The 72089-nt window shown below is 34.8% G+C and overlaps 1 pseudogene across 1 annotated transcript; it reads left to right on the forward strand.

Moving 5' to 3' along the window:
• Positions 1-18600: 18600 nt before the first annotated feature.
• On the forward strand, positions 18601-22319 carry LOC149539436 (pentatricopeptide repeat-containing protein At2g13600 pseudogene; annotated as a pseudogene). Its single transcript, XR_016356233.1, has one exon. The product of XR_016356233.1 is annotated as a pentatricopeptide repeat-containing protein At2g13600 pseudogene (transcript).
• Positions 22320-72089: the final 49770 nt, after the last annotated feature.

Here is a 72089-nt window from a genome sequence, read left to right on the forward strand (position 1 = left end):
GGAAGTCACCCTTCCTCAGCTGTTTGTTAGGGGAAAACACGTTGGAGGAAAGAAGAGAATACTCGAATTAAACGAAGCCGGAAAGCTCAAGAAGTTGTTGCATTGTTACAGAAATAATAATTCAAGGGAAGTGTGTAAGGGCTGTGGAAATCAAAGTCATATTGTCTGTTTTATTTGCAGCGGAAGTAAGAGATTTTACAGGGAGGATAAAGATGAAATTGCCGAGTGTAATATATGTAATGAAAATGGTCTGTTGCCTTGCCATGTTTGTTCCATGGGACTTGCTAAGCTTAAGAGTCGGCGGAATAGCTTTGCTAGGGTTTGGCGATGGAGCATTTAAATAATTTTTAGCATTTTTATTATTAGGTTATTTTGGGAGGGCTTAAACATCACACAAAGTTTTGTTCTAATTTCTAATATTGAAAGTGTTAAATAGTTAAAATTGACTTCTTTTTTCAAGCTTAGTGCCTGATAGGCTGACTCACTATTTGTTGTTGAAAAAAGTAAGTAGATTAATGTTTTAGTTGCACCCATTTAAATTGGTTTTTTATTGAAAATCCCACAACAAGCTATTATACTATAGTCTACACCAAATTTTCTGTAAAAATGAAATTTTAACTTTTTATATCTCAATTTAGATGGGTGTTATGTGGCATTTTCCAAACAGTTTAGGTGGCTAGTGTATGCATAGGACCATTTTACTTCCAATTAAGGATATTCTTTATTGTTGAGATGCCACACATATTTTTCATGGCAAGTATCTATTTAGTGTAAAACATGATCCCAAATCTAAAAATCTTAAATAAGAAGTAAATAATTGTAACTGGATACCTTGTTACTTAGGAAGTGGTGTGATTTTTCTCCCATGTTTCTATTATTAAGAAGATACATTATGGTTGTGAAAATTGTATATCAGTTTGCATTTAGTTTTGTATAATGAATTATTTCTTCTTCCAACTTTAAATTTCTTTGTTTTAGTTTCTTGTTTCGAATGCTTCTTTTTCAGATTAGCATATTGCCTTTGATTTTTTTCCTTGTTCAATTTGCTTTATTTTAGATTAGAATATAATAAAATGAAGTGTTTCTTGTGGCAATGACTCTAGTTTAGATTCAAAGGCATTTTGGTTTGATATATCAATTATTCGATTTAGGAGATTATGATTATTATCTTGTTAAAGGAGGTTCAATTAAGGGCATTGTGTTTTTTATGAGAAAGTAGTCAAAGTGAAGGGGGGCTGACACTAGTTATAGCAGGCTAAAGAATAGTAGGCACTAAAACCACAGTGATTCAACCAATTCTCTTTCTAAACATCAAAAAATAGTCTTTCTTTACCAAAACATTATTATCCATACAATGAAAATATAAGATAATCCTAATCACAGTGTCCATGTAGTCTATCCATAAAACATAGTAACCATTAGTTTGACAAGTCCTACTATACTTTCTATAGTAAGTACCATTACATATATTAGTCCTTCTAGGGAAAAAGTCTGTAAAAACAAAACATAAAGGAATAGATAAAACAACTAAAACACTGGGGCTACATTCCCTCTTTCTCTACTTTGTTAGGCTTTGCATCCTTTTCATCTTCTCCTTTGACTAGCTTATCCAACAAGGTCCCAAACCAATCATCCACAAGGAACTTGTAAAGTGAGTGTGTGGTCTCTCTCTCTCATTTCCTTTCTCTACGTAATCTTTATTCACCTTTAAGAGATAAAGAGTGGTGGTTGTTGAATGCATCACCTTGGTTGTGTATTTAGCAATGGAGTTTAATTTCTAGTACAGGGTTTCCTGGTTCTTTGCCAAATTATTAAAGGATGATTCAAGTTTATTAAACTTGTCGGTGGTATTATCCCTATCACTACCCTAGGGAGTTCCATCTATCTTAGCTCCCACTCTATCAATGGCCTTCACTTGTGAAGTTATATCACCTCTTGTAGCCACATTTTAACTGATCGAATTTCCATTATAAAGGGTATTGGCAACATGTGAAGAGTTGGGGTTATCCTTGCTTTCTAAGCCATAGTTGGTTCATAAAGTTTTCACTTTATGTTTCTTGGCAGGCTTGGTCTCCTTTTTAGTGGAATCTAAACTTACAAGACTGTCTTTCTTGGGTAGGGTTTGAAATTTCTCCTTTTTTAACCTTTTACTAGATCTCCTAGCATTTGTCTTGCTTCCACCCATATCTATATCAAAGTCAATAACACTAATGTCCTTCAAGCCTCTAAGGGAACCCTTAGCATTTTTGTTTTTCCAAGTGGTTGACCCAGGGCTTGGGTTCAAGCAAACTTGAGTAGTAATGGCTTGGGGGTGGGTAGTATGGGATGGTTGGAGGGCTTGATAAATTTGTAAAGTTTAAACATGAAGGCTTGGTGAATGATATAGAAATATTTTCCCTCCTCCCTCTTTTTTCTAACATTAAAAACACAGTCTTCCATAGAATGCAATATAAAATATGAGAAGGAAATTAGCTTATAGTTCCTAAAGTAATTTAGAATAAGAAAGTGGTAGTCTAGTACAACACTTGGAATCGATCCTCATGCATAATATACCACATTATTGCATAGTAGACCATGTCCTAAGGCTCAAGAAGGTCCTCCCTAGGGAAGCCACCTCACAAATGCACTAGCTCTTCATTAGAATGAAATAATTTTCATAGGCTCACCTCATCGGTGACTCTTAGTTATTTACTCTAGCTCTTGCTCTCCAAAGATAGCCCACTCACCTTTGCATTAACCTCTTTCATGATTTCAAAGGAAATCCCATTAACAATAATCCTTATGTTATCCCAAGAATCAATGAGCTACATGGAAATGTGTTTGTCATTGTTGAAAACAATTATTCAATTTTATATTGCCATTGATGTTACACAAATGTTACACTCTAACCAAGCACTAGTAGTAGTAACTGAGCTTACAAGACTCCAATATCAGTCGAGCAGAAGTTCATAAGAAGCCAAGTTCAATGATCAAGTGCAAATCGGGATAGGTTATTAATTGAAGGATTCAAGTGTTAACTGAGTCAGGTTGGTTATCAAAGGGGTTCAATGTAAACTGGGTCAAGTCGATTACCAAGAAACTCAATAGTAATTGAGTGACCCAATTTTTAGTTTTAGTTGACCTACAATAGAATAGTTTTGTTTATTATTTTGTTTATGTAAGCTAACTTAGTGGATGTTAATTGCTTATTTGTAAGGTATTCAAGCCGACTTGACATTGGGTTTCATATATATGAAAGATCAAGTTGTGGATCAAAATATGGAAGTCGTAGAAGAAGATAAGATGTGAATAAAGAAGGATATCTAACTAATAGTAGAACATCCAAAAAGAGTTGCAAAGAATATTTTGATTAGGGATGATCTAGAGGATAAACTAGATCAACAATCTAAATCTACAAATCATTTGCTTCATTAATTACGTCAATCATAGTTACTCTCTACAATTGTAGCAGTGAAGAAATCTCTTAACAAAGTTTACTTAACAGTCATTTTGTAAATCATCTAGCAAGGTGGCATTTCTAGATTGAAGTGTCTTAAGACCTCTAACCAGGCCACTCCTAATAGGGTGATTCAAATCCTTTAACAAGGTCACACTTAACAATGTGTTTTGAAACCTTTAGCAGGGTTGGCAAAACTGAACAAGGCTCACTTCAAAAGAGTGAAAAGTTGTAACTAGTTGCATAAGTGGTTTTCCCAAATTGGGTTTCCACATTAAACCTTGGTGTCTCATGTGTTCATTTTATTTTCTTATTGCTTTATCTTTCTATAACTAAGTTATTTAAGATTAATACACATTAATATCTCAAGATTTCTTTGTTAACTGAGTTATAGTGAATATCTAGTTTTAACCAAGTTGTGCAAAGGATTTGAGTTATTAAGTTTATTTTGACATCTAAGGGATTTTAGAATTATTTTAGTGGTAACTTATTTACCCCTCCCCTCTCAGTTACTTGTCTTATATTTCCAACATTATTGTCCTTAATTTCATCTTCAATTTGAGGTGGCTTAATATTATTAGAGATGGCACCCATGTCTGTATGACCAAGCTCAATGACCAGACCCTCCTCACCCACCAACATGCCCTTATTGTAGACAAGCTTTCAAATAAAAGAAAACTTAAAATTGATGTCATTGTAAATACCTCTTTTGTGGGTACACTTACCACTTTATGATTCAAGAAAAGCATGTTTCGTGATTTTCATCTTGTCTTCACACGAATGGAAAGAACCTCTCCCATCATGTAGAAGAGACTCTTAGTATGTCACCTTTCAACATTAAAAAGCATGGGAAACTTAGCTAGAGAGGTCATACTTTGTAGCCACTTTGTTCCAATAGAATCTCTCCAAATCATCCTTTTTGTAATCTCATATTGCCAAATAAAAAATGGCCCATAATGAAGCTTAGCGTGCATGCCTTCATTATGATTAATTATGTTGTGGCTATTCTGCCATAACTTAATCCACCCAGATGAAGCAATGGTTTGGTTTCACATGTCATATCTCTTCATGATGAAACAAGGTGTAATTGGTTTCCTTACCCACATTGGTTTGGGTAGATAGTGGAAGTTGTTTGACATTATCCCAGCTTTATATCATGTTGATATTGTGCCCAACTTATGCCAATTCATTAGCCACACTATTGCCCTCATAATAAACATGACCCACTTGTACCTCTTGGAATCCACACAACAGAGTTTGAATATCATGGATAATTGAATTAAGTTTCCAATTAATCCTTCCATCACATTTCACAACCTTCACAATTAAGAGCAAATCCCCTTCAATTTCTATCCTCTCAACCCCCCTTGTGATCTTAACTTTTAGCTCCCAGAGCAGGGTCATAGCCTCATCTTCATTGCAAGATCTCATCCCATAGCTTCCAACAAATGGCACAACAAGTCTACTCTTCATCACGGATTACACCACCACCAACAATTTTTTGATCTTTCACTAATCCGTTGAAATTTATAGTTTAAACTAAGAGGGGGGGAAGGTTAACACCTAGTGTTACCTCTTGCCATGATTTTGGACTTATCAAACTTTTCCACATTCTCTTATAACCCCCATTGATTGGACCATTTCCTATCGCAGTCTTTAGGGGCAAAGGAAGGGAGTTTCCAATGCCAAATCACATTGCATTCCTCCAACAATGTCATGATTAAGAGAACCACCATCGAGGGGGGGATATCTTATCCCTAAAAATATGATTATTGTGTTCCTTCCAAATCTACCAACACACGTAAGGGGGATTGGTGATCTAATGTTATTAATGATTTCAACAATTGAACATAAATGTTGATGGTTATCTGTATTACAATGAATTGGTAATAATATTTTCCATGGAGTTGGAAAACATGTAATTGTCTTTGTTGAAAAATGATTAACTAACTTTTGAGGAGATGGATTTCAAATAGTAAGAGGATTTGAAAAGTATTTTCAATTCTAAGATAAGAACTGCAATGATAATTTATTTACTAAATTCATTGAAATGTAATTTTGTCATTTGAAAATACTAATACAGTTGAATTTCAGAAGAGTTGTATCTAAATGGAATGGACTCTAGAAAGATTATATAGTTTGTAAAAGAACTTGTATCTAAATGTGATGACTATGGAAAGATTTTATTATTGTTGGATTAATTTATGTGAATATTTATCATTTGGAATAGACTTGTAATGTCCCCTTCTATTTAGGGTGAGATTGGGTTTTAAATACCTGCAAAATAAATGTCAAATTTCAAACATTAATAAGTCTAAAATTACACTATGCCACCCTCATAACTTAATCCCAACTTAAGGACATCTCTAGATCAGGTTTCCTAAACCTTAGTTATTTGACTGTCTTCTCTAGAGTACACCCTTTAAGATTCACATATGCATATGTTGACATCATCAGAATATTCTAGCACATCAACCTCTGGCATGTCAATTAGATGGAGATTATACCAATCTCACATACCAGCATTATAGAGATGATGACAATCTTAGGCATATTGGTCAAATGGAGATTATTAGTCTCACATATCAATATTATAGATACTCCTTAATTCACAAGCATGTTGGTCAAATGAAGATCACTAATCTTGCATACCAACATTATAGAGATTCCTTATTCTCAAACATGTCAATCAGATGGAGATCATTATTCTCACGTACTGACATTACAAAGATTCATTATTTTTAGGCATGTTGGTCAGATGGAGATTATTTATCTCACAAACCAACATTGTAGAATTCATAGTTGTGTTAGACATATAAAGTCATCAACCTCTTGTACATTTTTATCCTTTAGAAAGAATTCCTCCATAAGAAATTATATTAATCTCTTTATAATAGCAAATGATCATCATATCAACTAGAAATAATCATCTATATTTAATATTTTAGAATACTTTCTAGTACTCTACAATTATGTTTACACCTATATCCATAAATGAATAAATAAATAAAATGTAAACACACATAGATATCTTTATTTATTTATTTATTTATAGATATTACCACATATCTTATATTATTATATTACTCACGAGTAAGGTTGAATGGAAAATAATCATCACTTATACCTTAGTCAGTTTGGACCCCTTTTATTGGTAATATATCCTATGACCCTTTAATGGGTACAAAGGGTTTCCTTTAAATGTTAATGGTCTTTCACCATTGATAGTCAAAGTGTGTTCTTCAGTGTTATCTTCCATAATATTCAATCCATGCACTCCACATTGGATCCGCTTTCCACATTGGATGCCAAATATTTATTACTAACTTTTCCACTGGGTTCGATAATGTTCTTAAGTATCACATCTTCAATAGTTGGTTCCTCATCCATGTACAATACTATCTTCTTATGGTGTTGGCTAATCTCCAGACAAAATGCACCAAAGACAAAAACAAAACAAAAAAAGGTCAAACGTGATTCTTTTTCAGATTATGAAAACATAGTGAAATTTTCTCAAAAAAAAACTATTGTTTTCAATCATAAAATATACAGATCATGAAGATCAAATACTAAAAAAGTCAAAAAAGTCATTGTGTTTTTGTTTTTTTGAAATCTAGTCAATGGTGTAATTTGTAGGGAGGAGCGTCCTCTTCTTATCTGGTGGTTTGCTTACTATTTAATGATTTCCTTCATGTTCACCTGTCATTTATTGGGTTTTGTTCCTCAAATCTCATGCAATGCCATTTCCATCGTATTCCTTCCTGCCCCCTCCCTTACTATTGATTTCCCTTATATATGTGTGTGGGAAAGGGTTTTGTCACATCTTGACCATTGTCATGTTTCACCTTTATAAGTGTTTTTCATCTCTTATATATTTATTTATTAAATAATTGTCACTCATTATTTGATTATTTAATATCATTGGCAGTCGTTATCTTATAAGTAGTTATTAATTAATTAGTTGATTTTAATTTGATTTGTAAGTAATTGCTAAATAATATAGGTCAGTTCAAGACATTAGTTTATTGATTAACTAATTTATCAATATGATTTTGACATAATCTTACATTTCTATCTTATTTGGGGCTCATTGCAGTCCTTCCATCTTAATTGTACTTATCCTCAAGCAAATAATAACCTTTATATGTTATAAATAAAATAATGAGAAATCTCACTATCACATGTCATTTGATTATTCATTTTCTAGGTTAGTGACCTTTATCTTTTCACTAGGATTATCACCATCATAAATCTCTTCCATTTTTTTTATTTGTCCTTGTTTACATTGATGGCCTTGTCTCCATGTTTCTTTGCATCTAAAGCATAGGTATCTCTTAACTAACTCCCCCCTATGTGGACATTGATGTTCTTTTCTCCAAGGTTCTTGGCATACATAGCACAATCTTTCTTGGCAGCCCTTTCTTGATCCTTCATTTTAATAAGATGTTTTGGATGTGTAATTCTTTGGTTTTTCTCTAGGTGCATTAGACTCAACCTTCTTTACCTTTTAGATAGCTTCTTCCAAGTTTTGAGGTCCAAAGGGTTTTATCTAGGCTTTAATGGATTCTTTAAGTCCTTCTATAAAAATGTATGTGAGTTGCCCTTGGGACAAATTTGGAACCATTATGGCTAGGTCTTGAAATTGATTGGCAAATTCTTCTACTAAGCCTACTTGTTTGAGATGAGTAAGTTGTTAGTAATACCATTCAAGATATTTTAGATCAAAATTTCTCATCAACTTTTGAGTGAATTTTCTATAGGAGGTTAAAAAAATTGAGCCCCAAGGAATTTTGGTTGTAGTGCCACCATTTGTGTGTTTATCCTCTTAAATGAAGTATGGAAAACTTGATGGCACCCTTTTCTGCCAAAGGATTATAGGGTAGATATGTATCTAACGTTTTGAACCATGATTGAGCAATTTTTTCTCTTGACCCATCAAAACATGGTAATTTCACCTTATTTACCTTCTCCTAAAGGTCGTCATCTACATGATGTTTCTTTTTATGTTCCATGACTTTAGATTCATAGTATTCTTTAAAGGGAATAAGTTGTCGAAGATTGGGATCCAAGCTGGCATACATTCGTACAATTTATTGTACACTAGTAGTGGTCCTTTCCTCCTCTGCAACAAGTTCTTCACTTGGAATGAATGAGGGAAAATTTTATCGTGGGACTAAACTTTGTGACAAGGGCTCAATTTCCTCGTAAGTAGAATGATGGTCTCTTTGTGAGTTATGTATTTCATCCTAGTTATTATTATTGCTTAATTTTTGTATAGCTTCCAGTAATACTTTATCAAATTTTTTAGTCCTTTCAAATCTCTCATTAGTTTTTTCTATAAATTTCCTTAGTTCCTTGGCTAATTGTTTGACCATATTTCCTCAGAGTAAACCTTTCACAAGATGGCATGATTATGCTATGATACTACTATAATGTCCCCTTCTATTTAGGGTTAGATTTGGACAATAATACCTAAAAAATAAATTTCAGAATTCAAATGCTAATAAGTATGATTACGGCATGCTACCCTTATAACTTAATCCCAACATTAAAGATGTCTCTAGATCAGATTTTCTAACCCTTAGTTATTTGATTGTCTTCTCTAGAGTGCACCCTTTTAGATTCACATATGCAAATGTTGACATCATAAGAATATTGTGGCACATCAACCTCTGGCATGTCATTCAGTTGGAGATTATATCAATCTCACATACAGACATTATAAAGATGATGACAATCTTAGGCATATTCGCCAAATGGAGATTATTAGTCTCACATACCAATATTATATATACTTCTTAATTCTCATGCATGTTGGTTATATGGAGATCATTAATCTTATATATCAACATTATAGAGATTCCTTATTCTCAAGCACATCAGTGAGATGAAGATCATCATTCTCACATAGTGACATTATAGAGATTCATTATTTTTAGGCATGTTGGTTAGATGGAGATTATTAATCTCACATACCAACATTGTAGAATTCATAGTTGTGTTAGACATACAAAGATCTTCAACCTCTTATACTTTATTAACCTTTATAAAAAATTCCTCCTCCATAAGAAATTATATCAATCTCTTTATAATATCAAATGATCATAATATCAACTGCTAATAGTGGCCTGTTGTGATGGTTAAGTTGTTGAGTGGTTATCATTGCCATCAAGGTTCAAATCTAATGGGGATGAAGTCCCCCATTTTTGGCCTCACTGGTTCATAGCTCCAGGTCAAAGCGTTTACCCCTTTTTTTTTAAAAAAAAAAATTTTAAATGATCATAATATCAACTAGAAATAATCATCTATATAATATTTTGGAATAATTTCTAATATTCTATAAATGTGTTTACACATATATCCATAAATGAATAAATGAAAATACACACACATCTTATATAATTATATTACTCATAAGGTTGAACACCATCTCTTTTTGTAATTGCTTCGGAGGCTCTCTTCTATATTCTTAGAGATAATTCTTTATCTCCTGATGTCAGAGGTATCTATTTGCCTAATGATGAAGAGCTCATCAATTGCCAGTTTGCGGATGATACCGTGTTGTTCTTTGAGCTTTCAGAAAGCAATTTTAAGGCTTTGCAATATAAACTTAGTTTCTTTTGTTTTATATCTGGGGCTAAAATATCTCAAGCCAAATCAGTTTGTTTGGGGTGGGATGTGCAGCCCCCGGATTGGTTTCCTCAATACAATTTTCTTTGGGGAGGCCACAATAAGATCACTAGATATCTTGGTATCCCTTTCTCAGTGGATCCTACCCTCAAGGACATGTGGTCATGGGTTAAAGAGAAGATTGATAAGAAACTTAACAAATGGCATAATAGGGCATTATCTCTGGCAGGCAGAATTCAAGTTTGCCAGAAGATGTTGTCCTCCTACACCATTTACTATTCCTTTGCATGGTTTTTTAACAATTATCAGATTGCTGAAATTCAGAAATTCATCAGACAATTTCTTTGGTCTGATGGAAAGGGTAATAATAAAATTCATTCTATTAGGTAGGCTTGGTGCCACACTGACAAGGCCCTTGGGGGACTTGGGCTGAAGGACTTAAGAATTCAAGGTATTGCCCTATCTGCCAAATGGATTTTTCAATCCATGGCAGGTGACTGTCCTTGGAAAGTGTTAGTTAGAAATAACATTGAAAGGGGTGTGCCTAAGAAAGCCAAATCTTGGACTAATCTCCCCTTTTGTGACCTCATTATTGGTAACTTTCCTATCATGGTCCAAGGTTCTGTAGTTTTTAGATCTATTTGGAAGGCTTGGGACCATGTTAGGAAATTCATCACTAACAAGGATTTTCATTGTAATGATCAACTCCATGGTGAAAGATCAATTTGGTGGAATCTTCACCTAAATGGTAAACCTCTGGCCCTTACCCAAGGGTGTTCTGCCAGATTGTGGGCTAAGAAAGATATTAAACAGTTCATAGATCTCTTTGAGCAAAACCAAATCACTCCTTGGGATGAGCTTAAAGATAAATATGATATCCCTGATTCCCATAAAAGAACTTATAACATGATTGTGCAAGTTGTTAATGGTTTTCCCACTATATGCCATGTTGATTCTCAAAGGCACCTAAAGTGTAAATGGCCTGGTGGAGTGGTCACGAATCTGCTTAAGGCCAAGAATATATACAAAATCCTAGATTGTAATACTAATATTATTTATCATGTCAATGTTGTTTGGTACTCTTCTTATGATGCTGATGTTTGGAAAAAATACTTTGATATCTTGTGGAAGAATTCTGTTGAGCCTAAAATTAGATGCTTCAGATGGTTAGTCATGTTGGACAAGCTACCTATTAAGAGAGATTTATCTAATTCTGATTTTTGTAATTTCTGCAGAGTTCCTGAAACTGGTAGACATATTCTTTTAGATTGTACTTTTTCTAAAGAAATATGGAGAATGTTTGGCATTGTTTATCCTATTGATGTTAATATTCTTGATATTATCACTGGTCATATTAATGGTCTTCCTAAAGATACCAATTTATTTTGGAATAGATTGTCATCTAACATTCTCTGGCAGATCTGGAAATGCAAGAACAAGGAAAGATACCAAGGTAAGCCAAGGGACCTTACTGAATTTTTTCGAAAGCTCACTTATTTTAAAATTTCTTTGCAGGTGCAAGCTACTATGTTGATCGAGCGAGACAAGATGAGATGATTCCTTCATGATGGGCATGCTGCTTTTAAGCATGGATACCAATGGCGTAGAACCTTGGATGATCTGCAAGCTTTTGAGCAAGCTTGCATTAGGCTAAATAGAGAAATCCGTAAGAAAGTGAATGCTAGAAAGGATGATTTATTCAGGCTGATGCAGATTCAAGAATGTAAAAGCGTCGTTTGGATGGAGGGTCCCTTAGGTTGGACTGCTTGGGTGGTCAATTACTATGATGTTCTTAGTTAGCTAGTCTTTCTCCTCTTTTTGTTATGTTGTACAGCTAAATCTGCTCTTCCTTAGTGAGGCTTGGCCTCCTTGTTGATTTTTGTGGTGGTACTTTGGTTTCTCTTTTTGTTCTGAAAATCTTATATCTAATAGAAAAAAAATAATCATCACTTATACCTTAGTCAATTTTGACCCCTCTTTGGGTAATATATCCTATGACTCTTTAGTGGGTGTAAAGGGTTACCTTTAAATGCTCATGGTCTTTCACCATTGACAATCAAAGTGTGTGTTCTTCAATGTTATGTTCCATAATATTCAATCCACACAATTCACGGGAAGCGGCTATTTAGCCAAACATTTTATAATATTTGATAATTAAACTAGCACTTGCACCCAAAAGGAGGTGCAAGGGTAGCCGATAGGGCTTTTATTTGAAATAATAATTAAAGATATATATAATAGAAGTATATAAAATTGACATTATATATTTTGTTGCACCATTAATTTGTGCTTCCAGATTTTAGAATGCATTATACATCATTAATATGTCAATATTTGAATCTTTTGAAAATCAAAAAAAATAGATTTTTATGTCAGGTTAAGATTTTTATAAGAATTTTTATTTTTATATTAATTATATATTAAAAAAATGTTACATGAACTCATTTGCATTTGTAATATACATTTCAAAAATATATATATAATATGATATTATATATTTTATTTTATTTATATTATATATTAGTTATGTATTGATAAATATTATCATTTTCACAAAATATTATTGAATTAAATGTATTCAATATTTATTTTATTTTATTATAATAAAATGTTTTTAAAAAATACAATCCAATTAAAAGTTTAAATTATTTTATCAACAATCTGATATAAGTTATTAAAGTTAAATAATGTATATATTTTTTTAAATTAAAAATTTATTTAAATTCATTAAGGAAAGTTGTAAACAATTTAATTTAATAACATTTAGACTACGTTTGGCATTTTTTTTAATACCATTTTGCACTTACTAATTCTTCTGTCTATAGAAAAGTAGAAATAATTTTCAAGGACATCAAAGTATTATAGTTAATACTAATATTATATTTTAATGCAACCTAACGATTTATTTTTTTCAATTATCATGTTTGAAAGCAAGGCACAAAGTATTTCCTAGAGGTAGAAAGGTAATCAATAGAGAAGCATTGAGAAAATTCCTCTGAATTATGCTCTATAAGTTTCCTAATCTAGTTTTTTTTTTTTCAATTGTTGCTATTTGTTTGAGTTCTTTGGAAAATTCTATGTATGACGTTCAACTATGTGAGACTCAAACTAATTACAACACTATCTAGTAAGATTGAATGTGACAAACCTACTTATGTTCCCCACTAGTGTTTTAGGCCTACACTCATCTTGCCTTTAACGACTAATGTTTATCTACTAAGTGCATTAATCAACAGATTTTGTGAGCTAAGTTTTATTTATTGTGAAAATTATATTTTAAAATTTTAATATTACTTGTATGAGAAAAGCATTGAGTGACCTGGGAGGAAGGGCAAATGGAACTTCATATAAAACGTGGCATTTTTGTAGACAGATTATGTGCCTTGATGTGCTTCAATTTTGCATTCACATAGCCACATGTTCATGGAAATATATCAAATGAAGAAATGAGAAGTCTTCTTACATTGTTATAAAAATTTGTTATATTTGGGAGTTTCCATTCTAGTCTCTCTGTAAAATGTCTGTAGCATGTAGGGTTGCTAAATGTGTTTTCTTGTTACATTGTTGTTATAAAAAGTTATTATATTTGGAAGTATCCATTATACTCTCTCTGTAAAATGCCTGTAGCATGTAGGGTTGCTAAATTTTTTTTTTTTTAATGAAACTATTGATGTGCAAAAGAAGGTAATGAATATCATTTTGGAGTATAGCATACACCCCTACAGAAATAGATGCCTATGGTTGAGCTTCAAGAATTTATTTTCATTTCTGCCCTTATATGGAAGCTAGGAAGCTAGTATACCTAGCAAAAAACAGGCAGAAGTGTTTGTAGTTTTATATTTCATAATTAAAAAGTAAATCAATTATACTAGTAAGATATATGCAATTCTAAAATTTTCCTACAATTTTTTTTTAGTATAGTATAGAGTTTGATTCTTTAGGATAGAGAGGAAAATCTTAAAAAATCTTATGAGTTATAGACTCTTATATCATCCCACTCTGTTGAATTTGACATTGAAGGTAGATTTCATGGTCTTTTGTAGGCTTTATACTCTAACTAAGGAGCAAATGCAATCCTTAATGGTGTGGGTCGGAAAATGTCACTTTTCTGTTTTGGATATCCAATTCAGGTCGTGGGCTCCCCAGATTTCAGATCAAATGCTTGGAAAAGAGGAATGGCAATTGGAGTCTAGTTCTTGGTACTTTTGTAAATTCAGTAGAAACAGATCTTGAGATCCTTGATCTGAGTTATGATGGCTCTCTAATAATAAACTCCACTGATCTGAAAGCCATGTCGTGTAACGAAACAGACGATGCCTTTGTATATTTTGAGTTACCCACAGATGGCCCTTTCACCATCTACTCCTCCAATAAATTTGTGGTCGTTGCAGGGTGCAATTCAGAGGGTTCTTTCCAACTAGGAAAGGGACAGGTAAATGTGAATCTACTTGTTTAAATCAGGATGATCCAAGCTACTACAACAAGTATGGATGTTGTGAAGCTGGTATTCCAAGAAACGCCAAGGAGATATCTTTCAAGGGTGGGGGAATGGCATATGCAGATTTTCCCAGCACATGTGGCTTCTCCACAATTATGGAACCAGAGACTTGGGATTTTCCCCATGGCAAACTTGGTAATCTTGCGAGGTCTCATTACGACATCCACCTACCGTGGGGCATCGGCAATGGAAATTGCTCGACGACCAGAGGACATTGTATTTTGCGTGAGAATACATGTAGCCATCACTTTCTTTCATCCTACAATCAAGGGGTTAACCATATCATTATACCTAATCTATTCAAAATGATAAGTCTTCAAATCATTTGATGCATATTAGTATGAGACCTTATGATATATAACATGCTACAAGTACAAGAAAGAAGGCATAGATATCATATGTTACTGAAATGAAAGAAGCAACTATCTATCAACATCACGAGTATGAAAGTAAAGTATTGAAAAGTAAAGACATCCACAAGAGGCATAATCAACAGATCAAAGAAAGAAACAAGTACACAATGTTAAGTTGTTGAATTCAGTATCTCATAAATAGCATGGTTAAGCTTCAAGAATTTTTTTTCATTTTTTCATGGCGTATGGCACCAGGTCAAATGATATACTAATGTCATGGAATGGGCCCTTGTACAGATGGGCTAGGGGATTGCGATTGTGCTGCAACTTGCTACCGGCAAGCAGTCATCCGAAAGAGATTGGTTCCACAAACTGTGATGCCTAAATGCAATAAGGGCATAATTGATGGTGTTTTTGCACAGAATTTTTTTGGTTTCAAGGATTACGCATACTATTTCTACGCATTTTCTTCCAAGCCTAGATAAAGCATGGGTTGATTACGTGAGAATACATTGTAGCCATCCTAATGAATGATGATAGTATCAACGATGAGAAGCAGAGAAAAAAGTTCTTTTTGACAGATAAGAGGATCACCATGACTGAAAATACATCACCAACACAGATAATCAAAATCAAAACAATAGCAAGCACATAGAACCACAAGCTTTCCCTCCTACAAGAAATCAAGTGAAAAGATGCAGGCAATACAAATCCCAAAGCACCCCACACAATGCTACCCATCAGGGACAAAAAAATATGCAAAAATTTGTCACAAAAACAGCCACAATGGTGGTTAGATGAATACAAAGAGACCTCAACAGTAAAGAGTATTACGCTCCATTGAATTGCTGTCCACCACCTCATGCACATATTCACCAAGGGAAAGTTGATGCACAGGTTAATAAGAATGAATGAGGGCTCTTTATGTGTGTTAAAAATTCTTCTCTGTTTCACAGAATAGCGGCCCCGAGTAGGATCGCTTGCATCTTTGCAAGCAGACAGTTTTGACCCCAGACCTATCTTCATTCCTGGTATGAGAGTATCACATGGCGTGTCGAAACTCTCCCACACAGTCATTGCTCCATTTGAAATTAGGACAAAATTTCCTGATTTCTCAAGGCGTGCAAATGATACGTTGAGTCTGCTTGTGCTGCTACTCCAGATTTGTTTGTGCTCCTCCAAGAGGACCAAATTTCCTCCAAAAAAAAATCCGCCGCGGGTGTGAGACAATTCCAACAAATTCTAGCCGGTGTGAGACAAGTTCTGATTGGAGTGAACTCTAAAAGGAAAGCCTATGGGCTAATAAAATTATTAAATAATTGTCACTTATTATTATTATTTGATTATGTTATATCATTGGTAGTCATTGGCTTATAAGTAGTTATCAATTGATAAATTGATTTTATTTTGATTTGTAAATAATTGTTAAACAATATAGCTTAGTTCAAGACATTAATTTATTGATTAACTAATATAATATGATTTTTATAAGTAGGAGATAATTTCTATAGCAAGTCAAATTGTGATATTGCTATCAGGATTTCATTGTGTAGTTTTGAGTCAAACTCATTGACCCATGTTTCATGAGCGGTGATTCAGCATGAATCTATCTCTCATGAGAATAAATGAAACACTTAACACTCATTGGGTCTAGGTGATGCTCACAGAGGTGAAGCATCGGGACTTCGTGGGAGTTCACCCATCCCAGTACTACTCCATCTTGAGCATGCTTAACGTGCTAGGATGGTTGACCTCCCAGGAAGTCTCAGTGCTTCACTCCATAGCTAAGCACGCTCAAGCTTGAGTAGTACTAGGATGGGCAACCTCCCGGGAAGTCCCAATGTGAGCATCATCTAGACCTAATGAGTGCTAAGTGTTCCATTTATTCTCATGAGAGATGGATTCATGTTGAATCACTACTCATGGAACATGGGTCAATGTGTTTGACTCAAAACTACACAATTAAATCCTAATAGCAATATCATAATAATATGATTTTGATAAAGTCTTATATTTCTATCTTAATTGGGGCTCATTGCAAGACTATGTGATCTATTATAAGGATGAAGCATAGCTAGAGATTATGGAAATATTATACCAATTATATTTTCTAATGTATCGATATCATGAAAACTTTAACCATCATTCAAGATAGGCCAAATTGTGAGTAGAGGACCTCATTCTTGAGGTGAATGCACTACATTAATATGGATGAGTTTAGTGTTATTTAAAAAACACAAAGCTCATAAACATGTTAATCCAACAAATCTTTGGAAGCACAATCATTCAATGCAGATGCAATATATTTCTTTATTACTTGATCCCATTGTGAAGATGAAGATACTAAAGATTTCTTCTTTGGCTTGCAAGAATAATTATTGTAGATTCAGTTAAGATTCAAATTCATGGGAACATATCACGAAAGACTACCTAGATGTATATGTTTTAAGTTTTAGGATTTTTATTTATTTTGAAAATTAATTGAAATGAATGCGATTGCTTTAGTTGTTTAGTTTATGGTTTTACTCTTTCGATCTAACGATGAGCTTTTGCAATGGTTGGATGCATTCAGTGTTTGAATTAGCTATGGACATGCATATGCACAATAATATTTAGGGGCACTAGGGTTGTCACTAGTGAAACTCCTTACTCTACTAGGAGATATGGGATAGGAATGAACACTAGGCGGGATGGTGCCTATTGAACAAGTTGAAATGCCCCTTAGAATAGTAGGGTTGTCACTCTTGTCTCTACAACTGGTTATGTCTTTGTTGCCTTTGCTTTCTTTGGCCGCTCTACTCAAACTGTTGTAGTTAATAGTTTTTTCTTTTTCACAAATGTTTGGAGGAGATGTTGATTTTGTTTAGATGTGGAGAATTGCTTCATCTTATGTGGAGGCATTCCAGAATCCAAATATTGGTTTAATTATGAGTTGACTATAGGTTTTGTATGCACCAAATTCTATAGGGGTCTTCCCATTCTAGACCATCTAGATGCACAGTTCTAGCTTGCATAGGATTCTATTGTTAGAGAGGGAGACTTCCACGATTAACCACTATACTTTGCTTGATGTCCATGACCTATTTTTGAGCTCCCATATCCTCAGGCTACCACGTCATTCCAATAAGCTCAACGACACCAAAACAAACCTCAAAAGTGGGAGAAATATGTCACAAGACCAGAGTTTTTATTGCTAGCTAACCTAGAACAGGAAGCCATGGAAATTGTGGGTACACCTGGAAAACACTAGAAATCATAAGAAAGAAGCTTGATTTATTTTTCCCCGACCTACAACTTCGAACAACAATAATTGTAATAATTAATAAAAGCTTGTCTACCTCATTTTTTCTGTCTATTTTTTCTAAATTAAAAGAAAAATGTCCACTTTTTCATAATTAAAAAAAAAATTACCTTAAATAAAAATCTTCGCGACCAATTGAAAATTAGAATTTTTTTTTTTTTTTTTAATTTTGAACACACTTCTTAATTTAAACTAATTATGTGCCAAAGAAATTTTAAAAAATTTGAAGACATAAGAAATCATTGTCCTCCTTGCATAACATTCACTAAACTATCTCTTTTATTTTAAAACTCCACGTTTGCTTTAATAGCCTAAAGTTATCTGATGTAATCTTTTTGGCCCGTGCCCAAGGGGCAACATATATGCACCCTAGCCAGTGTTAAATAGTAGAAGCGTTTTAAGCACATATGTTGCTCGCCGTCTTTTTCTAGTTCCTGCGGTTCTGCTCCTCTGCTCTGTAAAAATTGGGGTTGTTTCCATGGCCTACTTATTATAATCAAAACTGGACTGAATGGTGAATAACGATGCTCAATTTTAAGGCTTCAATTGGTTTCTTACAAAGCCAAATGCAGAAGTCTATCAGGAAGCATCATGTAGAGACAGACAGACGCTTTGAAGAAGCTCTGCATAACCTGCCTGTGAACTCTTTTACGTATCGGCAACTATGGCTCAACAGCGTTTCCATGGAATCCCAATTAGAGAGTAAGAAAATCGACGCCCGCATCAATGAAGAATTTCAAGTTCGCGCGACACAAATGTTTACAAGATAATCTTATAAAAATGTATGCCAAGTGCGGAAGTTTAGCTAATGCGCGCGAAGTTTTCAACCAAATGATCGAACGAGATGTCTTTTCATGGAATATCATCATTGCGGCTTACAGAAGACATGGTTTTCCTCGAGAGACATTGGCACTCTTTCACCAAATGCAACGAACAGGCATCCAGTCTGATCAGTTCACCTTTGCCAGCGTGCTTCCAACCTGTGCCAAAATAAGTGCTTTCAAAGAGGGCATGGGAATCCATCAAAACATAATCGAAACTGGGTTTCCTTCAGATGTTGTCGTTACAAGTGCTCTGGTTGACATGTATGTAAAATGCGGAAGTCTAAACAAGGCACGTCAATTGTTTGACGAAATGCCTGAAAGAGACGTGGTCTCATGGACTGCAATGGTTGCAGGATATGCACAAAATGGTGAACTTGAGGAGGCTCTTAGGCTCTTCAAAGAAATGCCTCAAAGAAATGTGATCTCATGGAATGTGATAATTGCCGGATATGCCCAGAATGGATTTGTTGAGGCGGCCTTGGAAACTTATAAGCAGATGCAATTGGCAGGTGTTAATCCAGTTTCTTCAACTTTTGTTGGCATCCTACCAGCCTGTGCCAAAATGGGATCACTGGACCAGGGTATGCACATCCATCGAAGTATAATAGAGACTGGATTTTCTTCGGATGTTATAGTTGCAAACGCCCTGCTAGATATGTATATAAAATGTGGAAGCCTCTACAAAGCACGTGAACTGTTTGACAAAATTTCTAAAAAAGATGTGATCTCATGGACTGCAATGGTTGTAGGATATGTAAGCAATGGTGTTCTTGACGTGGCTTCAAATCTTTTCACAGAAATGCCCGAAAGAAATGTAATCTCATGGACTGCCATGATTGGAGGTTATGCACAAAACGGGTTCGATGAAAAAGCTTTGGAAACCTTTAAGCAAATGCATGTAGCAGGTATAAAGCCAGACTCCACAACCTTTGCTAGCATCCTTCCAGCCTGTGCCAAGATGGGAGTTGTAGAACAGGGTATGGACATTCACCGAAGCATAATTGAACATGAACTTTTGTCTGATGTTGTAGTTGTGAATGCCCTGATGGACTTGTATGCAAAATGTGGAAGCATACACAAGGCACGTGCCCTTTTCGATAGAATGCCTCGAAGAGATGTGATTGCATGGAATGCTATGATTGCAGGATATGCACAAAATGGCTTTTGCAAGGATGCTTTTAAACTTTTTGAATTAATGAAACACTCTGGAACATCCCCTGACCATGTAAGTTACACGTGTATTTTATTAGCATGCAGCCATGCAGGTTTAGTGGATGAGGGCTGTAAATACTTTAACAGCATGAGTGAATTCAATTGCAGTATGCTTACAATTGATCATTATGTGTGCGTGGTTGACCTTCTTTCCCGTGCTGGCTATCTTGAGGAAACTCTAGATTTTATCATCAAGATGCCTCTTAGACCTGTGGTGATTGTGTGGAAATGTTTGCTTGGTCCCTGTAGATCACATAAGAATATTGGTTTAGGATTATTTACAGCTACTCTTCTTTTTGAGCTGGATCCTGAAAATGTTCCAGCATATGTTCTTCTGTCAAACATCTATGCTGAAGTGGGTATGTGGAGTGAGGTCCAAATGCTAAGGAGATTGATGAAAAATAGAGGAATCAAAAAGGTACCAGGGTGTAGTTGGATTGAAGACCAGAAAATGATACATGCTTTTTGTGTAGGAGACAAATCACAGCCACAGACACGGGAGATCTACGCAGAGTTGGAGGATTTGTCTAGGGAGAAGAAATCAACGGAATATTTTCAAGTTCAAGCCATACACTGAATGATGTGAGTAGGAACAAGAACATCTATCCCTCTGCCACCAAAGTGAGAAGTTGACAATTGCATTTGGATGATGATGCAATAGCTAGATTGAAGATCAGAAAATGATACACAAATCACACCTGCAGACACAGTAGAACTATGCAGAGTTAGGAGAATTTGTTGAGGGAGAGGAAAGCAACAGAATATTTTCTAAATTCAAAACATAACGTATGATGTGGAGTAGACAGAAAAATAACCAACTCTCTGCCCAAAATAAGAACTTGGCAATGCCATTTGCATTTTGATGCTATAGTTGGATTGAAGATTAGAAAATGATAAATGCTTTTTGTTTGGGAGACAAATCACGCCCGCAGACCCTGGAATCTATGCAAAGTCGGAGAATTTGTCTGGGGAGAAGAAAGCGAGAGGACATTTTCTAAAAATGTAAGACATATATTGAATGCTGTGGGAGGGAAAGGAAAATAACTGTCCTCCATTACCGAAGTGAGAAGCTGGCAATTGCATTTGGATTGTGATGGCAGAACATTTCATAATCCAGTAATCTGTGCAAGCCTCAAGCAGATGACTTTAGATTTTATGCTGCATCATGCTGTATTTTTGTGTATTGCAGGTGTTGGGATCACGAAGGATTTAATTGAAGGGTACACAAATTCAATTTCAAAATTCAATTTACCTCCTTTACCTTCAGAATTGCCCAGCTGTGTCAATATGACTGAGCTTGGGAGTTTGAGGATTGCAAACTTCGTTTCGGTGCATCGAACAATTAGTGCACTCAACTTTTTCAATATATATGAACCTCCTTGGTAGAGATTCAAGATCTCACTATACAAGATTGGAGCTCCGATTTTTTTTTCATCTTTTGAGAAAAAATGCCTGGCCGTGGGAGAAGATGAAGCAGCCTGAGAAAGAAAATCAGATCACACAGATGAAGGAAGAAGGCAGAGGCTATGTAAAATAAGAAATAGAGCTCCAATGAAATAAAACAAAAAATTGAACAAGGAGAATACGGCCGAGAAGAAGACTAGGAGAATAATTGAACTGAGCCCACCATGTCTAAAGTTAATCGGTTTGAAGCAAAAAGAAGTGTTATGAGACATGAGAAGGAAAGAAAGATAGATTTTTTAATAGTCCACCACATCAGGCAGTTTGTATATGGGTTTACAAATAAATGAATTATGGTAATATGAAACTATCTCGTACTCTTTTGTTAGTAATATGAAACCATCTCATACTCTTTACAGAAGACGTCTGAGAAAAAGAGGACTATGTATGAAGAAAGATAGAGAACTGACTTAAAAGGAAAAGGGCGCATACTTTGGAACCCTGCATAATCTGGGATGCAGTCCAATGCCAAAGATAGGCAGTGTCAAAAAATTTCTCTTGCGGTGCTATGGACTAAATCATAATTATATGGCTGTATTTCCAACCATCATAAGACCTGTGATCTTGTATCTTTGATATAATGAAATGGAATTTTTAATATGCTGCTCAAGAGTCATTATCAATTCTTTTTGTGATATGTTTGGTGTAGAGAATATCGTGCTAACTTCACTTGCAATAATTTGTAAATTGTTTATATTTCTCTGTTTATTTACTTGTATCAATTATAAGCAGTTTGCCTGTATTATGTTAATTTCACTTGAAACAATTAGAAATAATCATTCTCAAAATGGCAAATGCACTTGTTAACAGTTGTAATGTTAGTTGTTTGCCTCGAGAGTCAATGTTATTGTATTTTACTAGTGGTTGTATTTAAGTGGTCATTTATTGGCTTTGTTGTGAGTTTAAATTTCGGTTGGTGAGTTTGTGCTATTTCTTGTGATTCACATTGTGCATAAACCTATCGTAGTGTTTATTGCTACAAGTGACTTTTCAGTAGTCTTGTTTCCACTTTGTTGCACTTTGGTTGGAGACGCTGTTCCAAGGTTGTCTGGAGTGATCTCTTATCTAACTGTTTTTGATATTACAGTAGTCTACACAAGGGGGCTGGCCTTTAAGAACAAAACAATGGAAAATCTATTAGTAGTAGATAACCAACTACAGCGATCTCCTATCCAATTGTTACACATATGAAGACTATGTGATTCGCTGATATCAAAGCAAATCACAACAGTGAAGAGGAGATGTTATTCTCAATTTAGGGTTGGCAAGAGCCCAACAAGATAGTGTATGGAGATGAGCATCTCTGCATAAGATTGTGATCAAAATGGAGCTGTTTCCATAGCACTGGAGAGCAAACACAACAAAACACCTTAAGAAGAATAGAGATTGCAATAGAAAATTTTGTAGGGGAATTTGACAGATTACTAGAAGCCATAAAGAAGATGCAAACAAGGATGGAAGCCCTTAAGAAAGGTCAAAGAAGAAACCACACACAGGAACAAGTTGTAAAGATATGAAACCCAGCAGTCAAGTTTTCCCTCCAAATCTCTTGGCTGTTCATATTCTAACAATGTTCCTTTATAAAAGGACATTGCTGCTGCATTGTAATGTATGAGAATTGTAACTCTGAATTAAAGATTAATAAAATTATTGCTCTGTTTGAAGAGCGGATTGTCAACTTTGTATTGTTAATTTAAAAATTTTGTTGTTTAATATTTTAATAATTGGTATCAGAGCAGTTTGTGCTCAATCGTGTTCAGCAAGAGAGATTCAAGTTTGAGTGGGAGCAATTGCGCTTGAAGAAATAAAAGTTGAAAGGTTCAATGGGCAAAATTATGTATCGTGGAAAATGCAGATGGGGGATTCTTTATACCGAAATGATCTATGGTGACCATTACAAGGTAAGGCTAAGAAACCTGTAGCCATGTCTGATGAAGATTGGGATATTTTAGATAGAAAAGCACTAGGAGCAATTCAGTTGTGCTTGTCTCCATCTGTGGCATTTAATATATCTAAGCGAAAACAGCTGCTGAATTGATGACTATATTGGATAAATTGTATGAAAAACCTTCAGCATTGAATAAAGTTATTCTCATTAAGCAGCTGGTTAATATGAAAATGTCTGAAAGTAAATCTGTGGCAGAACATTTAAATAACCTTAATACTGTAACCAGTCAATTAGCTTCTGTAAAAATTACCTTTGATGAAGAAGTTCAGGCTTTGTTAACCTTATCCTCTTTGCCATAAAGTTGGAATGATGTAGTTATGGCAGTAAGTAATTCTGTTTCTGGTTCGAATACCTTGAAATTTGATCACGTTGTTGGTGTAATTCTAAGTGAAGAAGTGCACAGGAAAAGCGAGGATGAGACACCAACAAAAGCGAGGGTGAGACACCGACAGGTAATGCTTCTATTGCAGATGACAAGGCAGATCAAGAGAAAGAGGAAGGAATCCAAGTGATCGTGACAGATCAAGAGAAAGAGGAAGGAATCCAAGTGATCGTGACAGATCACAAGCAAGGTCAAAATCCAGAAGTAGAGAGACTGGACGTTGTTTTTGTGGAAAAGCAGGCCACGTCAAGAAGAACTGTTGGACATATAAGAAGGTATTGGAAAAAAAAAAAGGAAGAGAAAGCCAATGTAGCATGTCAAGACGATACATGTATTCTTATTCTAACCACTGAAAAATCTGCAGATCATGTCTGGGTGCTTGATTTAGGAGCATCATTTCATGTGACTCCGCATAACGAGTATTTTGAAAGCTTGCAAATTGGTGACTTCGGTAAGGTTCTTTTGGGTAATAATGAATCCTGTGATGTTTTTGGTATAGGAAATGTGTTCTTAAAATTATAGAATGGTATTAGCTGGCTGTTAACAGATGTTATATATGTTCCCCAACTAAAGCACAATTTGATTTCGGCTGGAAAACTTGATTTTCAAGGGTGTGAAATCAAGTTTGAATTAGATAGATGGAAGGTTAAGAAGGGGGCTTTGGTGATTGCACGGGGCAGAAAAATGGGTAGCCTGTATGTGGTAGGGAGTCACAATAAAGTGTGAGTTATTCATCCCACTCACACTTGTTCTTTGTCACTATCACAACCTCATGTAGAGGAACTTGATGAAAATATGATAAAAGAAGAGAATGAGAAATTAAAAATTATAGTAGCTGAACTATTGAAGAAAAATGAGAAACAAAATGAGATAATTAATGATTTGAGTTTATGAATTCTACAACTTTGAAAAGTGCAAAGTTTGATCCCTTCAGATGGCGTGAAGGAGAGGGAAGTCTATAGAAAGGTGAAGTCTTTATAGTTCGTTGCTATACAAAAGGAGTACAAATAGAGGAATCTGAAGATGGAGCTGTTGGGTATGCAGGAGTGAAAGGATTTAACTATGAAAGTAATTACAGCAGATGAACAACCAGATTAGACAAGAGAAAACACAATAAGCACAACACGAGATTTATCGTGGTTCACTATAACTTGTGGCTACGGTCACACTGAGCAGAGTATTGAATTGATTATGTAAAAGTTAATTACAAATGATGCAGGAGCAGCATATATAAAGGCTCCAATTACATAACACATTGAAGAGCCTTGTAAAACCAAGAGACACATAATTGGAGGGAAAGGACAAACATGACTGTTGGCCTTCACACTATAACAATCTCCCACCTGAAGGACAACCAATGCTGCAATAGATCACTCAATACCCTTCTTATAAGTTGTTTTACCTTTTCTTCACAAACCCAAGAGAAGTCCTAGCACATTCGAACTTCTCTTTGGCTACAACCTTTGTGAATATATCTGCCAGATTGATCTTTGTATCAATCTTTACAACTTTCAACTTGCCTTCTTCAACTGCATGACGAGCAAAGTGAGCATGCACATCAGCATGCTTAGAATGACGCTGCAATGAATAATTATGGGCCATAAAAATGTCACTGCAACTATCACAAAATAAAGTATAACCGCTTTGCTGTAATTTCAAGTCACCAAGCAATCGCTGAAGCCAAATCATTTTCCTTGCACCTTCGGAAAGAGCCATATACTTGGCCTCAGCTGAAGAAAGAGCAATATTATGCTGCAATCTTAAAGCCCAACTAATAGCAGCTCCAACAAACGTGAAGGTATAACCAATCGTAAACCTTCATTTGTCTAGATCTTCGGCAAGATTGGAATTAGTGAAGCCTTAAAGCTGAACCTTACTACCTCCAAAACATAACACATAACATGAAGTGCCTTTTAGATATCTTAGTATTCATTTAACTACTTGCCAACAAGCCCTTCCGGGATTGCTCATGAACCTGCTCACAACTCCCATTGTACGAGCAATATTGAGGCGAGTAGAAACCGTGACATATATAAGGCTGCCAACTACAGATTTATAAGGAATTTTAGCCATGAATTCCTTTTCTTCTTTTTTGGGCATGTCAAAGCTTAAATGGAAATGACCAACAAGTGGATAGGGAGCAACTTTTGTATCAGCCATGCCAAACCTTTCAACAACTTTATCAACATATTGTTTTTGAGACAGCGTGATTTCCCTCTTTTTTCCATCTCATGTGATTGTCATGCCAAGAATCTTCTTAGCTGCCCCTAAGACTTTCATTGCAAACTTTCTTGCCAATTTCGCCTTTAATTCATTAACAATTCTTTTACTTGTGTCAACTAGTAACATGTTGTCAACATAAAGAAGAAGAATGACGAACGCACCATTAGGAAGTTTCTTGAAGTAGACACACGGATATGATTCGCACCTTGTGAATTTTTGTTCAACCATGAAGCGATCTAATTTTAATTACCATTGTCTTGGGACTTGCTTGAGCCCATACAAGCTTTAATTTAGTTTGCAATAAAGATGCTCTTGTCCCTTCTTGACATCACCATGTAGGAATGCGGTTTTGACATCAAGCTGCTCCAACTCAAGATCCCATGTAGCTGTTAATCCAAAAATTGTTTGGATAGTTGTCATCTTAACAACCAGTGAGAAGATCTCATTGAAGTCTATCCCCTTTTCTTGATCAAATCCCTTTACCACTAACCTGGCCTTGAAGCATTTTCTGCCTTCCTCTTCTTTCAACCGGTATACCCACTTGTTTTTTAGTGTTCTTCTGTTTGGTGGAAGAGTTACCAAATCCCAAGTTTGATTTTCTATTCAAGAATCCAGCTGTCCATGCATCGTGGCTTGCCATTGATCGCTGTTTGAATTCTTGAGAGCATCTTTAAAGGTTGTTGGGTTTGAGAATTCTGAAACCAATAATGAAAGCTCTGCCTCTTCAGCAAAAAGAAGCTCATAATAAGAGTATTTAGTAGGCATTCATCTTTCTCTAGTGGATCTTCTTGATTGAGGCTCTACATTCGTTGTTTGAGCTTGAATTAATTCAAATGGAGAACCAGAGATTGGAGTTGTTCCATTTGAATTTTTAACTCCCTCTTTATCAATGTGACTGGACTTCATAGTTCCCTGCCTCTCTATTCCAAGACACCCATGATATGGGAGTGATATACCCAAATTGTTCTGTGAATTTGTCCTTGTATATTTGACTGATTTCATTAATGATGTTTGACCATTCAAACCAGTAGGGTGAACCTGTGGTAAAGGATTCTGATATGAGAATTCACAAATTGCAGGGGGAGTGTTCTCTATTCCTTTTTGTCATGACTATGCAGCAGCATTCTTATCCAAGCATTTTCCATGCTGACTGTCTTCCCATCCACATGCATTTCGACCACTTTGAACAAAATTAGGAGCTTTATTATCGAGCTCAAGTAAGGGAAGTTATTTGTTTATTATGTTATATTGTGTTGGCCCCAAAAACTCTTCTATGACGAGGGGAGGGTTGTATGTTGTCGATGATTATTAACAAAGTCTCCTGTTATCCCAGTAATATGGTCTGAATTTTCATCACTAAGCACACGCTGATGGCCTTGTTCGGTGGTTTCAAGATCTGGTTGAACACTGCCATCGTGCCTTGACTTTGGGCAAGCATGGGAAATAGTGTTTTGAACTTGAGCATCATTGTTGAGATGCTCTCCGAGAGTTGCTTGAGACGGATTACGCACTCCATCAAAATTGGTATGTGCCCATCTTTTTATACACCCAATCGAGGGGTCCTCTGTAACCAATGAGCCATGTTTGTTGTAAGGCCATGTAAAAGGAGAGGCCTAAGCTGCGCAATATTGACCATTTACCTAGTCTATGCAGAAGCCATCATGGATGTCATAGGACTTGTATGTGATACCGTGTGCTCTGTTATTGGCAAATGCTAAGTCTTCTTCATCAAACAATGATTCTGTATGGGGTTCACGTTTATGTTGTTTTCATTTGGGGCTGCAGAGGTAGAAGAGGAAGATGACATAGAGGGGATTGGGGCTAGAATAGAGGTGGGACTATATGAAATTGTATTAGGAACTTCTTGTAGGTTCATTCCAATATTCCTTTGTGCAGAAATTGGTCTTTTTCTGATATTTCTTGTGTATACAAAGCTGGAAATGTTTTCTCATTGTAAACAATCTCTCTACTTCAAATAACCTTCTTTACCACTGGATCCCAAATTCTTAACCCAAATTGGTCCTCTCCATAACCAATGAAAATTCCCTTTTGTAATTTAAAATCCAGCTTAGTTCTCTTTTCTTTGAGAACATGAACATGGGCTTCACATCCAAATACTTGAATGTGTGAGTATGAAATCCTTTTACCTATCCATCCCTCTTCTGGAATTCTGAAATTCAACCTTGACGAAGGACTTTGAAAAATGAGATATTCAGTTGTAACTTGTATTACAAGCTTCAGCCCAGAATTCTTTGCCTAGGCCGGCATTTGAAAGCATACACTGTGCTTTCTCAAGAATGGTTCTATTGAGCCTTTCCGCTGCCCCATTTTCTTGAGGGGTGTAAGGAACAACTTTAACCCTTTGAATACCATTATCAGCACAATAATTATCAAACTCCAGCGAACAAAATTCACCTCCATTATCCGTTTTCAGACATTTAATTTTGTCCTCTTTGGTTTTCAACAAGTCTTTAAAACTTTGAATTTAGAAAGCACTTTAGATTTGCTAGCTATCATATACTTTCCTAGTACAACCATCAAGGAAAGGAACAAAATATTTTGCACCTCCTAAAGAACTTACCTCGGTAGGACCAAAGACATCCAAGTGCAGAAGTTCCAATGGTCTAGTCTTCATATCATGCCCATCTTTCAAGAAGTTGACCCACTTTTGCTTGCCATAGAGACAATGTTCACAAAACTCAAGTTTTCTACTTGGAGAGCCTTTAGTGACTTTCCAAGAATCCAGATGAAAGAATGGATGATATCCTTGTACAAAAAGCTAACAAACAGAGATCAGATTTTGCCTCAACTTGGGAACATGGCGAACATCATTTAGCAACCATTGGCCTCCTCCTTCCAACTGAAACATAATATCACCTTTACCAACTATCTCACAAGACTTATTGTCTCCGAGAAATACTTCTCCAAATTGTCCTTCATGATAGTTTGTAAAACAATCCATCCAAGAGGTGACATGAAAAGAGGCTCTGGAATCTATCACCCAAGAATCTGATTTGGTGTCACTTGTTGAAAGAATTAAAATACTTTCATCCTTTTCATAGGCTGTATTTGCTTTAATACTCCGCACTTTATCTTGTGCCTTCTTGTAAACCAGGCAATTTCGCTTTGAGTGGCCAGGCTTACCACAAAATCAGCACTCTCCATTTCTACCTCTTGACCTTGATCTATTGGGTGATTTAGATTTCCTTTGATTGTAATTGTTTCCTCTATGATGGTTTCTTCCCCTTGTCTCGGTGCTGATCATGGTAAGAGAATCATTGGAAGAAGTCTCTTCATTTCTTCTCATATCTTCACTGAAAAGAGTGGCAGCTACATCATCAAAAACAAGTTTTCTTTTGGCTGAAAATGATGTGCTAATGGCTGTAACAACTCCATCCCAGCTGCTAGGAAGCGAACATAATAAGAAAACAGCTTTGTTCTCATTGTCTTGTGTCATACCCACCGAGTTTGCTTGGCTAATTAGAGTATTAAATTCGTTGAGGTGAGTGGAAATAATTCCACCTTCCTTCATCTTGAGTTTATACAACTTCTTCATGATGAAGCCGGTGCCACACACATCCCTGTGAGATTATCCCATACCTCCTTTGTAGTCTTCTCATGAATGACATTAAAAGGAACATTATTTTCTAGCGCAAGAAAAATTGACCTTTTCACCTTCTTGTCTAAAGTCTCCTGATTTTCATCTGTCATAGATGTTGGTTTCTTCGCCTTTCCTTCCAGCGCAAGAGAAAGATCTTGTTTAATTAACGACTCCATCAAAGGCTGAAATTCTACCTTGTGAATTTCTCTACTCTCGCATCCTCCATCTTTCCAGAAATTCAACACTGATTTCCAGACTTGCACAGCATGTGCTCTAATACCAATTGAAAGGATTTAATTACGAAGGTAATTACAGCAGATGAACAACCAGATTAGACAAGAAAAACACAACACGAGTTTTATCATGGTTCACCACAACTTGTGGCTACTTCTACAGTGAGTAGAGTATTGAATTGATTATATAAAAGTTAATTACATATGATGCAGGAGCAGCATATATAAAGGCTCCAATTACATAACATATTGAAGTCTTGTAAAACCAAGAGACACATAATTGGAGGGAAAGGACAAACATGATTATTGATCTTCACACTATAACAAGGAGGAGGTTAAGCAGATACAAGTTGCGCTGGCAATTGGACAATGTATGGAAAAAATTAAACAAGACAGCAACATTGTGGGTTCTACTACAGACCCCAAGTGCTATGTACAAGGGGTTCTTAAGGTTTTTTCCCTTGTTGAGGTCCTATTGCCAGAATCAGTGTCTTCTATTTCACTTCCTTTGTGGTCCAAAAGGTCTAACCTGTGGGAGAAATTCGTCCCCAGTGCCATTATTCACAGGAATTCATAGAGGCAAAAGGATGGCATTTACATGGAAAAAGACTTGGATCATCAGCTGGCTATGAGGATGATTGTGCAGTTGACCTTAGACCGGGAGGTTGGTTGTATAGCACACCACAGTCAACATACAGGAAATAACCCAGAGTGGCTCTCTGCTATGGTGCAAAGCTTGATCTTGGAGGGCTTCAATCCATGGGATGAGGATGTGAATGCTGAGACCCATATACCAACAGGGCACTACACATTGATTGTGGTGCAGCAAGTGAAAACATGGGTGAAGGATTGTTGAATAAAAACCTAATGGTTATGGCACTCCAGACGTATATCAGATTTTTGTTTGGGGTAAACAAGCCGCAGACCAAGTATTTTAGGATTTGCAAAACTACGCATGGTATGGAATGTGTTGATAAGTTTTTTGAAAGGAAGGCTGCAAAAAGTCATTATGATGTTAATTTGGGAGCAATAAGAGAGTCTTTGTCGTATGAGTATGAGAGCAGTAATGCAGATGTGACAGTTACATGTCTATTAAAAGATAAAATGGAAGAGAATATGTTAGGTGATGCAGATGGCAAGAATAGTTTCAGAGATTTTGGTTTAGTTATTTTTGACATTAAGATAATCATAAGTTTTATTCATTCTGATTTAGTTTGGAGAAGATTAATCAGAAGTGTTTGTGAACAGAATTTTGCAAAATTAAAAGCATATGCTCTAAAGATGAGTTGATGTGAGTTCGTTGGTTTGGTGGATGGGTTTCAAGTAGGAGATTGTAAAGATAAGAAACCCAACAGTCAAGTTTTGCCTCCAAATCTCTCGGTTGTTCATATTCTAATAATGTTCCTTTATAAAAGGACATTGCTACATCATTGTAATGTGTGAGAGTTGTATCTCTGAATTAAGGATTAATAAAATTATTGTTCTGTTTGAAGAGTGGATTGTCAACTTTGTATTGTTATGTCGAATCTTTGTTGTTCAATATTTTAATAGTTGTCCCAATCAGAGAGAAAACAAAGAGTAAAAGATAAGAATTGCAAAGTAATAGTTATTTATTTTTTTAAAAGAAGATTAAAGAACGTAGAGATTATATATAGCAGGCTATGTGATAATGAAGCAATGGGTTGGAAATGAAGTCTAACAGAGAAGACAAGAAAATGGGAAAGAAAAAGTGAAGAGTTTGAAACTTATGATTTCCAAGTTGATATCTTGATTCTTAATATGCATATACGATGATGAAGAAAGTTCAATTTTATTAAGGCCTGAGTAATTAGAAGAGCAGATTTCTCCAAAAGGCCATGAGAAGACAAATATGTCAAGTCGTTGGTCTTTGATTGTTATCCCTTGACTTTTACATTTTCTGTGTCGAACAAGTGTTAATCCAAACAACAGTTGAGTCGGGTGTGCTGACCTTTTACACCTTCTCTTTGCTTATTGTAAAAGACGTGATATCTTCTTGTGATCTTTCAAACATAAAATGGAAACATTTCAGATGCCTTTGACCAGAAAGGCAATAAGGCAGGGAACTTTCAACCACAAAGTTTTCTAAGGTAGGAAGTAGCTGAAATCTAATAACATGATTGGAACACAAAGTTTCCTTGACTATACAACTATTGGTACTCATAGAATTATCATTTCAATTTCAAACATAGTTGTAAAATGAAGCCACAATTGAATAATTCATGAATCAAGAGATCGATGATGGTATCCTATGATAATTATAATTTCAACATAAGAATTAAAAAACATTTCATTAACCGTAACACTAAGTCCACAATTCACAGCAAATTACTTTCAAATACTATCCTTGGGTAAAGCTTTTCTTGAAAGATAATATTTCTACCCGTTATACATATTAAAAGTTAGCTATAAATTTTGGTAATTTGTTTCTTAAAGATAACCACCCCAAAGATTGGTTATGGTCTTTTAGAAAGTACTAAAATAAATCATAGGTAAAGATGGCTTGTCAGAGCCTTTAGTTTTTTAGGGATGCAAATTATGAAAAATGAACTGCTAAAACATGAACTAATTAGTCGCCTCCTTTGCATCCTCTTGATCTTCCTCAAACTCATTTGACTCTTCTAATTCTTGTTGCGCATGTGTTGCAATGTCTATCGCATTGATATGGTTTTGTTGAGTTACTGGCGGGCATGTCTTCTTTTTATATGCCCTGTACTAAGGATTGGTGATAATTCCTCTACAACAGGTTCAACTTTAGCCTTTTCTCTTATTCTTAATTTTTTCACATTTTTACCAACCTATGGTATTTCCCAGGGAATGTCTTTAACTTCATCACTGGTGGAATCCAGCAAATCAATGACATTCTTTACCCTTTCAAGAGACCTACAGTCAAAGCTTTATTTGCAGAAAGATCATATTTAACCTTTTGACAGAAGCCACTCTTCGTTGCATCTATCTCCATGAAGATGTTAATGTCTATTGTGGAGAAGTCCCTTCTCAAGTCACATTGGAGGTTCATATTTTTGACAATTGATGTTATGAGCCTAGATTGGAACCCTTTTGTAATGTGATGCTTTCAATCTTGTAATTATACTGAGAGGTTAATTATCATTAGGATTAGGATTATGGATGATGTCTTCTAAAGTTAAGATAGTAGGGAGCATTTTGGCTATCTCTTGCATCTCCAGAAAGGCAGTATTTTGGCTATCTCTTGCATCTCCAGAAAAGCAGTAGACATTAACTTCATGTAGCATGATATTCACTATTTAATTCATGGTTGTGATATTATTCCTGAAATGTATCCTTAAATTGTATATATCACTAGAAAATTGTTTTGTAGAACGATCATTTTATGATTTATCCCGTGAAGATTTGAAGTCCATTTATATTCTGATCTGTAGGTGACATGATTCACTACAGAGTCTATCATTGCTTGAGATTGATGCATGATCTAGGGAATGAAATATCACTACTCTTGTGCATATTTTGCTTAAGCATTGTCCATGAGCTGAATGCCTTGAATTCACTGTCATTTCTATGCTACAGAGAAATGGAATTTTTGTTTATATGTTGGTAGAGTTATGATATTATTGCTTGATTTGTCTCTGATGCCTGATAATATCTACATTCCTAGATGTACTTATTTCTTATAGCTCAACATAATGATTGGTTGACCTTCTGAAAGATCTGAGCCCCTCTTCATATTCCTGCTTAGTATATAAGCAATGCATATAGCACCAACATATGTTGTTCCAGGAGCTAGGTGAAATGCAAAGTTATTTTGGATAATTTTTCAGTTCCTTTCTTCTTGATCTCTTTGATGCTTTGTACTTGGAAACAGAATATCATCTTGATATTGTATTGATTTTATTTGTTTTTCCTTTTTTGGACTTAGCATCATGATTGATTCTTTTTCTACTAAAATACTAACCTTCTATAACATATTTGTCACTATGGTATATGCTGCCTTGAGAGTTAATGTCTCTATTGACTATAACATTGGAACTTGAAACAAGATCTTGAACCCTTTTAGATATTACTACCTGTCACTTGTTTTTTTCATTTTACTTAATTATTTGTTGGTGGATTGAAACCATTGGTTAGCCTCAAGTCACTTCATGGCATTTGTCTATTTTCTAGTGTACAGATGCTCACCTATTTTGGTAATTAAATAATTGTTGCAAAGAGGTTGTTCCTCGTCATATAAGATTGTGCCCTTAAACAAATTTCTCTCTTGTTGTTGTATTATTGTGACATATAAGAGACATGCATGTTTTGAATTTGCCTTGCTATCATGTTAATCAAAAGTTCTTTCCCTCTGGCATTTCTCTCTTTGTTACTCAAAGATGTAGTTGTCATTTATCCATATAGGTGAAATGCATTATACATATTAAATTGTAAGCTATGAGATGTAGTGTGAAGGTATACTAAGCATGCTAAACTTTCAACAAAACAAATCAAAACTACACTTATGAAAAGACCTTCACATTGAAACTAAAAACACCAAAGGAATACAAACCCCACTTCTTCAAGTAGATTTAAATGAAGAGGATTTGTCCAAGATAATATGTGTGCTCAATGGATAAGTGCTCAAGATTCAAAGGATGGGATTGATATAACAATGGAGGATGAGAAGGGATTCAAACTGTGGAGTTGTAGATAAGATAGGATGACAACCAAGGCAAGCAAAATTTTGAATTTTTGAATGGGCGGGAAACCTTGCAACTCACCAAGTAGAGGTCTTTTAGGTGTTGTATCATGAGATTCTTGTGATGCGGAGAAATCTAAGGGTGTTGAGAGTGATGGGGACCCATAGAGGGTCATGAATGACCCCAGGAAGAAGGTCAATGAGGGAGCAACATGTGGAAAGGATGCTAACAAGGGTAAGATAGAGAAATTGGGGGAATCTTGTAGTGAGATGGTCCTTCTACTGCCCTTGGAATTCTATCTTTGGCATCAAATCTACGGGTAAGTCACGATTCCCAACTCTTAAAGACATGTCAAATAAGAAGGGTAAATTTGGCATTAAGGTTCCTAATCCACTTGTTGACCACAATATTGACCTTATGGCCCTTATGCTTTTGGGTAAGTTTGTGGGAGTAATACCTAGCATAGATATTGTTAGAAGTTAAGCGAAAAAGAAATGGCATTTGAAAGGACAAATGGAAATTTCGGCTATAATGAAGGGCTTCCTTTCATTCTCCTTTTCCTACTAGGAGGATTTTACCAAAGTTTTTCATGTGGGGCCTTGGGTGATTGGTAAATTGACCCTTGCTCTTCAAAAATGGTCCCCTAATTTGGATTTCAATGATTCATTTTTTGTTCAAGCTCCTATATGGGTTAGGCTTCTAGGACTTCATCTAAAATTCTGGTATGAAGATATCTTTAATGGTTTCCTTCGGGAAATTGTTGTCTATTGACCCAATGATATCCTCATGTAGGAGGTTGATCTATGCTAAAATATGTATTTGGGTGGAATAGAATAGTGATATGCCTAAGCTGATTGAGATCCACTCTAAGTTAGGTAAAACTAGATTATGAAAGCATCCCTTTTGTGTGCTTTTATTGCAAGAAAGCAAGCCACGTGGTGAAGCAATGCCCTTCTTACATTGAGAAAGAAAAGGTTAGAAAAGCCCAGAAAAATGGAATGGAAAAGAAAGGAAATGGTAAGGGCAAGGAAGCTCAAAATCTTGTTGATCCCATCTTGGTCCCTGAAAAAAATGAGGAGAATGTAGGGGTAGACTTTGATGGCAAGGATAAGCAACAATTACTAGATACAAATCTTGGGGGTGTTCCTCCTCAATCAAATTCTAAAGCTAGAGAGGATGGTATCTAGGTGGTATCAGCTAAGGATTCATCTCAAAAACCCTTGGAGGGAATGTTGATACCGGATGAAGAGGAGAAAGCCTTAATAGGGGAGGATAAGACCCAACTATAGAAGGAAGATGGTGTGCATAGCCAGTCTAATCTTGTGGGAATCCCATTTGTTCCTGACACAAATCAATTCTAACCTCTTGAAGAAGGAGAAATTTGAGAGAGCAACGAAAAGGGTAAGGATAAGGGTATTGCTCTTTGTAGAAGTTGATGAAAGCCAACTTCACAGCTCACCAAGATCACCTACATGGAAATAACCTATCGAAGGGAAACCAAGGAAGGAAGAGGTGGAGCTTGGAAAAACACTAAACAAACTGAGAGAGAAGATATTGCAAACAAAGAAAAATGTATTGCTATACAATATGCCTTGAAAATGAGTTGAGAAATACAATGAGAGAGCCTGAATATAAAGGCCTCAAGGAAGCTTGTAGAACAAGCTGGAAAGTGCTAGAAGATAAGGTTGACAACTAAGCATACGTTCACAAAAGGTGGGATATCCTCGAACAAGGTGAGGAGATAAGTATGACTTAGATAGGAACAAACTCTCATGTTGTCAACAACTCCTAGACTACAACTATTAAATAAATGCATTAACCTAAGTAAACTTAAATAAAAGAATTAATAATTATTTACTCTAACACCCCCACGTAAGTGGAACTTAGGGGAATGCCTTAAGCTTACAAAAACTAAGATGAAATGCAAAATGGGTCCCGGCAACAAGGCCATGTTAGGTACCTATGTACAATGCAAAGAAATGCAACCTATGAAAACGGAGAAAGAGAGAAAACCTCATGGGAAAACCCCTCCCCCAAAAAGAGGTAAGAAAATCTAGTGAAGGACTAAAGAAGTTTCCAACTAGAGGAATGTCCTAGAAAATAGGAACAAAGAGAAGATCATGAAGAGCATCACTGAAGCATGAAGAAGCCGCAAATTCTGTCATCAAAAAGAAACTTTTGATCTGAAGAACCTCCTTGGAAGAAAAAGGCATGAACCGAGCATGTCTAAATCGTAGATGATCCATCTCACCAAAATGCATAGCTAGCCAGTCATTACAATCGCCTAGTATATAGAATCAAGTACTGAATACATAGTTCACATTATCGAACCATCGAACCAAGGAAGCATTAGAACAATAGAATAACTCCCCCTTAATGCAGACGAGGTGAGATAGTGGGCCAAAATCCTCTGTAGAAAGAGCCAAGAATGACGAGAGAGTTGAAGAGGTACAAACACCTATAAAGACATGGTCACTGACTCTGCATGGGGCTAATGTTGTTGAAGGACACTCGCTTGACAAAGGAAGCGGGCACAAAAATGGCAACAACTATTCCCCCCATGGTGCTTTATAAAATAGTGTTAGTACAACTGTCTCAAAACAACGTTCATGAACCCAAAATGCAAGAGTGGCACTTTATCTCAGTGCGTTTGCAAAAGATGCTTACAAATGATAGCTACAATGATCAAAAAAGGAAAAAAGCTGATAAAAAAGATAGTACAGCCCAAAACAAAAGATCTCATGCCATGAAAATAGTCCTCAGACCTGGAACACCCAAGATATCCACCATAGAGAAAAAAAATTTATCAAAAACATGATAGAAAGAGCATAGAGCAGAATCTAAAGGAAATGACAGCATTTCTAAAAATATGACAAAACCAGCTTTTCAAAAATCTAACGTTTTCAAAAAATGGAGATGGGACACAAAAGATATGCTTGTCGGAGTGAAAAATAGAACTTCAGACTTTGAATGCAAAAATGGGCCACAAAACTGCATTAAAACCACAAAATACCTACACCAATATCTTTGTCTCAGAACCAGCTTTCAGATGCTTCTTTCAGATCGAAAAAATACCTCTGTATGCTCAAGTTATGGCCAAAAAATTGCAAGTAGGTCAAAAAAGACCTTGGAGAGGTGCTGGAAGGGGTGTTGATACAGGTTGACGTCATGCTGATGTCGATAAATCACGAGCTTAAAATTGACGGCTTCGCAACAGTGGCCGCAAAAAAAGAGGCCACATGGCTGTGCCATGTAGATGTCACGTGGCAAGATGTTGATGTGTCTGGGTGACGTGGTAGGGGCCACGTGGTAGATGCCAACGTGGCACCCAAAAAATGTGTCGTGTGTGCTGGAAAAACACCAGGTAAGCAGGAGCAGTGACTGGGCAGAGCAGAGCGGAGGAACCCTGGCAAAGGTGGTCATAGAGGCGATGGGAACATAGTCACCACGATGGAGGCGGTGGGTAGGCAGTGTCGAAGTGGCTGCGGAGCAATGGCCGCAGGTGGGCTGCACCACAGTGGCTCTACGGTGTTGTGCCAGTGGAGTAGGCTACGAAATAGCGCGGGTGCGGCGCTCCCTTTTTTTTTATTTTTACATGCCAAAAATGTTCGTACAGTCCATATGGCTAGCCCAAACTAAAAAAATTTGCCTCTCGGAGCTCTTGTCACCAAAATTCGCAAATTTTATATGGATCCTGACTGTAATGGGCCTTCTGAACTCAATGGCAACATCCGTTTAGGCCCAAAGTTCTCTAAAAAAATATTTTTACCTCGGATTGAAGAAAAAGGCACAAACAAACTAGGGTTTGTCTCTGAATCGTGGCTTCAAAAATCCTTCGAACCAGGAAGCAGCAGGGAGGCTTTGATACCATGTAGAAGTTGATGAAAGCCAACTTCACAGCTCACCAAGATCACCTGCATGCAAATAACCTATCGAAGGGAAACCAAGGAAGGAAGAGATGGAGCTTGGAAAAACACACTAAATGGATTGAGAGAGAAGATATTGCAGACACTAAACAATGAGAGAGCCTGAATATAAAGGCCTCAAGGAAGCTTGTAGAACAATCTAGAAAGTGCTAGAAGATAAGGTTGACAACTAAGCATATGTCCACAAAAGGTGGGATATCCTTGAACAAGGTGAGGAGATAAGTATGACTTAGATAGGAACAAACTCTCGTGTTGTCAACAACTCCTAGACTACAACTATTAAATAAATGCATTAACCTAAATAAACTTAAGTAAAAGAATAAATAATTAATAAATAATTATTTACTCTAACACTCTTGTCCATGAGTCTCCCTTTGAGGATGCTCAACCCTACAACATCCTCCAAGGAGTTGTTGGCCAACTGTCAAACTTGTCTCTAAACATGATTAAATCCCCATTACTTCATAATAAATAGGCATGAGATGGAATCAAAGACTCTAGTGATGGAGTGGATATGTCAACAGAGAAGTAGGAGAATGCCTTGAAAAATCCAAGAAAAATAAAAGCAAGAATGGCTCATCTCATGTTATCACAAGAAGAAAGCATAAGGCTGATTTCGGGGCCCAACCAAAAAATCTAGGGCAAAAAAATGTCAACCAGATTAGGGATGAAGAAGCTAGCAATAATATAACATATAGTATTCAGCTCACCATTCTGGAGGTATGCTCTTCTAAGAAAAATGAAACTAATTTCTTGAAATATTTGTGGTCTTAATGGACCAAATAAGCAAGATATTATTAAGAATTTGATCAAGGATCATAGGCCTGATATTGTTCTTATTCAAGAAACTAAGATGTTGAAAGAGAAAACCAAGAGGTTAAGAATTTTTAAAACTTATGTTGTTGCTAGACCTAACTTGGAAGCAGCTTTGGGGGGTTTAATTGTCCTTTAGAATTCCAACTAGTTTAAAGGGGAGGTTATTTTTGAAGATGGGAATATAATGTTTGTCAGATTTGAGGACATTAAGGACAATTCCAATTGGGTTATTACTAATGTTTATGCCCCCAACTCATAAAGTAGGAGAAGAAACTACTGGAATAGAATCAAAGATATCAGTACTGCTATCTACCATAACATGTGGATTGGTATAGGGGATTTTAATATGCCTCTAAGGGAGGAAGATAAATGGGGCAGATCTTATTCTTAGCTTGATAGTAGGATGGACCTTATGAATTGTATCAATGATCTGGCCCTTTTCTATGTTGACTTGCAAGGAGTTTCCTTTACTTGATCTAATCGTAGGCTTGGAAATGATCTCATCCAAGTTAGACTAGACAAGGCTCTTATTTTCATGGACTAGTTGTCTTCTTTTAATTTCTCGTTATTTGTCTTGGCGCTTATTTGATCAGACCATTCACTTATTTCTTTGGTTATGGATGCTCTTGGGAGAAGGCGAAAATTCTCATTCAGGTTTAACAAATTGTGGTTGGCTCACCCCTCTCATGCTTATAATATCAAGGAATGGTGGAATATTAATATTGAGGGAACAACTATGTTTAGAGTTGCTAAAAAGTTAAGGCATATCAAGATTCAAATTAGAAAATGGAACAAGACTGATTTTAGGAATGTCTTTGATTCTAAATCTACCCTACTCGTTGATATTAACCAAATTCAAGACAAGATCTAGCAAGAGGGTTATGAAGAAGAAAGATTAGTTGAGGAAAGAAAAATACTTACTAAATACCATGATATTGTTTCCAAGGATGAAGTCTTTTGGAAACAAAGATCTAGATCCCTAGTTCCCACTATTATTTATGTACAACAAATGGGTTTTGATCCAGGGAAGCAGATTCTTGACTCTATTATTTTTGTTGATGAAGTTATCCATTTACTTGAAGCTTCTTCTAACACTAATACATTTGGCATCGATTTGCAATGGCTAGGTGTCGCAACTACGACAGCAATGTGTCGCCACTACGACAGTAATAGACGTCATTGTTTTTTAGTCACAAATTATGACATCTATCCTATACCATCACAATTATGACGCCTATCTGTCGCTATGCAACCACTTTATTGTGATATCAACCCCATCGCAATACTTGTGTCGTACGTCGCAATTGCGACGGGGTCGCTATGGCGACAACGCCAACTGTCGTCACCATGCTTGTCGCGGACGTTGCAATTGCAATGTCCACCACAAGCATTGTGACGGGGTCACTGTGGTGGTGATGCCAACTGCCGTCGCAATGCTTGTTGCAGACGTCGCAATTGCCTACATGTGACATCTGGTATAACAATGTATACATTGAGAAGAATGAAGCATCTCTCACCATACAAGGATGAACTCTTTATGAAGAAAAATATTAAAACAATGAATTATATTATGTATTGAATGATCAATCAAGATTCTATGAACAAAGAGGCATCTTAAAAAACCATGAGAAAAATAAATAAACAGCTGCAAATGCAAAAAAACAAAGAGTACGTACAAAAATAACTCAAGAGAACAAAAAGATAACAAGACACTACAAAAAAATACAATCTTAACTACAAAGACCATAGCCATTCCATTTGCACACATTGACACGATGTAGCAAACATGTAATTAGAACGCAGTTACTTGGTTTTAAAATGGGAAAATTTTGGCATAACCTCTGGGAACTAATAAAATCATATGATATATTAAAAACTATGTTTCTGGTACAGGATTGGGAATGGGTACAAGATCTGAGTCTGTTGTACAGAAATTTTTTTCCCTTACGTGCAATATGCTTGGGTATTGTGTGGCTGTACATACCAATATTTAAACTAAAGAAAAATACAGAATTATAAAACTAAATACAATCTATAGTAGATACTTCATCATTGATCAATGACAGATGCCAAAATGGTAGTGATAAAGATAAATGACAATTCATAGTTCAGACTTTCAATATTATGTCATATGCCATTTATCAGCTGCCCTTCAAAATGTCAAAATGAGAAAAGAGAGTGAAGAGAGCACAAAAAGTCTTGTATTGAGCTACTTGGTGCTTCTAGAGGCGTTTTAGGGGTATTGTTTGCAAAAAAAGGGTTAAAATATAGCTTATTTTGTTACTCTTTGGCACTCAATGCCTTTGGCTACCCTAAGTATGCCTAGGTGCATAGCCCAAGCATACCCATGCATACCCCCAAGCAAACCCATATCTAAATATCCACAGCCAAGGGTGCAAGAAGTGTTAAGGGTGTAACTAGTACCTTGGAATAAAAACAAAACAAAAAATGATTCTCTTATTTCATGCCAAATATAGTGTGTACACTTTATAAACATAGTGTCATGAGCCCTGCTGGCTTACACTCAACTATATTGAACGATGAATTTTTTATGTATTGAAAGTTTTATGTTTTTTCTGTGTTTTTTTAATATATGATTTATTCCTTTGTTCAGAATATGAAATATATAGCAATGCATGGGAGTTGAAATTGCAGATCCTTCCTTCTATATTTTATTGTGCAAATTAAGACAACAATGACAACTGTATACAATGCAGTATGCACACACTGAAATTTCAAATTGCAAAAACCTGGTAATGTTGGCATGCAATATTGGGGTCCAATAATGACAAAATTCTCATAATAAATTTTCCCAACAATGATAAGAACCCTTTAGCAGATGAAATGCAGGTCTGAAATTGAGATCGCTGACCTTCTTTGCACCCATGATTGCCTCTATAAAAAGTGTTAAATAATCAAAATTGACTCTCTCTTTTTCTTGGTATGTAATGCTTACAACAAAATATTCCATTTCCTCTTAAAAACAAATTGAATAAAGCATGTAGAGTATAAAATTTTCATGGAAGAAAGAGCCCACCAAAAATTCAAGCTGCTTAGGGTGCCACAAGCGACGATGGGTGGCCAATTCATCTGCCATTTCTCTTCCCAAATCATGAACATGATCATGCATTCTAAATTGAAGCTTGTCGCCATATTCCTCATCATTTTAGTCATGAATTTGGCACTCAACCATTTCAATAAGACACTTATCTTTGAGGGTTTGAATTGCATGCTTTGCCCTCCAACCAGAAGCCTCTCATATTCTCATGGCCATTCACTTCTCTTTGCTCCCAGATCCACCCATTCCAAAGATACCAGTTATCTTAACTCTATTCTCCTCCTCATGTTTGCAATGCTGTTCAAAATCTTCTACAATTTCATCTAACCCCACAGGATGTTTTGCTACATCTAAAGATCTTTCCTTTTGTAGCTCTTTTAGCACAGTGGACACTATATTCTTAAGCAGCAGCTCCTGATTACTAAGAAATTACAAGAATTTTGATTAGAAAGATGTTATGCTCTTGTAAGCTGAAATTCCACATTCTAAGTTTTATTTAGGTACGTTCTATAAGCTAAAATCTTATGTTCAAATTTTTTATTTGATTAGATTGTTCATTTAGAATTGCAAATTGCATATATTAAATTTTGATTTAGATATGTTCTGTAAGCTAAAATCCTATGTTCAAAGTTATGATTTGTCTAGATTGGTCATTTAGAATTATAATAGTCCTTATTTAAAAGTACAATTTTAGATGAATCATCTAAACTGATTGAAACAAACTTACACATAACATTCAAGATATGATTTATTTAGATGGTTCATCTGAAATTACAATAGCTTATCCAATTAAATCTAACTTACCCAATAAAGCTCCTCTATAAATAAATATTTTGGTGAGCCATTTAAACAGCTTGAAACCTAAAGTATGCTACACAAGCCAAAATTTTATGCTCTGAGTTTAAAATCAAGTAAGAAACACTTCTTCATGGAAAACACACAAACAAAGTCTTACTGATAGTGTTTGTTGAATTCATATCCAGTGATGAATGAGACAAAGTGAAGGGCTTCCTTCCACTCTTGAAGCTTGTCTAGGTACCTGCCCTTCTTTTCATATTTAGAAAATGCATTTGCATAGACTCCATTTTGGATGTGACGGAGATCAGCAGGAGCAACATCATAAAACACTGGTATAATCAAAGACTTAGTTTGTTACATGAGAGAAAGCTCAGCCAAACACCAAGGAGAATTTGCATAACCTTTAGAGAATATGGCAATTTGAACTGAAGTAGAGCTAATAGCGTTCCGAAGGGTAGAAGGAAACAAGTCTCCCAAGTCCATCTCTCTCAAATCAAGAAAAACTAGAACTCTCATACCTTGAAGAATATTGTAAATTGGCAGAACCAAAATGTTTTTCACATCAGGACCCCTGTCATTGTTAGTATCTTATTGAGCTTCACTTTGTTTCGAGAATAGTTTAATATTCTCTACTAAACAGGGCCAACCATGTGAAGGTGGAAGCTCATCTGGCCCCACCCCCCTCCCCCTAACATCACTCTACATTCCCCGTTAACATCTAACATTCATTCATTCTTTCAACCATTAATAAAATGTAACATTCAATCAATATCACATGATAACATTCAATCAATATCACATGATAACATTCATTAACACATTAGATTCGTTAACATGCAACATTCATCAATATTCTGCATTAACACATAATTCATGAACATTCATTAGCACATAATTAAATTCATTGAGACATAAAATTCAGTCATTATCAATTAAGGTATGTGACAATCATTTCTTTTTTTTCTTTCTATTTCTTTTTTCTATGTAAGCTCTAAGAGGAGCATCAGTGTCATCATCAATTCCCCCCTCATCAGTTGTTCTATTCTCTTTTCTTGACGATCTCAAATTCCTATGCTATTGCAAAGGGGGGTCCTCTGCAATAACAAATAAAAGAGTTAAATTAAAAATAATTTATTATAATTGTTACAAGTATTTAATTATTTTAAATAACATAACTGTGGCGCTCTTTACCTAATCTGATCACATCATTTTGTTTGGACTCAACGTCAACACGCTCATGAACATTGACCCCTCGATCCTCTACAACTGCTATACAAAATGTTACGTTAATCCAAACACCAATTGCAATTACATATAAAAAAATTAATAGCAAATGTATACCTCCACCACTGGGATGCACATCATGCGAACTTTCAGCATCCACAGATTGTGTAGAAGGATTGTCAGGCTGCATTCCAACATCCTAAGCATTGTTATCATTGCTTGCTTAAAACAGATATACTCACTTTATATTGGAACTTAACATCAAATAGACTAATTGGTAAAGTATTCGATTTGAAATAAATTTCATTTAGCATATTTACCTGTGGCTCAAATGCATCATTATTAGAACCTTCCACACCAATTTAAGCTCGTAGTCATTCAGCCACGGCTCTATAGCCTTGTCGGAAGCCAATTCTCTTATCCTCTTCTGTGAGGCATCTCTTGAACTCTGAGCCCTACATTTTTGCGTGGTATGGTGAATTTTACTTGCATTGTTTCATCAACCAATGGAGGGTAGTTAAAATATCAAAAGCAAATGGTAAATAGTTAGTCTGTGACACCTTATTTTGGTCACGTTGGAGTTGTTCTAAACTGTCTTTGGTGTTTGGGAGGTCTAGAGGATCCAATTGCACTCTTGGTTGGGTGTGTAGAATAAAGGTCAAGTGCTGCAATCTGCCCTGTGACTGGTAACAGCAAGTTTGCCTTAGACCTAATTTTTTTTGGGTTGTGTTGATGTTTGTTTTGGTTTCCATTTATGTTAGAGGGTTGGAGTTGTCCAAAACACTTGGTGTCAAGGTTGGGTGTATGATGCCTTGAATGGTACAAGGGAGAAGTAACTAGTAAGCAGCCTTATGTGATGAGTTGGGTCCATGAATTAAAGGAGTAGTTGTAACAGCAGATTAGTTCCTTGTTTGAAGGTGAATCAAGCCTTGAATGTTCTTATGGAGAACAAAGGATTGGGGTGATAACTTGAATTGCTTAGTTGTTTCAAGGTGCTAGGAGTTTGTTGGTGCTTCCAAAGTGTGTTACTCTACATCATATATTGGTGTGGAGGAACACTAAGATCCAAGTTGAGGATCAGGAGCATAGACAAGCTAGTCTATCCTAGCATTTCCCATCACATTATATAAAAAATTTGATACAATTTTTCATTTACTAATACTTACAACTCTTGCTTGAAGTTTTGAAAAACCACCAGAGTCGAGCTTGTGTGTCCCGTGCTTTTCTAGTCTTGCCTTTGTTGCCTTTGATGTGTCAGGAAATCTATGAAAAGTTTGAAATATGTTAGATAGTATAAATATAGAGGTTAATTAGTACATAATTAGATTCTCAATAGTATCACATACCTTGCTATACTCTCCACTAGTGTAATATTATTTTTCTTGTCAGCTTTATACTTTCCATCCAAAATGAGAGCCTGCCACTCAGCCTCAAGAACATAAGGTGGATGCTCATACCTGGGGTTATCCCATAAATTTTTTCTTTACTAGTCCCTAATATACTTCAAACATAAACCAGCTTTTTCAAGGAGCTTGTTTCTCTTGAATGCACGAGGTCTAAAGAGTTGGGTCATGCTCTCTATAAGATTATCCTTCAACAGTTTGTCTTGGTTATTCCACCTTTTAAGTATGGAAAATAAAATAATAGAATCCATGAGCATCTTAGCACTTTCACAAGGCTATGATGACTTTTGAGGGTAGCTGCATGATTGAAATTACGAGCATGTCGTGGGCAGTTTCTCTAGGCTGTGGGTGACTTGTGAGTGTAGACACCTAAAAACCTTTAGAAAATAAAGTATTTTTATTTTCTGAAAAATTTCTGATGACATCATCATTTATTAATTAATTAATTATTTAATTTATTTATTTATTTTTATGCCATTAAATCCCTTTATCTTAATTAAAAATATTTAATTAAGGAATCCCTCCCAAAAATGTTTAAATCTTATTTAAACATTATTTCCTTATTTATTGATTATTTAATTAATAAATTGACCAAAAAACCCAAAATAAATAAATAAATTATTTTTTGTCCAAAACTTGGCCAATTCCCTTAAGACCACTAACCTCTTCCAAAATCTTCTAATCCTTCTTTAATTTTGATTAAAGGCTAATCCCATCATTTCCTACCCCTAATCCCAACTCAAAATATTTAATTAAGATTAAATATTAATCCTCATGTTTATTAAAAAAGTTTTAATAAATATCTCCTCAACCCAAACCCTTGAAATAAATAAAACTTTATTTATTTTCTAAAAATCTAATTTATCCTCATCCTAAGAAGTTCTAGACTCTTCTAGAAAGTCTTCATCCTCATCCTAGGAAGTTCTAGACTATTCTAGAAAGTCTTTATCCTCATCCAAATTCTAGACTCTTCTAGAAGATGTCTTTAAACCTAATCCTAATCCCCTCCTAACTTTGTCACATTCTCTAAACATGGGTTAAAACTTACTAACCCAAGCCAAAGTTAACAAATATCTCCTCCTTCACCCACCCTCATTAAATGCCATCCACTTGCATATCCCTAAGCTAACCCTAAACCATCCTAATCCATCATCTAATCATTTGCACAATCCTAAGCAAGCTTAAAACCCTCCTAATCAAGCCCAAGTCAAAATTTCTCTCATCTCCTTCAAAATGTCCCAACCATAAAACTTTATGAAGTCCACTAGGCCATAAATGACTCTTCCAAGCCATTTTATTGCTCTTACAAGCCATTATGAGGGTCTTTATGAAGATTTTATCCCTTGAGCCTCCTTTGTTGACTCATCCTTCCCCTTTCCTCCATCCTCTCACCCTGTGACATGTGTCACTCCTTGATTGGCTGTAAGGAAGCACAATCCATGTGCTCTCCTCTCATGCAATCTGAGCCCTCCATGAGCTTTTTCCTATCCTTGCATCTTAGCCCTCAATCCCTCAAGCCTCTTGCCTATAAATTGCATCCTTCCCCTTTGCAAAACAACACAATCCATGAAGTAAAGTCATAATGTCATTTTAAGAAGCCATTTTACATCAAAACCATACACTCACACCTAAATTCCAACCTCATTTGAAGCCCTTTTTGAAGCATAAGCTTGAGCATACATCCTATCTATTTAGACAAAGCCACTCAACAAGAGAGCTTCTTATTGAGAGAGTCCATTAATGGCTCATATTCTCAATTGAGAGCTCATCTTAATCTATCTTGAAGTTTATGAATTTTGTTTAGTTTGTAGAAGCTTTATTTAAATTTGGTTTCTATTAGCATACTAACATTGCTCATATACAGTGAGAACAGTACACATAATAGAATCCCCAAGCATGCCATACGTGCTTTTACAAGGCTATGGGTAACTTCTGAGGGTAGTATGCATAATAGAATCCCCGAGCACACCATAAGCAGTTTCTCAAGGCTATGGCTGAATTGTGAGGGTAGTTTCACAATTAAATCCCCAAGAATACCAAGAGTGCTACCTCAAGGCAATGGGTGACTTGTGAGGGTAGTTTCACAATTAAATCCATGAGCATAATACCATGAGCACTTCCTCAAGGCAATGGGTGACTTTTGAGGATAGTTGACACATGTATGGGCATGTGATGACATTCCTTATGCATTGTACTCAACCACCGAAGTCTTAGTAGTATGATTAACACCTCTTGGGTATTGGTTGATTGAGTGTGTTTAGATATTGCATTGTGGCCATTGCTTCATGTTGTGTTGCTCCATGTTTTCTCTTAAATAAGCCTATGATTTATTTGCACTTTATATACATTGATTGGTGTGAGTATGCTTATACCTCCTTGTATGCCTTGTGTTCTTGTCTGGGCTATGTGACTATCTCCACAAGCATAGTGAGGCAGACCTGAGAGTACTACATGATTGAGTGGTGTGACAAGGCACTGTTGGGGACCGGTGTACAAGTATTAAATTGGATTTAGTGGCACCCACATGAGTTCCTTCTACACCTCTCTCTCTCTCTCTCTTCCAATTTTAGTAAGAGTCATGCATGTATTCATGGATATTGTAATGTAGAAAATTGATGTATATGTGTGTTGTTATACTCAAGTGATTTGGCCTTGACAATCATGTTATTGGACCCTAACTAAAGAGGATGTTATGTATTCAGCCATATGTTGGAGTTAGCACAGTCTTGGTTGAATATTAACTCAACTTGTGGGCAAGTTTGCTAAATTAATGTCTCCACCAATATTTCAACACATACATTAATCAGTGCCTCCAACTGGTAATTGGCACCTTCATCCCTATTGGTCTGATAACAGGCCATTTGTGTCAGGAAAAATAATGGAATGTGGGAATTTCATTACAATTGTTTAGTAGCGTGTTAGGTGACCCTTGGAAGTGTGTCAAGACTTCTACTTGTGCACAAGCACAAAGTGATAGTGATTTTTTGTTCATTTTTGTTCATGTTGTTAGCATTGTTGTCCTAATTTAAGTGTGTAATGATGCAATTGATTTAACAAAATCCCCTGCATGTTTTACGCTTAGTTCCAAGGGTTCCTTAGTGGGGCACTATATAGCCAGTACAACCAAAATATTTTCAAATAGAAACTATTTAGTAACCAGGACAGAAAATTCTTCTAATAGAGAACACTACATAGAACCAGATCTAAGACACTATCATGCATAGAACTGAATGTTATGGTTGTGATCTTCCTTTCAAATCTATGTAGCACAGAACATTATACTTATGTGTACAGATGCACTTCTTGTATGCAATCCAAAGCTCGTATGTTATAAAGTGTGTCCAATGATGGGGAGAGACCTCCGTGCAAGCAGAAGATATGCAATGAAACAAAAGAAAAGAAAATTTTCTTATAGTAAGAACAAGTTTGTTGTGTTGCACAGGGTACCAACAAAATAGTGTATAGTATCTTTTTCTTTACCTGGCTTTCAATAAGGGTTGTCAGTGGCAAGTAATCAAAGAGATCTGTAAAATATTTCCATACATTTGCATTTCCATATTTTCTCAGCCATTCATCATAAAATCCATACTTGAAATTGCAAGAAAACAAAATAATTCTTGAACACAGTCAAAAAATTAAGATAAATTACAAATAGATTGACAAATTTTGGTCACCTTTCTAATCTCCCCATTTAGATACTAATATTTTGCCTCCCATAATTTAGATATAGCCTCAAATGGCAAACAATGTCCGTGTCTACTTTAAGCATGAGCATGAATGTATTCTGACCTTAACTCCAATAAGCTACGTGGCTTTAAACTCTTCTCACATTGATGCCCTGCGTGGCACAAGAATTTGCCAACTTCTAAGCCAAAGATCTTTCTTAAAAAACAAAGATTCCATCTGATTCGCAAAAGCCCTTAAAACTACCAATGTCTGGAGATGTGGGGCATGGATTTCATTGATCATAGAATAATAATAATAATGATTGGAGAAAAAAGGATTCTAAGAGTAATGGGTTTGTTTGTTTTGCACCTTGCCATCATCCTCCTCTGAATGTTGCCTTGGCCCTTTTGCTGCAGAGATCCCTGTGTCGATTTCAAATGAGCAACATTTTTTGGTTTTTTGTTTTCTCTTATATCTCGTTAGCGTCACAATTGTGATGTTTTTGGGTTATAATTGAAAAAAAAGTCCAAAAACACATAACATTTTCCGCCGTCACAATTCCACTCCATATGTATTGGACTTAGCGTTGCAATTGCAACGTCGTCGGGCTAAAATTGAAAAAAAAAATCCAAAAACACATTACATTTTCCTGTCATCACAAATTGACCCATAATGTATTAGTGTAAAGAGGGGCTCTTGCTGAAATTGGATATATCGAAAGCATAGAGTTGATCGACAGATCCTTGATAGAGTTCTCTCAACTTTTGGGTTCATTGATAAGCTGCCCCAAATTATGATACAGCTCGTTTCCTCTCCCTTTCCCTTTCTTGTTGTTATTGTTAATGGTTCCCTATGCTTCTTTAGACCTTCCAAGGGTTTAAGATGGGGGGAGGGAGGCTTTTCCCTTATCCTGTTTGTCATTGTGGCTAAGTGCCTGGGTAGATTTTTGCACACATTGTTGATAGTTCTCTAAAAGGGGTTTGTCCTTCTTCATTAGCTAGCTCTTTCTCGCATCAACAATTTTTTGATGATATTATCCTTGCTAGTGCCTCTTCCATTAAAGAGGTTAGAAGCATGGAAGTTTCTCTAAATTGTTATTGTATAGGGACAAGTCAATGGATTAACAAAGAAAAAATCTCTTTCTTCTTCATCTCTCCTAAGGGAAGGCGAAATCATATGTGAAAATTATGGGTTGTTAAATGGCTGATCCATCTACCACATATTTGGGACTATTGCTAGATTCTAAACCCACTTATTCCTTTTGAAGTAACTTGGTTGACAAATTCAACAAAAAGCTTATGGGTTGGAAAAGTGTCCTTCTAAGTCAAGCTGGAAAAATCTAGCTCTTAAAGGAAACTCTCTAGAATCTTCCCACTTACACTTTGAGTCTTTTCTCTATTCCTTCAAAGTTGGCAGAAGCTACTGAAAGAATTCAGAAGAAGTTTTTGTGGTTAGGCCCTGAACATTAAAACAGGTTTCCTCTAATATCATGAGATAAAGTTTGTAGACCTTTGAAGAGAGGGGGTTTGGGCATTAGAAGGATTAAAGATTTCAATTAGGTATCGTTGGCTAATGCTTGGAGAATCTTCAAATGTGTTGGAGAGTAGAAAGACATCATTTATCTAAATATATTTGTTTCATCCCCTCTCTCCAAAGCTTCCTTTCCTCCCCTGATGTTGAAATGGCTCTTTTATCTAGAATTGTATTGTTAATTCCAAAGTGATAGTCGCTATCAATAGTAAGTGGAAAGTTGGTAGTGGAGAGGTGGTGAGCTCCAAGGATGGTGATTGGTTGTCCATTGGGAAGCTTTGCAATTGGGAAGATATGTATGGCTATTGGGAAACTTTGCAACTGGGAATATATGTATAGATGGAAATGATGCAAGGAGGGATATGAATAGCTAGGGCCAAAGGCACACGTAACTATCTAAAAACCTTGTTGAGTAAACACATAGAGAACAACACCAATGAGAGAGAGAGAAGGAGAGAGAGAGAGAGAGAGAGAGAAATGCTTTTAGATTCATCAAATTATCAGTATGCATGCCCATTTGTAAGGCCTTCTAGGTTATGGCTAGATACAAAATACAACTTCAAGATTCATGATCCAACTTCAAATTTACAATTCTAGAAATATCTACTCTGAACTCTCTAAGTCAATGTCTAAACTAAACCAAATACCCTCTACGTATACTTGCCAAAACAACTTACAAAAGATTATAGATCATTACATAATAGAAAGGCTAACCTTAAAATGGTTTTCACTCATCACAAAACAAGATCCTATAATTAAATTCATGATCCAAATTAAATACACAAGTCAGCTCAAACTAAGAACCAATCATAGACAAACTCAGTCAAACAAGGAACCAAGCTTCAACAAAATAATAGGTTCACTCGGCGCATGAAAGAACACCCAGTCAACACTAGCACTTGATTAATACTAAAACTCGGTTAACATTGGAACTTGGTTAACACTCTTGGAACTTGGTTTAAAGTTCCTGAATGAAAAAATGAGCACAATTATGAGGCAACCAAAGATGATTCTGCATTAGACAACCAGGGTTGAAAGAAATGATTCTCCTAAATCATTGAGATATCACAATCTGAGTTGAATCCAACCCAAATTGAGAAATCCATGTAGCATCTTCAATTGGTCTGTTCTTCCACTTCACCAAATATTCATAGTAATATTTTCCTCTTGTGTTTTTTCCAACTTTCTAATCCAATATATGTTCAACCTCTTCAATCTTCTTGTTGGGATAATCATCTAATACAACAACTTCATCATCTGATTCATGATACTTATGCAAATCAGCAACATTGAATATAGGAGATATACCCATGTCATTAGGTAACTCAACTTTATAATTATTACCACTATCAAACTTCCTCAAAATCTTACAAGGTCCAAACTTCATTTTCAACTTACTATATATTCCAATAGGAAATCTTCCTTTCTTCAAATGAACCGTCACCTCATCACCAACTTCAAAAACATGATGCCTCATAGACTTATCAGCATTCTTCTTATACTTATGATTACTTTTTTCCAACTTCAACTTCACTTCCTCATTCAAAGATTTCATAAAACCAACAATTTCTTCCCCTTAGGCACTTCAGGTCTTCTCTTCACCAACAATATCCCTCAATTCTAATATTCCTCTAGGCTGCATTCTAGTAACAATCTCAAAAGGTGTTTTTCATGCACTCTTATTCACAAAATTATTATATGTAAACTTAGCTTGTGTCAATACCATATCCCAATTGATCAGCTTATCTCCAACTAAACATCTCAACAAATTACCCAAGCTTCTATTCACAACTTTTTTCTGTGCATATGTTTGTGGATGGAATGTAGAACTAAACTTTAACGTAGTAGCCATCTTCTTCCATGACTTCCTCCAAAAATAACCAACAAACTTATTGTCTCTATTAGGAATAATGTTTTTGGGTAATCCATGCAATCTAACAATCTTGTTGAAGAAAATCTCAACAACATGCACAACATTTGATGTCTTCTTACATGATATGATATGTGTCATTTTAGAAAATCTATCCATGTACAACAACAAATATGGAATCATTCCCTCTTGTTTTCTTAGGTAATCCAAGAAAAAAATCCATACTAATGTCACTTCAAGGTTTCTTAGGAATAGAAATAGGTGTATACAATCCAGTATTTTGACTTACTCCTTTTGCAACTTGACAAATTCCACAACTTCTTACAAACTTCTGAATATCCTTATACATATGTTGCCAATAATACTTATCCTTTAGCAAACTCAATGTCTTATCAATTCTAAAATGTCTAGCCAAACCAGCACAATGATTTTTCTTAATAAAATTAACTCTCATAAGACCTTTTGGTATACACAACTGAATTCTTTTGAACAACATACCTTCTTGAATGAAATACTTGTCATACTTACTCATGTGATCTGATAGATTTGGTGCTTTGCACTCTCTCCAAGCCTCAAAAAAATTAGGGCTAGTATAACTCCTTCATTTCATCAAAACCAAGAACTTCTACCTTAATCTTGGTTAACAAAAAAGGTCTTATGCTCAATGCATCAACAACTTGGTTAGTAACTCCATGTTTATGCTTAATCACAAATGTGAAACTCTGCAAGTACACAACCCACTTCATATCTTTCTGATTCAACTTATGTTGACTTCCCAAATATTGTAAAGCTTTATGATCAATATACAACACAAACCCCTTAGGAATCAAATAATGTCTCCACTTCTTCAAGGCTTGAACAATACTATAAAACTCTTGATCATACATAGAATACTTCCTTTTAGCATCATTCAACTTTTCACTAAAGAAAGCAATAGGTTTACCTACTTTACTCAACACAACTCCTAATACACTACCACTTGTATCACATTCAACTTGAAATACCTTATTGAAATTAGGCAAAGCCAATATAGGTAACTCCACAACCTTTTGTTTCAAAGTCTCAAAACTCGTATCAGCTTCATGTGTCCACTTAAAATATTTTTTATCTCCTCTCATTGTTTTAGTCATAGCATTACAAATAGAACTGAAATTCTTTATAAACTTCATTTAGAAACTAGCCAAACCATGAAATGATCTTACCTCACCCAAATTATTAGGTGTAGACCCTTCCAAAATTGTTTTAACCTTCTCAAGATCCATTCTCAAACCATCAATTGAAGTCACAAATCCCAAATACACAATCTCCTCTTGCATAAAGGAACACTTTTTCAAATTAATCAACAACTTATGTCTTTCAATCTCTGCAATACTTGTCTAACATACTTAAGATGTTCTTCTCTAGTCTTATTGAATATCATAATATCATCCAAATAAACAATCACAAACTTAACCAAAAATATCTTGAGAACTTCATTCATCAACCTCATGAACGTACTAGGTGTATTAGTCAATCCAAAAGGCATTAACAACCATTCATACAAACCATCTTTTGTCTTGAAAGTAGTCTTCCATTCATCACCTTCTTTTATTCTAATCTGATGATAATTAGTCTTGGTAAAATATTTTTCTCCGCTCAAACAATCCATTATGTCATTGATCCTTGGCATAGGAAACCTATATTTCACTATGATCTTGTTAATAGCTCTAAAATCAGTACACATTCTCCATTCTTTATTCTTCTTAGGTGCTAATACATCAGGTATAGCACATGGACTCAAGCTTTCTCTGATCAAACCTTTCTGCAACAACTCTTGCACTTGTCTATTAAGTTCTTCAATCTTTGTTGGTGTCAATCTATATGGTGCTTTGTTTGGTAAACTAGCTCTAGGAATCAGGTCCATACAATGACTTAGACTTCTTACTGGTGATAAACCATCAGGTATATCTTTAGTAACAATCTCCTTGTACTCATTCAACAACCTTTTAATGTTTATTGGCACTCAAGCAATACTACTAGTTTCTATTGTCACTCGGTTACTACTAACCTTTGTCATTCAGTCATTATTGTCTGTCACTCAGTCATCATTATTTTCCATCACTACTAGCACAACTCATTCTTCTAGAAATTATGGAAAAATAGATTTTATTCTTCTTCATTTTCCTTATAGTTTTCTTTCTAATGACCACACAAACTCGAATAGCAGAACAATTAACCTCATCTGGACTTTCAATCAAAGGCAACAATACTTGCTTTCTCCCATTCACCCAAAGAGTATATTGATTCAATCTTCCATCATGTATAGAATATCTCTCTGATGGGGACACAACCCAAGCACAGAATGGACACAACAGGAAAGGGAAATTTTATTAACTTTGTAAATAAGCTAATACATTCAGTACAGAGAAAATAGACTTCAAAACATGCCCTAAGGGATTACAATACCATAAGTCTGGAGATAAATTCTTCTCCCAATGCCTTCTCTCAAACTCCACTTTGAACTGCCTTTTACAATGCTAGAAATGTTCTTAAATAGACCCCAGAGGTTTAAGGATTAGGAATACATTCTAGAAAGTGCTAGTAGGCATCCACCGACCAAATAGAAGGCTCTAGAAGTCGCATTAGAAGTCGTCACAAATTTAGAAGAATCCAAAAATGGTAATCGAACTTTCGGAAGGCATAACTTTTGAACCGTAGCTTTGATTGACGAACCATTTACATTTTTGAAAAGCTCTCGAAGCGCTCTATAGTCTTATGAACCAGCTTTGCTCATCCCCCATTTTTTGGCCCTGTTCAAGGTCATTTAATGCCCCTAACCTGACTTTGAAGCATTCTCAAGTCTCCAAAAATTGAAAAACTATGATAACTTTCAGACTGTGGGGCCTTTTGACCTGATTCTTTTTCTGGAATTCTCTAAATTACAATTACAATATTCCAACCAATTTACACCTTCTAGTTCACCAAAATGATGGCTCAATTACATACTCCTATTTTTTTGACATTTACACGTATCCCAAGGTGTTCAAATACTCTATCCTAGAACACTGATAGTGGAACTATGAGAGTTGGAACCTTTATTTGACCCAAATGGGTATCCAGAAATGAAAACACATGAAACAAAAACTAAACCTAAGTACATTTTTTGGATGACATAGGATTGCCTTTATAACTCTAGATGCTCTTGCATCACTCTCATATTGCCAAGGTCTACCCAAAAAAATATGAGAACAATCCATAGACATAACATCACACAAAACTTCATCAAAGTAATTTCCAATCTTGAACTTTAGAACACATTGTTCACTTACCAATATCATATGCTCATCCCTTATCCATGAAACATGATAGGGTTTAAGAGGTGTTAGCCTCTACAACTGCAATTTTTTAACCAGCTCCTCTAATGTCAAATTTTTTGAACTTTCACTATCAATTATCACTTTGTAGCATTTTCTAGTCATCTTACTTCTGGTCTTGAAAAGACTTCTCCTTGGGACAAGTTCCTCATCAATTCCCTTATTACACAAACTTCTTCTCACCATCATATTTTCTCTAGCCTCAGGTCCACTTGGTGAACCCTCAAGGTCTCCTTGAATCACAACATTTTTATTACCTTATTCATTCTCACCAGAGTATCTACACTCATAGGATACATGCCCTTTTTTGCCACATTTGAAACAATTACCATGAAAACCACCTCTAGAGTAAGAATTACCTCTTCCTTGGTAAGAAATAATACCTCCTCATTAAGAATTACCACCTTTCCATTTTATCTTGCCTTTGTCATCATTTTTCCATTCATATTTTCCCTTATCTTGCACAAAATTGTTAGATTTGTCACCTTCTCTATAAGATCTACCTCTTCAAAGAAGGAATCGAGCATGAACAAAATAACAGGTCCACTCGACGCATGAAGGAACACTCGATCAACATTGGATAGCTTGGTTAACACTGGAACTAGGTTAATACTCAAACTCAATTAACATTGTTGATTAACATTGATGGTTAACACATTGTTGGTTAACACTGATGGTTAACACATTGTTGGTTAACACTGAACTCGGTTAGCACTATTGGAACTTGGTTAATATTGCTAGAATTTGGTTAAAACTACCAGAATGAGAAAATGAGAGTATTACAAGGAAACCTAGGATGCTCCTACATCAGGAAAATAATTTGTGAGGAGAGATTCAGTTCTACTATTGCAGATTACAAGTAGGGGGAGGGTTTAATTACAATATTTTGTGTTAGCCCCAACTAATAAAGTAATTGATGATGTTATGAATGTATGTAAAAGTGTCATATTAGTTGTTATGTTTTTATTTTTGTTAAGTCTTAGTTGGCTAGACATTATGATAATTCAGTACAATTCCATATCATTTAAGTGATGAAGAGGATTTGATTCATGAAGAGGATTTGAAGAATGTACGTTGGAGATAGAGTTGATCAGTATGGTATTCAATGGGCACTTGAATGAGTTGGATAGTGATAATATAATGTTGGTTTGATTATTTTTTACAATCATGTAATATTGTAATGTATTGTGCTACACAAGTTATGCTAAGTGATAAGGTTAAAAAAGGAAGATGGTGTTCACCGAGAAATTAGCAAAGTAAACTTGGAAGTTCAGTATTAATTAAGTTTAGTATTGACCAAGTGATGTTTTACCTAAGTGAAATTTTATGTTCATTGAGTAACAGTAAGAAAAAGTTTGAAAAGATAGAATCTAAGGCCAACTTCTTCTAGAAATATAAAATATTCGAGAAGTTTATGTTGTCAATCAGGATTGAGCTTGTAGTGAGATGCAAAATCTATCTATCCTATTAGAAAATGGAGACACTCTCAAGATGTGGGTAATCCTATGGTGAGAGTGAATCTCCAGGATTCAAAGGCCAGTTCCTTTTTTGTATCACCTAAATTAAATTTGTATGCAGGAAAAATGATAGAAAGTGAATGATGTAAATGAATACCAAAGCCTAAATAAGGTGATGCACCAATGATTTGTATGTAGTTACAATTAATTCACCACAAATCACCCACAATATGAATGATTCACAATACCTAGACAAGCATGAAATTACAAAAAATGTTTCTATGTAAGGACCCAGTATCTTTTTCTTAGAAAGGAAAACCTAGGCTTTAACAATTTTTTGCAAAAAAGAACAAGGACACCAAAAAAAACCTACAATTCCAAGTATCAAGATTTGAATATGCAATAAGGAATATAGAACTAATGAAGGATAAACACAACATCAAATCAAATCATCCACAATATTGTACAAGATTTAATGAGAAGGAAGCGTTGAATCAGTATATTCAATGTTGAAAAATATCTACTACAAAGTGCTCTCACAATCAACTCAAAAATTTATAATGTGCAAAAATTCTGAGTAAGAAATAAGAGATCTCATAATGAGGTAAAAATACAATAAATAAAGCTCAAAATCTTCACTCAGATCTTAGAAGAATGCATGAAAAATAAGACTCCAAATTGCTCCTATCTGTGAAGAAACCCATCAAATCTACCCTCAAGTACTTGTCCAACTAATAGCCAACTGAAAATTGCCTCTATAAGCTCAAAAGCATGCAAAAAACCCTGGGTCGGATGTGAAAAATAAGCCAAAAAATATCACATTTCAATTTGCTCGTAAACATGTGAAAACTACATTAAATGGCATCCTGAAGTGAACTGCATGTAAATGTGGCCTCAACTGCTCAATAACTCGCCAAAAATAACACTTAACCGCTCAATGAGTGCATGAGAAAAAGAATTTTCCCTTGGATTGAAAATAAGCTCCTTGTCACATGCAATTTAACTGAAGCAAACTTCTCTAGCTCTAAATAGAACTCTATGGCTTAACTGAGAGACAGTTGTAGTCTCTAAAAATAGCTGAGAATTTAACTTCTTATATTATTATTATTTTTTACATTTAAAAAATAATTAATAAAGTTAAATGTCTTATAACTTGAATTGTTTAATTTATTAATTTTACAATGTTTTAATGCAAGAGAAATATATTTATTATTTTCTTGATTTATCAATATTTACATATCCAGTATATATTAAATAAATTATCATTTAATAAGTATTGCATATACAAATATTGATTATAATGAAGAGATTAAGAAAATAATAAAACATGAAAATATAAATAAAAAATCATTCACTAATTTATATATATTTGATAATTAATTAAAATCAATTTATCAAAGATAAATAAGTTAGTAAATCAATTTTTATTACAGGGAAAACATCCCTCTCAAAGTGGACCTAACATATTTCATGTTGCACTTTAATAAGAAAATTGGGTTCTGACAATAAAGTAAGGGGGAAAAAACTATCCCTATCTCATTTGCATTTTACACCTTTCTAGAACTTTCTTCATATCGGCTACCACTAGGGTTTCTAAGAACCCTTTGAGTGATTTCTCCACTAAAATGTGTCTATGGATATCCTGTGTGCTTCCAAAAATATTTTCTATAAGAAGATTCTCTATTTTCCCTTGTTTCTCTATTTGTTACCAAGATTTAATCATTTATCTTAATGCTTGTTGTAGTTGCATTTCATTACCATGGCACATATCTTTAAAGTGGATTCAACTTTGATTCTCTTCTCTATATTTGTTGCAAAAATTTTGGCCAGCAATATGGATTTATTTTGATGTGATATGATTGTAGCTTATGTAAATACTTAGAAGGTTTTTCTTTTATTTCACACAAAACTTTGTTGGTATCCATTAGATTTGTAGTGGGTTTCTTAACATTTTGTGTATAATCTTATTTTTTGTATTTCGCTTTATCTATGGTTGGAGCTCTGTGCAACTTTGAAATGAAACATCTGTTGTAAGATTTTTACCTCCTTCATTCTTTATTTGTAAATGCATTAGCAGTCTTTAATAGATATTGTTACTTTGAGGTAAGATCTGTTATTTTATAAGCTCTTTCTACTTTCACCTATATGTGAGCTTTTTCCATATAAACTTAGTAAATCTCTATTGTAGTTAGATATTTATCGATCCCCTGTTATGTTCTTGAATTAGAAACAAACATGCTAAACTTTTGGTATCTTAATGTCATAAAGTTTATGTGTGACCAATCTCTCATTTAATTTGATTTTATTAACGTATCTTTTTTAATGCCTTATAATGCATAATAGTTTATTTATTATTATTTACTCTTCTCTTATAAATTAGAACACATCATCTAATTCTAATAATTATATAATGAAACCTTGAGGGAATGCAGTCCTATCTTTTTAAACCCAAGAATTAACCTATAAAGATTAGAGTTGTGTACCTTTCTCCTTTCAACTAAAAACAAAACCTTGCTTTCTTATTATACATTTCTAGACCTCTAATTTCCTAAAATGACCCTTTCTCTTAAATTTGAAATCTGTAAGGCTAAAAATTATATGAACATAGAAGAAAACTTCAAAGCTTGAGCCTTATGCAACTATTTGAAACCTAAATATGCATTGATTACCCCTTCATTTAGTATGATTATCTTATGTTAAACAAGCACTATGCCTTATCAATAACTTGTAAATTTTTTCAAAAAAAAAAAAAACACTTTTGAAGCTAATTGTGCACTTGTCTTTATATCCATTGGCTATTTTATATGTTGTAATGTTGTGCTTAATTTAAACAACTTCTCTTGAATGATGCAACAGACCCAACCAGAACTTTAAACATGTTGTTTGTGCAATGTACATTTTCTACTACTTAATGTTGATATTCTCTGATACTTTTAAACACATGTTGAACCTCCATTGTTGAACATAGAACCAAAGTACACTAGTAGCCTTTTCCTATTAGACTTTGCTGAAATTTATTTTATATTTGAAAACTGAAATCTTTAATGGCTGAAAGGTTTCATAATGAATATCATGTCCCTTCAACATCCTCTTGTCTATTATGTGTCTTCAATCACTCCATGCTTTAATTAAAAGGTTTCATACCTAAACTTATGTATGTCTATTTCAAAATCTCCTCATTATCTTTAGTCTTCTCCCCTTCTCAATTTGACCAGAAGGTTTCATGCTTGTAAATTATGCATGCCTCTTCTATGATCTCCTCAGTGTCTTCAATCAGCTACTTTAGCTCAACTAGAAAGTCTCATACTTGTAATGAATGTATGCCCCCTCAACAGACTCTCCAAAATATTTGACTCGAAATGATTCAATTGAAAGGATTTATATGTGTAAGTTATGCATGATCCATCAACAACCTCAAGTCTTCATACCTATATTTGCACATGAAACAAACTTATTAGTTTAAAACCTGCTTTTCTTTCTCCTTCTTTCTTTTCTACATATGATGATGTATGTTGTTTTTTTGTTTAAGGAGAATGATAACATTGATTGTTATGTTATTTGTTTCCCAAGCTCAGTCATTTCATATGACTAACACCATTTGTTTTCTTCTCTAGATATGGGAACCCGGGGTCTCCATCAAGTTCAGTGTGGTTGCCTCCATACCTGGCAATGACAAAACCATTGATCTCTTTCAATATTTTATGTTCTTGTTACTTGATCAATTTTCATTGCTCATATATAGATTTGAACTTTATTGAGAGTGTATTCAATGTATTTTAAAGTTTTAAACAAAATTTGCTTGTTTTTGAATAGTTACCATGACTTGTGTGGAAGAAACACTATGTAGTTTCCTTAATGAAATAAAATGTCTTTTGTACATGTAATTCTACAAACTTTGAGCCTTCTACAATACTTTAAAGCATGTTCAAATCCATTCAATAATTCAAATCAACATGAAACAACTTCATTCCATAATCTATTATGCCTAACTAGTAATGATGTGTGAATTCAATTTGAACTTATTTTCACATAGGCAATAAAATTAGTCAAAATTTATAAATATTTGCACATGTAGTGAAAATAGTTAATAGTTTAAAGGCACAAGTCAAAGTTTGTTACAAGTATTACAACTAGAAAATACTATGAAAATATTATGATGGAGATTAAAGAAGGATAAGGGTGAGCAAAAATCTCTATGAAAGTTCTACTTTATAAGTGTCTAAATGCATTGAATATGATATCGATGATTGTAATTAGGTCACATTAATTAGAAGAATTTGGAAGCACAAAGACAACTATTTAAGGAGGAGTTGAACCAAGTTTTTGGATGTTGATGTTCCTGGTTGGATGTTAAAGGTGATTAAAGGAGAATATCAAAGTGTTAAGTTGTTGAAGTTGAAAGAAGTAGGGTGAATCGAGCAGAGTGAAGATCAAGTAGAGTTGAAAAGAGGTGAAAGAGTGAAGAAGTGAATCAATCAGTAAATAGAACAAATAATAGAGATTAGAAAGAGATTGTACAAAAAGGAGATTTGAACAAGAAAGGTAATGATATACCTAACATATCATTTTTACTATTACTTTCTAATTATTGTAGCAAAAAAATCTCTTAACCAAGTGAACCTAAAAATTCTATGAAATCTTATATGGTTACATCGATTAAAGGTGTTTATAAGTCCTTTAGAGCAAGTCACTCTTTAGACAAGATCAAGGAGCGATAAGGTATAGATGATCTTTTGGTGTAAATCCTCTAACAAGGTCATATTAACAATGTGTATGTAGACATTAACAAGGTTGGCTCCTATCAGAGCTCACTTCAAAAGAGTGAAGATTTTGGGTTGTTGGTCCCAAGTGGTTTTTCCCTTTACATGATTTTCACATTTAAAATCATGGTGTCAAATGTATGAATGTTGTTATGTTTTAAGATTATTTACATCTTATTTATATTTTACCATGACTCGGTAACTACGTTAATGTTCGATAATAACTAATTTTTATTACTATCACTCAGTAATAATAGAAAAGTAAATGAAGAGTTTGAAGTAAATTAATTATGTGAGTTAATTGAGAAGTTGAATGAGAACACTAAGTGAATGACTATGATGTTTTAAAGGAACTTGAGCTAAAGATCACAAGATGTATAAGTGAGAGGTACAGAAGTTGAACAAGAAAATTTTCTTGTCATGGAAAGATAGAATGATATTATATTTATCTAGAATTGGAGATAATATTATTCACTGGTTGGACAATGAATATGTTGCATCTCTTTCTCCTATGAAAGTAGAACAGTTGACTAAAAAGAGGAACCATAATAACTTAATGATTGAGATTTCATCTCCTCTTAATTATGCCAAGTTTGATGACATCAAGAAATGCTAAATAGATGTGGGACAAATTATCACTTGTACATGGTGGAGATCTAAGTATATGGAGAGCTAAAGTTGAAAGTCTTAGAGGCAAGTACGATGACATGAGAATGAAAGAAGGTGAAAATAATGTATATTATGTGAACCGAATCAAAATTGTGAGTGCAATCAAATTTGTTGGAGGAGTTTTCAATGACACTAAAATTGTAAGTAAAGTTCTTAAAACTCTTCTGCTTGTTTATGCTATCAAAGTTTCTACAATTTAAGAAGTGAGAGCTATGCCTGGTAATTTTTTGACACTTGACAATTTAGTTGGTCATCTAACTACATTTGAATTGAGAAAAAATGATAATAGTATGGTTACACTTGGAAATGTTTTTAAATCTTCACTAACCATTGGAATTTCCAAGATAGAAAAGAAAAGTAAGGAAGAGAGTGAATATGAATTAGAGGAGGATGAACTTGAAGCATTTCTTGCAAGAAGGTTATCAAGAGGTAAAGGTAAATATAGAGGTAAACTACCCCTAATTTATTTCAAGGGCAATGAAGTTGGTCATTTTTTTGCTAAGTGTCCTAATAGAAATAAGAGTGATAGAAATGACAAGAAGGATTACAAGTACATGAAGAACAAGTATTACAAAGACAAGGGGAAGAAATCATGCTATATTGTTGAAAAAGAGCACACTGAGTCTAGTCTCAATGAAGAGAAGGAAGTAGTTGAGATGATATATGTTGAATCAAGGAAGATCTTAGTGGATAAAGGTATGAAAGTGAAACAGTCCTTATTCCACATGCTAGCAAGAATGATTCATGGATTATAGATAGTTGATGCTCACATCACATGACTGGCAATCTAAGTAATTTTGAAAAAATTAAAGAAATTGGTGATGGTGGAACTATTAAGTTAGGCAATGTAGTTCTATGTCCAGTTAAAGTTAGAGGATCAATAATGTTGAATGATAAAATCAAACGTGATGATGCATACTAGATACAAGGACTAAAGTATAATCTTTTGAGTGTTTCTTAATTGAATAATTTGTAAGAATGATTTAGAATAACTGAGAGAGGGGGGGAGGTGACTCAATTATCCCCAGGTCCAGATGTACCAATTAAAATTTTAAACACTTCAACCAACTTAGATCTAATTATTAAGTAGCTCGGTCTCTATAGAAACTTATTAGTAACATAAATCTTGTAGTCCACTATCCCAATAGTAGCAAACTTGCAAAATATAAAACATTAACAGTAAAACATCTCAAATAACATCCACACAAGTAAGACACCAGGATATAACATGGAAACCCAATCTAGGAAAAACCACCAGCAACATATCACCAATTTTCTACTCTTCTGAAGTGAGCTATGTTAAGAGATAACCCTATTAAAGGTTACAATATATACTATTAGGTGTGACCCTATTAAAGGATTGAATCACCCTATTAGGAGTGGATTTGTTAGAGGACTTAAGAAAATTCCATTAGATGTCACCTTAAGGACTTTACAAATGAGTCTTAGATTATCCTTCATTAAAGGATTTTAAATTGATACAATGGTTAGAAAGTAACATAGGTTGATCTGAATAAATATAGCTCAATTTGCAAATATAGATGACAAATTTGGTTCAATTTTTGATTCATTGACTGGCCTCCATTATCACTTGGCAACCCTTCAAGAAATCACTCTTTACCTCAACACTTCATTTTTCATCCTTCTTCTTAATTTTTCCAATCAATAGAATCAAAAACTGGTCCAACTATTTTAGGTCTTCTAACTTCTACCAACCTCTTTAGATTAGCCCTTATGCCTTCTTAAATAGGTAGCTTTATCTTTTTTTTAAGTAAACACCATCGTTGATCTTAGGACTAGGTCAAGTTCATCGAATCCTTCAATTTTTTGTTTCCTCCTTCACCTTCAAGAAACTTCTTAAAACTTCTCTTTGAATCCATGCATAGTGATGAGCCTCCAAAAGGCCATTATTTTGAGAACTTTTTATCTTTTTTTTAATAGTTGTCTTCGAAGAACAGTTTATGACTCTATGGTTTAAGTAGAAGAACTTATGTTTTATGAATATGTTGTATATGTGTTAAGACATGAAGATTGAAGTATAGATTGATCAGTTATGTTGTGTTTTCTTGAATCTATGGTTTAATGAAGGATATTACATGCTGATAAATATTTCCTCATCCATGCTATGTTTAGGTAGGTTCCTTCTTGCAACCGTAGAATTTGCAAGACTAATAATTTGAACATTATACCTTTTCTAACATTGATGATGCAATGAATGCATGTATGGAGAAGTTGTTGCATTTAACGCTTGGCAGGTGTTGCTACACATATTGAAGACACCATTTCAGCACTAAGTCAAAGCCAACTAGATGATTGATGAATCACCATGTAAGCAGATCATGGTGTGAATTTTATTATGGTGGCACATGAAGATAGCTTCCTCAACCTACTATATTCCTGGGGGGGTTAAAATGGAGTTAAGAATTACTTCTGTTGCAAACTTTATGATTAGTAGTTGATCCCCATTGATGGAGTGATTTTAGGAGTAGGAAGTTGTTGAAGCTTTCCTTTAAATAACTTTTGTTGTAACCTTGAAAAGGGATTTTTAATCTTTTCTTGGTTTGACCAGAAGGAAATAGAGTAGATTGTTCTATTTAGCAAAGTAGAATCTTGTTTTCAAATGTAATTTATTATTATAAATGAATAGGATATAGAGTTCAAGTTTCCACTTTCAGACTTGATTATTTTATGTTCAATCATCCAAGGGGGGCCACTTGTTGAGTGAACTGCTTTGTTAGAATAGATTTCCTTCCTTAGTTTATTTCATTGCAAAGTAGACTTCTAATGTTCTTGCAACCATTAATAACATAATCATTGAATTGTTCTTGTAGCACAGGTGTTTAAGTAGTCTTACTATCCATAGCATTACTCTAAGCTTTAAGGAAAATGTCTTTTAAGTTCCTAGCTTAGTTTCCTTCAGCATTTCTTTCTTGTGTAGTTGTAATGACTTAAAGAGGAATCAGAGCATATACTTTGTAGCCACCCTCTCAAACTTACGCTTTCGGGTTGACAAATAAAATGAAGTCAGTATGTTATTCTTAGAAAAATACATGATTTTGTCTAGTCATGGAGTCAATATAGAAGGATGTCCAATCCTTTATTACTAAGGTATTTAGCTGACCAACCACATAAAAATTTCAAACATGGTTTCCTTTGTATTAAATGTTCCAACTCATCAATCCTTATCTTCAAAATGCTTTCCATATTCCAAGAATTCAACTATGTCAGCTAGTTATTTCAATTCCTTTATAAACTATAAAATGCTGACACTCAACCAAAACTATATTCCTTAGCCTTGGTCATCACTAGATAACTCATTCAATGTTATCTTCTCTCACTTGGCTTACACTATCTTTTCTTAGTCCTTTAACTGGCACTCTGTCCAACTTTTCTACTACTCTATCTTTTACTTGCGCTCAATCGACACTAAATTTTCTTGGCTTCTATTATTTACTCGATCGACACTAGCATAGCTCATCTTCAACTATAAGTTCCTTAATCTTATTGTTTGAAGCTCAGTTAAGCCTATGCATTTGTTCTTCATTTATTATCTCTTATAGGCTTCAACATAAATATCTTCTCCACTTAGTGTTATGATTAAGCAACACATTATATTTTCAAAGTCCAACTGATCAAGTGCCCATTGTAATCCATCATAACTCAACCTTTCTACTAGGTCCTCTTCTTATCTTTTCTTCTCAAATCCTCTTCATAAACCATCTTGATATAGCACTCTATTCAAGTAGCAACTATATCACCAATAAGTTTTGACATCAATTAAAACATAACAATTGTTCCAATTTTAGTTTCTAAAAATCTCCCTCTTTGGCATTGATGGCAACACCTCTAGTTACCATGCAATCCAAAAAATAAACACTTAACTTTCTTCAAGCAACTCCCTCTATGTTCAGTATCAAATCTTCTTTAATATCCTTAATTTCATTTTGATTCTTGTCCATTCAGTGTTGATATGCAACACCTCTGGTTATAACAACACATAGACTCCCTCTATCTTATTAGAACATAGATCTCCCTCTTTGATATACATCTTTTGAACTTCTTCACTATCTGTACCCCTGTACATACTTCTCCCTCTTTTATGTGTGACTTCTTTCAACTATAATCACTCCTCTTAATCTCTCCTCTTCACTTCTTCATATGGTAAATTCTGAACTTCACCTTCTTGACTTATCCTCCTCGTGTTCTTCCTCTTTTTATTTTTTTAGATAATCTCTCCCTCTTTCTAAATTGATGGTAACTGCATAAACTTCTCCCTCTTTGACAAAAATTCCAAAGACACTTCAATGCTGAAGTATTAGAAATATACTTCAACATCTTTAGCTAACTTGCTCTCATACATCTTCAACATGTAGAGATATCTTGGTCAATTCTCCGAACTAGGTTCTTATGTCATCTTGTTAATGATTGATTCAACATTGTGTGCTTCTCTTTTCACTACTATAGGTAGGTCCTAAAGTGTGACCTTCTACATCAACTTGTAAGATATTTTGATCAACACATTTAATGCAAAGCTCCATCTTAGCTTAAGTAGCCTCATTGAGGGGAACCACCCCTAGTTTACCTCTTAGATATTCACGTGCATCCTTAGGTAAAGCTTTTGTGAATATATCAGCATATTCCTTTGTATTCACATACTCCAATCTCACTTCTTTTTCTTAAAGGTTCTCAAGTAATGATACTTGATGGTAATATGCTTAGTCTTAGTATGCATCACGTGATTTTTAGATATGTTTATAGCATTTGTGTTATCATAGAATATAACAATAGGCTCAGTGATCTCTTCCTTCATTCCTTTTAGCAATTTCTTGATCCCCAATATGTTAGACAAATTAATTTCTACTACTAAATACTCAACTTTAGTTGTAGATTGGGAGATGCAATTTTGTTTCATGATTGTGCATTAAACTAGTCTATTTCCTAGAAAGAAAGCTCCATCACTTGTACTCTTTTTGTCATCAAAATTTCCCATCTAATCTAATTAGTATACACTTTCAATTCAAACTTTTCATTCTTCTTGTAATATAATCCATAGTCCTTTGTGCCCTTTAGATATCTCAATATTCTTTTCACAACCATCATGTGATTCTCCTTAGGATTTGTAGAGAATCTAGCAATTATCCTAACTATTAACGCAATATCTAGTCTGCTATGAACAACATATTGTAACTTGTCAATCATTGATCTATACTAGGTTTGATTTACATCAACAGAATCATTGTTCTTTGAAAGTTTATGTCCAATATCCATGGGTGTTCCAACTAGTATTGAGGCTTCCATAGAAAAATAATTCAGTATCTCCTTGATATAGTTTGATTGAGTAATGTAGATAGTGTATGCAATAAAACCTACCCTATCGAGAGCATACACAAATAAGAAAAGTTAGTTGTACATGTATAACAATGATTCAAACAAGATTAAAATACAACCAAAAGATTAGAATCCTCATGCAACCTCAAAGCAAATCAACAAGGGTGCCCACAAGAGGCCTTGTTGGTATGCTCAATAGTGAGGGATGTAGATGTGCTCTCCCAAACATAACTATTTGGATCCCAAAATGATTTGAAATGGCATGCAAGATGTATGAAGCTAACTAGATATGAAGAGAATGCTTCAAATAATGGTTAGGGATACAACCATGCTCAAATCATTCAAGGATGGTGAATATGGATGCAATAAAATAAACTATGTTAGTCATGCAACAAAATGAAACTAGCAACTACCAAAGGTTAGCAAAAATGCATAAAATTACTAAAGAGCGCTAGAATTACACTAGCATTATAACAATGCAAATGAGGGAGATGGAAAGTGCTTGAGCTCTATTTATAGACTTGAGAGAGGCCTTGAGGAGGTTGCATATATGTGGCATCCACATGGGTGCCACAAGGGAGACATGTGGGCTAAGGGGACAAGCCATGCAAAGGTCAACGTAAGCCTTTTTGGTGAATGAGATGGCTCAAGGTTTGCTCACACATGTGAGAAACCTTGAAGAAAGGAAAAGGGGACAAGTGTGTAAGAGTGTAAGAGACTTTTGAATAAATTAATAAAAGGGAGACTTTCTTGGATCTTGAGTTTCTCACACATGTGTGAGAAAACACTTAGTGACTAAAAGGTGTTTAGAAAGGTGTTTAGGATTAATTAAGTGGGATTAACTAATGGGTAGGCTTGGAAGGATAGGAGTGATGGGTGTAGACTAGGTTTTAGGATGGGATTAGGATTAAATTAAATAGGATTTTAAGTTAATCATAGGATTAGAGAATTTAATAAAGTGGAGGGAATTAAATAAATTGAGATTTATTTAAAATGGAATTTATGGAGCACTATGCATTAAATAAATTTAATACATTAGATGGGATGCATTTAAATTAAATTTAAATACATTAGGGAAGTGAACCTATATAATTAAATAAATTTAACTAAATAAGTAGAAGAATATGAAAATATAATTAATTAATTAATAATCAATTATAATGTCAAAGGAAATATTAAATAAATTAATATAGCATTTGGGACGATTTTAAGTGTCTATAGATAGCTTTCTTCATTTGATACACTCGCAACCCAACAAAAATTTTATCTCTCCAAACATAGACATCTCAAACTCTTGTCTTATTTGATCTACAAATGACTTACACAATGCATCCTTTCCTCCAAATATGATATCATCAACAAATATCTCATCCAAAAGTATCCCTTTTTCAAATTCAATCTTCAGGTATAGATTTACATTATCATTTGTCCTTGAAAAACCAATCTTTCCCAAATATGTATGCAATATTTAATACCATGCTCTAGGGGCTTGTCTCAATCCATATAAATATTTGTGCAACTTACATACCATATCACTTTTTTGGGGGTCAACAAATCCTTCAGGTTGTTCAATGTAGACTTCTTCTTCCAGAATTTCATTCAGAAATGCGGACTTGACATCCATCTAGTATACTTTGAAACCTTTGTATGCAAAATATACAAGTAGAATTCTCACTTCTTCTAATCTTGCAATAGGGGAAATTTTCTCCCCATAGTAATACCTTCTTCTTTTTCATATCCCTTACAAACTAACCTTGCTTTATTTCTTATTACTTCACCTTTCTCATTCAACTTGTTTCTAAATACCCACTTTGTTCTAATAACATTCTTGTCTTTTTGTCCAGGTACTAGTGACCAGGTTTTGTTCTCCTCAATCTCTTCATTCATTTCTTGGATCTAGTGTTCATTATCCAAAGCATCCTTCACTGGTTTAGGCTCAAATTCAAATAGTAATATATGTCACTTCTCAGTCTTTTCCTTTCAATAACTCCAGAGTCTTTGTCTCCAATAATTTCATCAAGTGCATGATGTCTTCTGACATATTTTTCTAATGTAGGTTATTTTCTTCTTTCTTCTTCTCTAGGTTCATGTTGCAAATTTTCTTTAGGTAACATTTCATGTATTTTAGTTTTTTCTTCTAGTTGTTAAGCAATTACTTGTTGTTTCTTGGAAAGTTTTGCCTAACACTCGGCATGCACTTCTTGATGCTCAGCACCAACTATTTGATGCTTGGCACGTTGTTTCTATAACTTATCATATATTAGCTACTACTACTTGACATCTTTCTTTTTAGGTCTAGGTAAGGTGTTGGGCTCACCTTCATCAAAGTATATGAAATTTTTGTAATCTTCAAGTTTTTTCTTACATTCAACTTCATTCTTTTCTACATATTCATCAACTTTCACATTTGCACTTTCCACAACTTTGTTAGTGTTGGATTTCAAATACTTATATGCTTTTCTCTTAGTGGAATAGCCTAAGAATATGCCTTTATCACTTTTTGCATCAAGTTTTCCATTTCTATTATACTTTCAATATGTAACATTTGCTTCCAAAAACTTTGAAATATTTCACATTAGGTGCATAATCATACAATAACTCAAAAGGTGTAAGATATGTACCTTTATTGACTTGTACTCTATTCAAGGTATAAATGATTGTACTTATAGTTTCTCTCTAGTATTTTGGTACAACATTGTTCTCCACGATTAATGTCCTAGCATAGTCTATGATTGATCTATTCCTCCTTTCAGCTATACCATTCTATGGAGGGGCCCTTGGTGTAGACATCTGTCTCTTGATTCCTCTATCATTGCAGACTATGTTGAATTCCCCAAATATGAATTCACCTCCTTTGTTAGATCTTAGACACTAGAATCTCTTATCTATTTCTTTTTCAACTCTATCCAAACACTGCTTAAACATTTTGAAATGTATCATATTTTTCTTTGAGAAACATCACAGACATCATTTTAGAGTAGTCATCAACAAATAAAATTAAGTGTTTAACACCATAGTATCTTTTCACACCAATAGTTCCACATATGTTAGTATAAAACAAATCCAAAATGACTTCGAAAGTAGGTCTTGTTCTTGAAACTAGACTTTGTCATTTTTCCCAACTGACATTGCTTACACGTCACATTATCGGGTTTCTTCAATCTTGGTAACCTTATAACTTTGTTCATCGTACTAATGCTTACCAAATTACCAAAGTTTACATGACATAGCCTCTTATTACATAACCATATATCATCACATTGTGCAAACAAACATGTATCATTAGATAGGTCTAGATAGAACAAATCACCTATTGTTCGGTCTCCACTTCCAATATATTATCTTGAGCCATTATAGATCTTAGCCTTCTTGTGCTAAAATTCAACTTTGTAGCCTGAACTATTCAACTGTGCCACACTCAAAAAAATTTAGTTAAGTCCTTCATTCCATTAAGCATTATCA

Source organism: Cupressus sempervirens, chromosome 9, assembly GCF_028749045.1.
Source record: "Cupressus sempervirens isolate cs-2001-9-10 chromosome 9, ASM2874904v1, whole genome shotgun sequence".
Classification (NCBI taxonomy): Eukaryota; Viridiplantae; Streptophyta; class Pinopsida; order Cupressales; family Cupressaceae; genus Cupressus; species Cupressus sempervirens.